The following is a 72,089-nucleotide window of genomic DNA, read 5'->3' as shown; positions in this document are numbered from 1 at the left end:
TAGGGGGGTCCACGTTTCACAAGCGTAGAGAAGGGAGGGAATGACCGTGGCCGAGAAGACCCGAGGCTTCGTGCGGAGCGACAGACCAGGTAGCTTCCACACAGTGTTATGAAACCGATGAAAAGATGTTGCCGCTCGACTGATTCGGAGTGAGACCTCTGCTGTTAAACTGGAGCCGGTCATAAGCACACTGCCCAGGTATGGGAAACTCTCCACTCTCTCCACAACTGCCCCATCACCGATTGGGGGTTGTGGGGGTGGAGTGTCCGATGGTACAAAATACCCAGGCAGGTGCTTAGTTTTGGTGGGGCTGATGGTAAGCCCCAATCTCTTAGTGGCACGCTCCAGTCTCAGCAGCAGCATCTCCAACTCCTCCTCTGAATGAGCAGCTATTACCAAATCATCAGCATACATAACGTGGTTGAGCAATAGGGAGCCATCCCTTGACCGCACCCAGGCATCGATCAGCCTCCCATTACATCTGTACCATATGGAGATTCCCCCGGTACAGCTATTGAAGGCTTCACGAACTGCGTGGTCAAAATAGATGTTAAATAATGTGGGAGCCAGAGGACATCCCTGTCGCACCCCAAGGTGTACAGGGAATGGCTCTGACTCCCGGCCACGTAGTTTTACCCGGGCCCTCTCACCATCATGAAGGTCCTTAATGATCATGATAAGAGGGTCAGGTACTCCAAAAGCACGAAGAACAACCCAGATCCCAGGCCTACTGATGGTATCATAGGCCTTGACCAGGTCAATAAAGCAGAGATGTAGCTCTTGCTGGAATTCCCTACACCTCTGCTGTAGCAGACGGAAAGAAAATATGGCATCTGTGCAGGACCGCCCTTTCCTGAAACCGCATTGGGGCTCCGCAAGCCTCTCCTCAGCGTGCCTGGCAAGGCGATGTTGAATAATCCTTGTCAGGACCTTTCCCAGCACACTGAGGAGTGAGATGCCCCTGTAGTTGTTACAGTCTGTGCGGTCCCACTTCTTAAAGAGGGGGACCACCAGGGCATCCTTCCAATCCTGTGGAACCCGTCCAGTGGTCCAGACTATTGTTATGATGTCATATAGGGCAGTCTGTAAACAAACACCACCCTCCCTCAGAATTTGGCTTGGGAGATCATCTCTGCCCGCTGCCTTTCCTGGTCTCAGACTCTGGATCGCCTTCAGTACTTCCTCAACAGATGGCACTTCAGCCAGCCATTCACAGGGGGTGATTTCTTACAATAATCGAGGCACCGCAGCCTCAGCAGGGTCATCCTCACTCTGTGCCACGATGTTTTCCTGGCTGAGGAATTTTCTCTCCCCCAGGACTTCACAGAAATGCTCAGCAAAATCTGCAAACCTGTTCCTGGGGGTCGGAGATTGGATCACCGTTTTTTCCCCTAATGATGGTAATAGGTGTGGCGCTGCAGGTTACTTTTTTGATGGAGTTAAATAGAGATTTTTGATCATGGGCCACTGAGGCAGACTCCATCTCCTCAGCAACCCGCGACCACCACCCATCCTTGCAGTACCTCACGGCTCTCCGAACCTCTGAGCGAAGGCTGCGGTAAGCCTCCTCATTCTCTGACATGGGATTCTGTAGCCGATGACAGTGGGCCTGTCGCTTTTTCTCAACCATCCTGAACACCTCCTCTGTCAGCCAGGATCTCTGGGGAGGTCTGGACCACGTACCCAAAGCAGCCATTGCAGCTGCATGAGTCACAGTCCTAAACCTCGCCCATTTACCCTCGACATCAGGAGGAGTGCGGGACGATGCCAACCGCAGCCGCAGGCGATGATGAAATTCTCGCTTGCAACTTTCATCAGATAACTGAGACCAGGTCACTTTTGGTTGGAATGGGGTCCTGGGTGTACACCCACCACCGGAGCGGAAGAATGGCAGGTGCATCTTACAGATGACAAGTCGATAATCAGAGGGCTGATCAGCTCCACGGTAGGTCCTGGTGTCAAGGACATGGGCTCGCATCCGCTGGTCCGTCACTATGTAGTCCAGCAGATGTTCTTGCTTGGACCGGGCATGCATCCATGATGTTGTGTGGATGCGCCGATGTCGGAACAGCGTGTTGGTAATTACAAGCCCATGAGCTGCACAAAAATCTAGCAGCCTCCTACCGTTGTTATTGAGCTGATCCGGCCCATGCCCTCCAATCACTCCAGACCAGGTGCCAGCATCATGACCAACTCGGGCATTGAAGTCACCCAACAAGATGACTCTATCCCAAGGGGCCACTTTAGCCAGCACCTGTGACAGGAGGTCATAGAAGGCATCTGACTCATCGGCTTTGCCTGCATCCCTCCACGGATGTTCGTCTTCGGTGGGGGCATAAGTAACCACGACCACCAATCCTCGCCTCCGGTTGATGGGAAGGCGAGCTCAAAGTAGCCTGGGGCTTACAGCTTTCCACACCTGACCGCCACGCTCCCACGCTCCTTTCATTCTTTTGTTCAAAAGAAGAGCCACACCCTGTTGTTTTACAGTCTGCTGCCCCGAGTAGAGGACTGTCCACCCCTCATGGTGGCAGGAACCAGAACTGGTCCACCGGACCTCCTGAATGCCACAGAGATCCAGGCGGTACCGGTCCAGCTCCCGACAGAGGAGTGGCAGCCTCTCCTCCGTAGTGAGCGTTCAAACATTCTACATGGCCAAATGAAGTGGCTTTTCATTGTTTCTGGAGGAGCCCCGTCCGGCACACATTAACAAACTCATCACACACACACACTCGCTCACCTACACACTCATCTACACAGCCCCTGACCCACTCACACACGTTAACACACTCATCACACACACTCACCCACACAGCCACACAGCCGCTGACCCACTCACACACAGTAACACACTCACACACAGATTAAAGACCCCCTGTATTGCCTTAACAGACTGGAGGAGAAAGTGCTGTTAGCGAGCACCTATGAAGGCCGGAACGGTACACGAGGGGGTAGGTAGCCAGCACCACGCTTGCGTTGTGATCGAAACGTCGTGATTTTTTTCGTTTCAATATAATTTTATTGTATTTCTACATACGTGACTTTACCGAAAAAACCAATGAGTAATTACCAGGTCGTTTGCAAATGTAGAGGAGTAAAATGGGGACGTGACGTCATGTGTGCTGTCCAGTGCGATGACGTCACGGAAGGTGGCGTCATGCGCGCTGGGCGACTCGATGACGTCATGTCTCTTCTAGTATTTAAGGGGGACCCCGTAACGAAAGCGGGGGCACTGTGGGAACGAATAGAGTGAGAAGGGTGGAGAGGGAACCAGGGGTAGAGAGGGATCGACGAAGAGTCAGGAGTGAAGCCGGTGGTAGCCGTAGGAGGTGCTGCTCTTCCCGGTCGGTGGGGTTGGCAAGTTCCCTCATCCGATTCGAGGGAGAGAGACCGGAGCTAGCCGGGCTGGACCAGGACTTAGTGTAGGACCCCTAACCCCTGGGAGTTGTCACACCCTTTGTGTCATTGTAATATACTTAATAAACCTTTGGCGAAAGCCCTTACCTTCAAGCCATCTCCAAGTCGTCGTCAGAAACTCCTCAACAACTGGTGTCAGAGTGTCTGCGCTGCCGCCACTATGTCAACATCGGGAGCGGCGCGCAAGAACCCACCGACGGGACGATCAGAGGATGAAGATGGCATGGAGGAGGTTTCGGCAGTGACCCCGGAGTCCGGGGCCTCGGTGACGGCCCCCGAGAAGAAGAATGGGACGGAGCGGGAGGAGAAGGCGTCCAGGGGTGCCAGCGCTCCACCGCCGGGGGCGGGGAGCGCGTTCGTGGGGCAGCTGGAGCTGCTCGCATGGCCGATGGCACAGCTCTGCGCCCAGATCGAGGAGGTGGAGGCAAAGGTGCGCGGCGCTCGGCACACATTTTGGATGAGAGCGGCGGATTCCCGCCAACCCGCTTCCCGCTAATTTCAAGATTGGCGCCATGTTCCCAACGGGGGTGCCGGGGAGGCGGCCGCCATTTTGGCTGCGACGCCGCTGGCGGCGGGCATGTTGGTTGGGGCACGGCAGGCGGCCACCATTTTGGCTGCGACGCCACAAGCGGCCGCCATTGTTGATGCGACGCCGCTCTCCACCATGGGTGCCGCCGAGCACGCAAGGTCTGCCGTCGGCGATGCCGCAGCTCCGCACCACGCTGCGCCCGCCAGGGGGGCCCCAGGTACGGCCGCGGCTCCGCACCTCACCGCGCCGCCGAAGTTGCCGCGGGTGCCGCCGTGGCTCTGCATGCCGCCGTGCCTGCGGGGTTTGCCGCGCCTGCGGCTCAGCACGTTGTTGCGGCCGCGGCATAGGCCGCCGGCGTCACCGTGGCTCCAGAGTGGGCCGAGGGTTCCGCCGAGGCTCTGCACCTCGCCGCGCCTGCGGGGAGGGCCGCCGCGGCTCCGCCCCTCGCTGTGCCTGCGAGTTTTGCCGCGCCCACCGCCGCGGCTCCGTATGTCGCCGCGGTCGCTGGGTGGGCCGCCGGCTGCGCCGCGGCCCCTCTCCGCAGCCGTGCCTGGGGGGTGGGCCACCGACGCTGCCGCGGCTCTGCACCTCGCAGTGCTGCGCATTGCCGTGCTGACGCCGCGGCTGCGCTTCTCGCCGTGGGGTGGGCAGCAGGAGCCGCCGCTCGGGCCAGCGCGCACCTGGGGTTTTGGCTGCGGAGGCAGGAGGGGGGGGGAGAGCCTCCACTCGCCCTCCGCAGCTCACTCCTGGTGTTGCCACGAGTGGCCAGCCCCGGTCTGGAGGGGGGAGCGCTGGGCTGCTGCAGCTCTCCTGGGGCCTGTCACTAGCTGGCGCGGTGCCTGGCCTGGCAGTTGATGCCGCATGGGGAGGCGGGCCTGCAGCACGTGTGCGCTGGGGCAGGCGTTCTGTGAAGACCAGATGGACCGCTGCCGTCGGCCTCCAGCCCTCATCGCCAAATTGTCGGTTTATGTGTTGTCGGGGCTGCCCAAGTGTCAGATGTTGTAAATGTGGTTGTTTGGGTTCCAGCACTACTCTACTTTTATGTTCTTCACAGCCGAGTCGGCTGAATTTTTTTTTCACAGGGGAGGGTAGTGTAGAGGAGTAAAATGGGGACGTGACGTCATGTGTGTCGTCCAGTGCGATGACGTCACGGAACGTGGCATCATGCGCGCTGGGCGGCTCGATGACGTCATGTCTCCTCTAGTATTTAAGGGGGACCCCGTGACGAAAGCGGGGGCACGTTGGGAACGGGTTGAGTGAGAAGGATGGAGAGGGAACCAGCGGTAGAGAGGGATTGACGAAGAGTCAGGAGTGAAGCCGGTGGTCGCCGTAGGAGGGGCTGCTCTTCCCGGTCGGTGGGGTTGGCAAGTTCCCCCATCCGACTCGAGGGAGAGAGACCGGAGCTAGCCGGGATGGACCAGGACTTAGTTTAGGACCCCTAACCCCTGGGAGTTGTCACACCCTTTGTGTTATTGTAATATACTTAATAAACCTTTGGCAAAAGCCCTTACCTTCAAGCCGTCTCCGAGTTGTCGTCGGGAACTCCTCAACATATACATAACGTGGTTGACCAATAGGGAGCCATCCCTTGACCACACCCAGGCATCGATCAGCCTCCCATTGTATCTGTACCAGATAGAAATTCCTCTGGTACAGCTAGTGAAGGCTTCACGTACTACGTGGTCGAAATAGATGTTAAATAATGTTGGAGCCAGAGGACATCCCTGTTGCACCCCAAGGTGTACAGGGAATGGCTCTGACTCCTGGCCACGTAGTTTTACCCGGGCCCGCTCACCATCATGAAGGTCCTTAATGAGCGTGAGCACAGGGTCAGGGACTCCGAAAGCACAAAGAACAACCCAGAGCCCAGGCCTACTGATGGTATCATAGGCCTTGACCAGGTCAATGAAGCAGAGATGTAGGTCTTGTTGGAATTCCCTACACCTTTGCTGTAGCAGACGGACAGAAAATATGGCATCTGTGCAGGACTGCCCTTTCCTGAAACCGCATTTGGGCTCCGCAAGCCTCTCCTGAGCGTGCCTAGCAAGGCGATGTTGAATAATCCTTGCCAGGACCTTTCCCATCATACTCAGGAGTGATTTACCCCTGTAGTTGTTAAAGTCTGTGTGTCCCCCTTCTTAAATAGGGGAACTACCAAGGCATCCTTCCAATCCTGCCGAACCCGTCCAGTGGCCCAGACTGTTGTTATGATGTCCTGTACGGCAGTCTGTGCACAAACGCTGCCCTCCCTCATCATTTCGCTTGGGAGATAATCTCTGATTGGTGCCTTTTCTTGTCTCAGACTCTGGATCGGCCTTAGTTCTTCCTCAACAGATGGCACCTCAGCCAGCCACTCGCATGGGGTGACTTCCTTTTCCAATATTTGAGGCACCGCAGCCTCAGCAGAGTCATCCCCACTTTGTCCCATTATGTTTTCTAGGCTGAGGGATTTCCCTTCCCCCAGGACCTCACGTAAATGCTCAGTAAATCTGCAAACCTGTTCCTGGGGGTGGGAGATTGGATCACCGTTCTTTCCCCTAATAATGGTAATAGGTGTGGCACTGCAGGTTACTTTTTTATGGAGTTAAATAGGGGTTTGTGATCGCGGGCCATTGAGGCAGACTCCATCTCCTCAGCAACCCGCGACCACCACCCATCCTTGCAGCGCCTCACAGCTCTACGAACCTCCGAGCGAAGGCTACGGTAAGCCTCCTCATTCTCTGAAGTGGGATGCTGTAGACGATTACAGTGGGCCTGATGCATTTTTGTCAACCATCCTGAACACCTCCTCTCTCAGCCAGGGTCTCTGGGGAGGTCTGGGTCGCGTACCCAAAGCAGCCATTGCAGCTGCATGAGTCACATTCCTAAACCTCGCCCATTTCCCCTCGACATTAGGAGAAGTGGGGGACGATGCCAACCCCAGGCGCAAGCGATGATGAAATTCTCGCTTGTAACTTCCATCTGCTAGCTGAGACCAGGCCACCTTAGAGTGGAATGTGGTCCTGAGTGTACACCCACCACCGGAGTGGAAGAATGGCAGGGCATCTTACACACTCCCTCACCCACGCACTCACACACACACACCCTCTGACTCACTCACACACATTAACACACTCATCACACGCACTCACACACACACCCACTGACCCATACACACAGTAACACACTCATCACAAACAATCACAAACACTCGCTCACCCACACACTCACACAGCCACTGACCTACTCACACACATTAACACACTCATCACACACACTCACACACACAATCACACACTCACACACGCTCCCTCACTTACACACTCAACCACACACCGTCACTCACACACTCAACCATACAAACACTCACCCACTCACACACATACATACATTAATCCACTCACACACTCATGCACACTCACACATGTACTCACCCACTCACTGTGCAGTGCCGGCCCTAGAGAGGCACAGCATGCTGTGTAACGACATGGTGGATACCACAAGGGTGTGGGTGTAGTAGCAGATGGAGCCAGCACACGCCACAGAGAATATAAGGCGGGTCTCGAGAGGGACCAGGGTTGTTGTTCATCCTGGAAGAAACCTTCGTCTCAGTTCTCCGTTCTCTGTTCAGCGAGTCTCCAACACGTGGACCTGGACCCGAGCTGTTGGTCCCGGTCCATAGTAGCAGTTACGTTGTAACTAGTGTAGTTAGCCTACTAAGGGGAAGTTACCCCATGTGTTGTAGTTAAATAAATGTGTTGCCTCCAAGTTTACATCTACAACTCAGTTGAAACCACTACAACTGGTATCGGAAGTGGCCAAACGTTCTTTTGTTAGTAAGATAGGCCGAGTCAGGTTATGCTTATGCGATGCAGACTACATACCAGGACGTCAGACGACAAGGACGAAGAAGGCGTTATTCCTCAGAGAGCCCTGGGTATGGCGACCCTGGAAAAAGGGACTGAGGCGCCGTCGGCGGAGCATCACGACGACCATCTCAGCGACAGCTCACCAACGTCAGGGAGAGAGCGCCGCACATTCCGCACCTGCCTCGCTGAACTCCTCGAAGCCATGGCGGCGATAGTCACTGAGCTCGACCGCGAAGGTCCAGCGGTGGAGGAGAGAGCACCAGAGCTGCCCGGGGTCGAGCATCCCATCGCCATTTCTCGCCAGCGGGAAAGCTCCATGGTGCAGCCCGTGTAAGCGGCCACCATTTTGTTCGTGGAGCGGAGCGGAGAGCTCGTAAAATCTGAGACTGCGTCGAGTTCACCTGTTGAGATTTCATCCCTCAGGCGCCAGTTCCAGACAAACTGTGACTTGGCGGGGTGGACGGAGGCAGAGGTGCTGAGAGTGCCGACCGCAGTGCTTTACAACGATGCCCTAGTGGCGTTTCTCACCCTCCCACCATCGGAGAGGGCCACGCTACAACAAGCCTTTGCTCAAATGGCGGCAATCTACGAACCGCCATCAAATGTTCGCCATAAGTTCGCTGCGTGGAGAAGAGGGGAGGCCGAGACGCCCCTCACCTTCCATAGCACACTATTGGCGCTAGCAAAGGCTGCCTTCCCGAAGATGGACCACAATGGAGTCGTCTCACTGGTCCTCGAGAGATTGTTTACGTTGGCAAAGGACCTCTACATCGTCCTGCCATCCGTCGACAAAGACGACTTGTCTTCTCTCAAAGTTGCAAGATGCATCCAGGCGCACCTGCTCTTGCAATGACATAAGGGGTTGGCGGCGTAAACTGTGCCTAGTGAGATGCGTGATACACCCGAAGATGTGGAGCCCATCCAAGCCTTGCTTCAACCCAAGGCGGAGGCTGGCAGGGTGACGGCATGGTGTGACAGGATGAACAACTTCGACGGCAAAATACCTCTCCTCATCCTTAGAGCGGGCACTGCAGTCATCCACCTGACCTTCTTCCACTCCACTGTACCCAAAGGCGAGTCGCCTACGGCCCCTGAATCCACCTCACTCATCACGTTCGGTCGGTTTTCATTCCCGTCGTGTTTCGGTGCATGAGGGTTCAGATTTTGCTCGGGCTGACTGGCCGCTCCGACCGGGTCAGTGGTCGGAGTTGGCCCATAGAGCGGTTGCTGTGACCAAAGGTTCATCCGCTGTTATCGGATTGATAGAGGGAGTTGAAATCAGAATGCTCGTCGATACTGGTACATCCGCGACTATCATTTCCAAGTTGATTTTTACATTCTGCCCCATAAATGTCATACCCTATGTCTCGTCAGGGTTCCGTGCTTTTATGCAAACGGCCGCTCATTGGGCATCATTGGGAAAATAACAGTGGAGGTGTGTATTGGAGATATCAAATTGACGGGACCAGTTCTTGTATCAATGTCCTTTGTTGTTCCTTGCTTGGTCAGGACTGACTTCTTGGGGAAGATACCCCTGAAAATTTTGATCGATCAAGGTTGCCTTGAGTTACCATTGGGCCATCGAATGGCCTTTTTGCCTTCTCCCACTCGATTTTTCTTGGCCAACGCTACTGTACAAGCGCTTGTGAGTAAGACCGTAAAGATTCCCCCTGGCGCGCAAATGTTGGTTCCTTTATGATTGCGCAAGCCGCTAGACCAGGAGGCGACTGAAGGGGAATTCTCCTAGGATCCTCAAACAAAGCCATTCGTGGTTTGCCGTTGGTAGGGGCCCAGACTCTCATATCCAATGACCAGGAACCGCTCATTCAAGTCCTGAATGCAGGGTTGGACATGTTTGTCATTCAGGAGTGCACCGTGCTAGCTAACGTGTTGTCCATGCTTCACGAGGGAAACATCGTTGGCGGCGTGGGGGTCACATTGAATATGAAGCCGCAACAGGTTTCTGATGAAAAGTGGATGGATACGCTTTATTCCTAAAATTCGGAATTGTTCGAGTCCCAGAGAGGGGGAGTTGAGGGCGCTTTTGCTTGAATTTTCTGATTTGTTTAGCAAGGGCAAATTTGACATCGGCCGCATTATGCTTTTGAGTCACCACATCGATATGGGTGACGCTGCTCCCATCCAGCAGAACCCCTACCGGCTGAGCCCTACGGAAAAAGAACACGTACAGCTGGCAGTTGATGAAATGTTGGCCGCCGATATTATCTCACCGTCTTCCAGCCCATGGGGAGCCCCGATTGCTCTTGTTAAAAAGCAGGATGGTAGTTTGCAATTCTGTGTTGACTTCCGTAAGCTTAATAAGATCTCTGTAGCTGACCCGTACCCTCTTCCTCGGATGGACGATTCCCTGGACGCTCTCGCAGGGGCACATTATTTTTCGACTCTTGACTCCCTATCCTGATTTTCGCAGTTGCCCTTGGATGAATCCTCTAAACCTAAGATAGCCTTTCGCACACCACAAGGCTTATTTGAATTAAATCGGCTTCCGATGGGTATTCACTCCGCTCAGCTACGTTCCAGGGATTGATGGAACTAGTTCTGGCTGGCCTCCAGTGGGACTCATGCCTAATATATCTGGACGATGTTATCGTTTTTAGCCGTACGTTTAAAAAAAAACATCTGGAATGGTTACGTGCTGTCTTTCTTAATATGCATGCGGCGAATCTCAAATTTAAACTGCAGAAGTGTCAACTGCTCCAAAAATCGGTTCGGTATCTTGGCCACATAGTCAGTAAATCAGGGATAGCGATGGACCTGAACAACACGATGTGTGTTCGTACTTGTCCGACCCCCATGTCGGTGGGGGAGGTGCGGAGTTTAATGGATTTGCGTCCTATTACCGCCGTTTTGTCACTGGGTTCGCCACTATCACCAAACCTCTCCATGCCCTGACGGCAAAAAGGTCAGAAGTTCCATTGGGGGGAGTAGGAGGAGGCCACATTTGTTGTGCTCTGGGATGGCTTGGTGAACGCCCCTCCCCTCCACTACCCAGACTTTCCCTTAGCCGTTCATCCTTGATACGTACGCAAGCAACACCGGAATTGGCGCTGTTCTGTCTCAAGTCGTTAATGGCATGGAAAGTGTTGTAGCATATGGCAGCAGAGTGATGTCTCCGGCGGAATTTTTGGCAATTGTTTTTTTTTGTGAAACAGTATCGCCCCTATCTTTATGGCAGATGCTTTGAGATGCTATCTGTCCATGCAGCGCTACAGTACGCGCTGCATATTGAGCAACCGTCTGGCCAACTTTCACATTGGTTGGAAGTTCTCCAGGACTATTCCTTTACTGTTTCCTATTGCAATGGTACTCAACACACGAACGCGGATGCCCTGTCGCGATTACCAACGAGCGACGGGTGCACGTGTTTCTCGGGCCAGGGCGCTGTAAGGCACCTGCTGAGGACTCGCCTCCTCCGCTTGCGGCGTCGGCTGAGGTTGACAACTCTGAGGAAGCCGACGGTCCTGTGGCGCATGACGCCGTAATTAGCATGAACCATGCGGACTTCGGACACCTTCAGGTGGAAGACGCTTCCCTGATCAAGTTACAACGCCGTGTCAAGGAGGTGGACGGGGGTGGGGATCGACGGGGTGTAGCCTCTGTCATCCTCAGAGGCAGATTGCTCATGCATTGGAATGGAGGGTTGCGGCGTTACAACATTGTCGTGCCTACTGCCCTACGGGGTAAAGTCATCTGGGCTGTGCGCCAGTGACTGTTGCACCTTGGGGTGCATAAGACCCTAGCCACACATCAGCTCAACTTCTTCTGGCCCGGCATGGTGGAGATGTCGTTATTGTATTCAAGGGGTGTGTGCAGTGCGCGCGGCAGAAACCCCTGTCCAAACCCTGCTGTCCACCATTGCAATCCATTCAGGTTTCTCGCATAAATGAGCTGGTCGCTCTTGTTAAATTTGATCCATTTCCTACCACCCCTCATGGCAATAAGTATTTACTGGTGGGCATAGAATATTTTTCGCGGTGGCCGATGGCCTGGCTGCCGTCCAACCAATCGCATGCGGCCATCACCGAGGCATTCCTTGATTGCTATGTGATGGACAAGGGTGCCCCTGAGCATCGTCTGATTGATCAGGGCAATACATTTTCTTCAAAATTGCTGCGGGAGGTGTACGACTTGTTGGGAACAAAGAAAATACGCACGTCACCATACCACCCCCAGACGGATGGAATGGTGGATCGGCTGCAGAGGACTCTGACCTCCATATTGAGCTATCAGGTCAGCGAGTCCCAGCTTGACTGGGACTTGCATATTACCGGGGTCCTGGCTGCCTATAGAATGGCCCCTCACCCATCCACCGGATTTGTTTTATTCACCTTGCTGGTGAGTACAGAAGAAAAAACGACCCCCAGATTGATGTCCAATTATGAGCCGAGCCAAACAAGGCTAAATCAAAAATTTCGGAGTCCATGCGCTTTACCCTTCAGAGGTTTTCAGAAGCACGCGAGGCTTCCATAGAATATTCCAATTCCTGCCAATTGTTAAATGAGCGGCTGAGGGGTCTCCATCTTTCCAGACATGAGTGGGCTTCAGGTGACAGAGCCTGGCTGCACTGTCCCCAAGTACTGGTGAGTAGGTCACCCAAATTGTTTAAACCCTGGAGGGGGCTGCTTGACGTGATTCGGGTCGTTTGGCTCCAGTGTGTTAAAATTCTCTTGGGTCAGCGGAGTTGGTTTGTACATCCCTTTCGCCTCAAGCCTTTCATCACGCCGCGTGAATTCATCCCATATACACTACACAGAGGCCAAGTGTCAGATATGTCTGGCGAGCTGAGGTGTGTACCCACTGACGTTGGTCCTCAGGGGAGTCATGTGATCCCGTCCTCAGATGCCGCGCGTTTAACGTCCCCCAAGCCGCCACCTGCGCCGTCTTCACAAGCTTCGGGAGCAGAAGCCCCGTCTGCCCAGCCAACTGCTCTTTGCTCGATGGGACATTTTGAAATTCCCCCTGGGACCCCCGAGGAGAGTACGCCCACTTCTCCTGGGAGCCTGGCCACAAGGACTCGATCAAAGACTCTTCGTTTTTTGTATATATTGTATAGATGGGTTGAAGTATTTATTTGTTGATGCACACTAACGGGTTGTTCGTTTTGTTCTTTAATTGAAGGGGGAGTTGACAAAGGGGCCCCAAGTGAGGGCTAGGGGGGGGTCACGTGGTTGGGATCCAGATCCTGCTCGAGGATTCTGTAAGGTGGTCGTGGCCAAGGGTGAAGCCAGCCATGCCGCAGAGAATATAAACAGGGTCCTGAGAGGGACCAGGGTTGTTGTTGTTGTTCATCCTGGAAGAAACATTCGTCGACGGTCTACATTCTATGATCTACGTTCTACGTTCAACGAGTCTCCAACACGTGGACCTGGACCCGAGCTGTTGGTACCGGTCCGTAGTAGCTAGTTACGTTGTAATTAGTGTAGTTAGCCTGGTGGTCACCACCATAGGTTGTTATTCTGTTAAGGGGAAGTTACCCCGTGTGTTGGAGTCAAATAAATGTTGCATCCAAGTCTACGTCTGCGACTCAGTTGAATTCACTACACATTTACAACTTAGAGCGTTATTACTACGGCTATCAGTCAGCCCTGATGGTTTCCACCTTATCGCTCCACAATAAGTCTGTCCCAATCTCGTCCACCTTGTTCTTTGTACATCCCCGGGCAAGTGCGGAGATCGCGGGCCTCGCTCCCCTAATATACCCCCTTGGCACCGCCCCTATCAGACAGTGCCCCCACTCCACTGTGGCAAGTGTATTGTTTATTGGATAATTTATTATCATCAATACAGTACCTTACGGCCACCTGTTTCTAATTATCTCAACGTGTAAGCTCTAGCACTTTCTCTTTACAGTCCCCTACACAAATACAATGTCACTGCTTATAGTCAACACATCTTCTATCCTCTCACATATATTCCTTCTGCATTCTCCAATCCGTACTCACCAGCAACGTGAATTATCATGAAAAAGCAACAATCGACAACTCACTTGGCATTGAAAAACCCTCTCCCAGCCTTGTTGTGATAAATTATTTTCCTGATCCTGTTCAGGTAATGCTATGAACAATTGTATATTTCTCTGTGCACTTGCACCAAACTGGATCCATGGTACCACCGTCAAATAATCATTGCAAATTCATCACCTTAATACAGCAGTGACATTTTTCCTACGGTGTTGAAGTAGATAGTGCCTCCAACTGATGAAGCAATTAAATTCTGAGTATTCCAGATGTTGGCTCTACAGATATCCATATATTTACAGACGTTCGGATTACGGAATTTCGCGTTCATGCAATTGACAAATTATGGACATTTTTCGATTTACGAAATCGAATTTCCATGTTAACGAAATTTTACACGGCACACGCCATGAAAGCATCAAAGAAGAAGCACCCAGGAGGATGTGTCATCCATCCGCGACACTGTCACAGTATATCCCTACAGCTCACCAGTAACGCCTCACATCGCTTTTCTAGGCATTCCAACATGCAGATCGTTTGGTGAGTTCCCTTAAAAGTATGGATCCTTGCAGTCGCGAAAGCTTGAAATCTAGAATTAATTATTCGTCTTAAATTGGTTATTATTCAATCTTCTTAACATTTATGTACTTTCTTATTATTTCTGATTTGTCAATATGTGAACAATTTTTGGTTAGGAGTGGGGTGGAATGATTGTCTGAAACTCAGCCCTAATTTTTTGTGTTGAATATAATGGGAAAATATTTTCTGATCACGAAATTTTGTTTGACTCGTGTTTTTTCCAGAACTCATCCATTTCTAAAGTAGAGGGAAGCCAGTACTATGCATGGTGTTCTCAGGCTCATGTCTAATCTGACATTATCATGTTGGAGGACTTCTGACATCCGACTGACGACGTTGATGATGGTCATGGCCTTTCTTTTAGTGAACAGAAAAACACATTTGCATCAGTTCAATACTGTAAAATACAGTAATTGAGAAAAAAAGGCAATCGGAGGGGTAACCATCTCGTAAATATTAAAAATGAAATGTCTTTGTTTAAATGAGCCTGCGGCAGTGGCACCAGGTCAATGGAAATTATGAATGCCTATCATTGTTGGCACTTTCCAAGGAATAGCTCATGTTAATGTCCCACAAAGAGGTACTCATCAACTCCAGAGGGATGAAAGGATGATTCAGTACCTTATCGAGATATTAAGTTATGATCTTTAATGCTAGCTTTCTGTCTTATTGGACCCCTCACCCTCCAAAAACTATTGACAATGGCCATCAAAATCATTTGGAACAATATGACATGGTTCAAACGAATAACTGCCCACTGGAAGCATTCCTGAAGACAACAGATGAATAATTTAGAGAAGGCAGAAATCTCTTGTCAACCTTAATTCACTGTGTTCCACTAAATCTTCTCATCTCAACTAATTTTTTTCATCTGCTTCCTTTTTCCCTTCCATAATTTGGCCACCATTGCATTGTTAATGTTGACCTTACATCTGATGTGCTAGATAATCACCTGCCAACTAGAGTTGGCAGGTGATTATCTAGCCGTTGGTCAGTTCCATTCTTTGTCCAATTTTATCTCAAAAGAGCATGCGTCTTGCCTTAAATCTCGTTGAAAATTTCACCCACAACCAGGCTGCTACAGAGAGCAATGCACATTATACCATTGGCAAGCCAATGTTTTATTCGTATATGTGACATTTAGTAAGATCAAGTGCAGATGCAAATGTAATTTCATTATTTGTGCAGTCATTGATGACCTGGCTGAGGCCATGAAATATCTGCACTAGAGAAGTCGCTCAATAACAGGAAGCTGGCTTGATTCAGATGAAGGATATTGGCAGTACCAGCATCGCGCTCTGCCCTTGGAGCTGCCTGGCTACTGTTTTCATGCCTTCTTGACTGATAGCATGACTGAAATATTAATTGGGATGATATAACGCTCTAACGTTGTTCACGTCTCACAGCCGGAATACTGCTGACTGCTTCGCTCCTGACAAAGCGCTGATACACCGCTGGATCGAGCAGGATGGTCCTTGTGGCGAGGCTCTCAATGTGGAAGATACCAAATCAGCTTCAACCGAATGGTGGTGTTTAGGAGAGCATTTATTTATGAATATATATAGGCTGGCTGACAGATATGAAGATATTCCTTCGGTGGTAATAAACAACAACAATAATAATAATTGTTACCCTTTGTCATACCACTTATGGGTGAAGTCTTTCCATACTGGATAAGTCGTGGAGATTGTTTGACCATACTCCATCATGCTTGTCAACGTGGGTTGATGACGAGAAGGCTCAAGGCCAGTTTGCTTGATGGTAACTATGACTGAGAATCAAACTAAAGTGGTCTGATTCATATTGCAATTGGCCAACCATTGTGCCACCGTTACACTCGTATGCATAAGTTAACAGGGAAAAAAAACTATACCATTTTTGTGACTGTGAATAAAATGACAAAATAACATTGCCACTTTGGTCAACTCGTCGTCTTGAAATTACGGAATGTACAAATCTAAAGTCTTAGGTATAATGGAGAGAAGGGTTTTGCTAGTTGGGCGATCTCAGAATGGGTAGCAGGTGGCAATCCTAATCAAATGCCATTTTTCATATTTCGTGTGTTTAGGTCTGTTGTAGACAAAAAACGGCCTGCGATGAAACATGTCCTCTATTCCGACATGTGTAAAGAAGCTCATTCGCAGGATACATTTTCATGATGATTTATTTCACGATAACATATTTACAGGTGAGAGTACGACTCACACGTTTTACAAGGCTATAACTACCGCAGTCCTGGTGGTTTCTAATAGAGTAATATCGAACAGTCATTGTTGATGGTTTCCACCATGTAGATCTCCAACAGTCGGCCCCGATGTCGTCCACCTGCAGTTGTTCTTCAGTCCCCAAGGAATCAACCCATTTGCGGGCCTCGCTCCCCCTTATATACCCGCACGGCCACGCCCTGGTAACTTCCAGCACTTGCCCCCGGTAGATTCTCTCAGCAGACTCTACCGTCATCTACTTCCCTTCTCTTCGATGGCAAAGGTTATAGTGGTGTCAGTGTTGATGGGTGGAGACAGGTACAGGCTACTTTACGGGGGAAGGCTCGTAAAAGTCGTACTCCTGCGTTGTAAATACTTTATCGTGAAATAAATCATCAATAAATTGGAACCTGCAAAGAAGCTTCTTTACACATGTGAGTGTAAGCCTGAGTACAATCTCACGTGTTGTTGCTGTAGAGTATTTTCATTTTACCAGTGGGTCAATGAGATAAGGGGATGGTGATTAAGGTAGTGAGTGATAGGATGGGTGGGTCATTCTTGAGAGCATGAAAAAGTGCGTGAGTGAGGTTGACACAGTGAATGATCAGGTGATTGTGTGAATGATCAGGCAAATATATGACTCATGAGGAGGGAGAGGGAGCATTTATGTAAGTCATAGAGTAAGGGAAGTGGGTGAGTTCATAATGGAGTGAGTGAGTACCAGTTTATTTAGTTGAACAAGGCGAGAACTAAAGCGACCAGGATGAGTCTCATTTGCAAGAGAGACCTGGATCACCCAAATGACCAAAGCTAAATAAAAACACAGAGTTACAGTAATGAAAGCAAATATAAATAATACAAAACAACTGATGTGTCACATGGGAAATCGACGTAATGGAGTTAAGGGATGATAAAATATGTGAGTAAGGTGCGACACGGATGTCCTCTGGCCCTTTCACGACTTAACATTTTTTTGACTACGTAGTTTGAGACGATTTCCATGGATGTACCAGTAGAATTTATATCTGGTATAGATATAATGGGAGGCTGATCGATGCCCCAGTCTGGTCATGGTATGGCTCTCTATTGTTAAACCATATTATGAATGCGGATGGTCTGGTGATTACTTCCCACTCTAAGGAGAAGTTGGAGACACTACAGCTAAACATGGAGCATGCTCCTAAATTATGGGCCGTTACCATCAGCCTCACAAAAACAAATCACCTCCCTGGGTATTTTACATCATCAAAATGCTCCTCTCTTTCAATTCCCCATGTATTTTGGGGCAGTTGTGGAGAGAGTGGAGATATTTCCGTACTTGGGCAGTGTGCTGATGACCAACTCTGTTTCAGTAGCCGAGGTCTCACTTCGAATCATTCGAGCGGCATTCTATTTTCATCAGCTGCTGAACACTGTGTGGAAGCTACCTGGCATGTCACTCCATACAAACCTTCATGTCTTCTGGACCACAGTTATGCCCTCCCGTATCTCTCTCGAAAGGAACATCTGCGCTGGTTTGAAACATTTTGGTTAGCCCACGATCTATCCAGGGTTTAACCAGACTGGACTTTGTGAGGAGCTCAGATTCCTGGAATATCTGGACAAATGCCCATCTGTGGGCTCCTCCAGGAAGTGAGGCTGCGTTGGTTATGTCATGCAGTCCGTATGCACAGCCACGGCATCCCCAAGCAGCTTCAATTTGGCTGGATAGATGGTGCTAAATGGGCGTGGTACGGGCTAGAGAAGAGATGGACTGATGTGGTACAGAAGGATGTGGAGCTGATTGGACTTATTGATGACTGGTATCAGCAGTGTCACGATCGGCTTCTGTGGAGGAGGTTCCTGAAAAGCGCGGCTGGGGAGGTGGAGGCAGTCACCCTCAAGCAACAGCATAGGGCAGAGGAGCGAGGCTCAAAACAACGAGCAGAGCGCCAAACAACTGACACAAATAAAGTTGGCACAGTGGGGAGCAAGGCTGTTGCATCTGCCGATCATTTTCCTAAGTCAATCCATGGCATCTGCGTCTAATACATGACCTCCTGCCAGCCAGCCTTCGACACTTCACGTGGCCTCAAAATGCACCGAGCATGGCACAAGTGCTGTGGTGACACTCTTTGGTTCTATTGGATAAAGTCACGTAGGTAAAAAATAAAATAACAAAAATCACGACGTTTCGGCCACAACACAAGCGGCCTTCATCAGGTGAAGGGACGAGACTGTCTGGAGGACAGCGAAAGCTTTAAATCTGCTGTGGTGATGTCACCGCCACTTAGGGGTGAACGACGGTTGTTGCGTTGTTGTTGTGCGTGTGTGCACGGACGTATGTACGCCTGTGAGTCTCGTGTATGGAGAGAGAAAGAGAGGCAGCCGTGCGTTGTGCTGGCCCGTGTGCCATTCTGAGCTTCATAGGCGCTGCTCGCTAACAGCGCTTGCCCCAACATTCTGGTAAGGCTATACGGCGAATGATTGTCGCTGTTGTGTGTGTGTATGGACGTTCACCCCCCTCCCACCGCCCCCGTGTGTGCAGTTTTAGGGACTCATTACGCCCCCTCCCGACAAGCAGGCCAGCATCCGGACTAAAGGTAAGTGACAATAAAAACAGATTTTTTTTTTCCATTTAAGTAACTTTATGTTTTGCTCACAATACAGTATTTATTACAGTGTTGCATGCAAATGTACGATATTTTGTCTTACATATGACTTTGACAATGTTTCCATCTTTTGCTGAACCGTGATAACATCTTAAAAAACTTACAGTATGTGGATTTAAATACAGTACACTATTGTATTCAGACTTATGAACCATTCGACTTACGGACAGTTCTCAGGAATGGAACCGATAAGTTGTACTATTCGCTAACAGCACCTTCCATTGGTATGGTTGACTACATACAATGCAAAGAAAGTTAAATATTGATACATATATATTGTACAGCACTTTCCCCAATAGTATGTTGTTGTTCTATGGGGTATGTTTGTCTTGCTGAGTAATGTTTTAATTGGGGCAGTGTCATTTTCATAATTTCCCCGAATGTTTTTACATGGCCGACTTGCGCGTCAGCAATTTTCGCACCCAATGGATAAATCTCTTCCTCTTCTTGGGCCTGGTGGCAGTGGTGGCAGAAGCGGCGGTGGAAGGGGCATCGGTGGCATCATGGTACATTTGAGACACGGCGCATTTCAATTCTTTCAGCTGGCTACTGAGATGAAGGTTCTCTTCATGCAGCCTCTTTTCCCCATGCCACATGTCCTCGTGACGCACCAGCTTCCCACGTAGCCTAAACTGTTCCTGGCCTCTCTGCGGATCCAGGAAGTTCAACTCCGTCAGGTGGGCGTGCAGCGACCTCCGGAGATCTTTGTTTTCACAGCGCAGCGACATTTGCCGCTGTGCTGCATTGCAGTCTCGGAGAAAATTCGCATGGAGAGACTTGCTCTCCCTGCAAGGCACTCTTGTGGATTCCAGCTCCAACTGGCACTCTTTAAGCTGTTGAACCAGGCTCCTGTTCTCTCTCTGGAGAGTCTCTCGGTTCTCCATCAACTCCTCCTGCTGCTGCTGTAGCTCCAGACGGAGCATCTTGTTCTTCTGACAGAGCTCCACATTCTGCTGGCTCATCCTCTCCGTTTGCAGCGTCATGGTCTCGCGATAAAAGTCTGAGATGGAAAGCGTAAAACGACGATAAACGAAGATCTCCATCCCAAGCATGGCCAAGACCAGAACGCCAACGATCAGCAGCACCATGCTCAGCTCGTGTTGACGGCACGCGGGACGGAAGGAAGTGTGAGACACGTCACGAAGGGGCGTGATATTATACCAACGTCAATGCCGGATGTAACGTACGCTATGACGTAACAGCCATCCCTGCCCACTTATTGTCAATCATTGCTCACCACGTGACTCTACGGCCCCGCCCCTAACCGTGCAGCTCCTCCCCCATACACTTCTTCCGCCTTCCCCACGTGACGCGAAGCGAGCCAATCAGGCGAGAGGCGGCGCGCGGTCGGCCCCGCGACCGCTTTCCGCCATTCTTGCAATGGGCGGCGGGACGGCGCAGGGCGGGGGGAGGCGGGGGGGGCGGGGCTGAGTTCACTCCACGTCGCGAGTCGGGAGGAGGAGGAGGGAGGGGGAGGGGCCAGGAGAGACGAGGGGGAGGGGCCAGGAGGGACGAGGGGCTAGGAGGGACGAGGGGGAGGGGACAGGAGGGACGAGGGGGAGGGGCCAGGAGGGACGAGGGGGAGGGGCCAGGAGGGACGAGGGGGAGGGGCCAGGAGCGGGAGGGGGGGGGCCGTGGCGCCGCTCTTGGGCCGCGAGGCCTCCCCCTGGGCCCGCGGCGCCACGCGGAGACCGCGACAGCAGCAGCAGCAGGAGGTGGTGGTGGTGGTGTTTGTGGTTGTAGGCACGGGAGAGGTGGTGGTGGTGTTTGTGGTTGTAGGCACGGGAGAGGTGGTGGTGGTGTTTGTGGTTGTAGGCACGGGAGAGGTGGTCACGGACAGGCGGTGAGTGCCGGGTGATGGAGGGGGGGTGAGGGAGTGGATTGCAGGGTGAGTGAGTTAATGAGGAGAATTAATAGGTGAGGAGGGTGAGTGAGTTGAAGGGTGAGGTGAGTGAGTGGGTGAGTGGTGAGTTCACGACAGGGAGATTGGGGCTGAGTGAGTGAACGCAGCGCACGGTAAAGATCCCCTGAGAGCATTCGCAAGAGTTGGACATTGAGTGCCGCTGTCAGGGTCCACACGCAAATTACTCACTTGGCATGATATACAAATTAACCATTGTAAACGATAACTTGAAAAAAGTTCGCTATTTGTCAAAGCTAATGCGATGTGCCTTCAGCATATTTGTAGCACGTTAACCAACGTCAACATCGTCATTTAGAGTAACCATTAGTCCATACGTGTCACTTGCTAATAGTCCCCGGGTCAATCACAACTTTGCCGTGCGTGCAGGCTTTGTCTCTGGCTGTTCGCTAGGGCTGCGATGCCTTTCCATGCCACAAGATGACGTTCATTGCTCCTTCCACACCGCGACAATATTTACTGCAGTGTTCTATAACGCGGTAGTTGCGTTTCTGAAGAACACCGCGTTGTGTAAACTCCCTCGTTACAATGACTAATACAGGGTAAAGCACAGTCCGTGATAACAGCGTGAGATGCGTGTGTCGGCTGAACAAAGACTGCGGCGCGTGGGGAGCATCAGGAAGCATCCAGCAGCATCCCAATGCCTCGTGTGACGCTGTGCCCAGGCAGCCGTACAACCGCACATTCCTACTCGCGCGACGCGGTTCTGTTGACTCAATCGCGTTATATCCACTTAGCATCCGTGTCATAAAACGTGTTCCCTAATACATTCATCGTGCTATATCCAATTGGCGTTATGAAAACACGCGTTGAGGCAGAACGAACTCTATAAACTATTTTTATTTTACCAGGTGAGACCCACTGAGCTATGTGGCTGTTTTCCAGAAGCGACCTGTCCACAAATGATAGATCAGCGAAATGGCTAATCACGTTAGAAATGTGTAGCACCAGCCACAAATACTCTAGACATGGGATCCCCTTTGACAGGGTCAGTGTCTACTTAGATTCACTCACTCCGCCTATAGTCATGCGGCGTGCGCAGCTGCATCGTGACACTTGGTAGAGTGCTGTCTTTGAGGCAGAGAGCTTTACAACCGTGTGCAATGGTTAATTTGCTTAACAGCTTTACACCGAACTCCTTGCTTGTGGTAAAACATGTTTGCGACTTTGCTGATCGAGAACTATGCAGATTTAGATTCATAGTAACATGTACTTAGTGTGAGATGAACTTCCAAACAATTTCCTTTGCTCAACATCTTGCAATTAATGTATTTTTAAATGGTCAGCTTAAGTGATTCCGTGATGGTTATGCAACTTGACCATTAAGATAATCTATGGAGCACAATTATTTCAGTATTTTTCATAAGTAAACTTTAAACTGAACCCATATGTGATATTATATTGCCTGATTATTTTATTTTTTAATGTAGTCTACATGTTCTTCTGGGGATATTACCCCACATTTACCATTCATTGATGTTCCCTTTGACATTGATAATTGGCATTGTAACACCATAGTAATTCATGGGCAATTATGCAATTCTCTCTGTGTCTATCTATCTCTCTCTGCATCTATCTGTGTGGGTGTCTCTCTCTGTCGGTGTGTGTGTCTCTATATGCGTCTCTCTGTGTGTCTCTTTGTGTGTGCCTCTCTATGTGTGTGGATGTGTCTCTCGGTGTCTGTCTCTCTTTCCTTTTCCACGATGTGGTGTTGTATTTACATGCAAAATCTACCTCTAGCCCTGCCCATTTACCCTTGGGCTGAGCTTATCTCAAGCCAATATAACTTAGTGTTTCAACAGCTTTCTCGCTATTTTTTGTCACCTGATGATGGTTGCTTGTGTTGCGATCGAAACATCGTGATCTATTATTTTTTCTACCTACGTGACTTTACCGAAAGAACCAAAGAGTATTGTGATTGTAATTTTGATAGTGATCGTTGTGGTGGAGGTGGTGATATTGATGGTGGTGTTAACGATAGTGGTGATTTTGGTGGTTGTAATGGTGGTATTGATGGTGGTAATGGTGGTTGACTATTACCCCTCTCGTGTCCTTACTTCCACCACCAGGTTTAAGAATCTGCTGGTGTCTGTGCTGGAGGTGGACGTCTGGATATCTGTGCGGTCTGGAGCGGTGGACAATAGACTTCTGCAGCTCAACCAGGTGGACGCAATGGGCAGGGAGCAAGATGGGGGTGGCCTTAGAGACTCACTTGCTCCCACAGAGAGCCATAGACTCACTCACAGAGTACACTCACACAGAGAGCCAGAGTCTCACTGACACAGAGCCATAGACTCACATCGAGAGACATATACTCACTCACACAGAGAACCATAGAGTCACTCGCACAGACTCACACAGAGAGACATAGACTCACTCAGGCAGAGAACCATATGCAGTACATCCTCGTCTTTTATGTAATGTGTTTCGCTTAGCGCACACCACACCCACTATAACTCGAGTAGCACATGACGGACTGCTCTTATGAGTGTTGTGGGTGTTGGCAGCGTTGTTCTGTGATGCTGGGAGCTGATGCTGTACTGGTGCGTGCTGTGTTACGCGGTGTGTCATCCGCTTCCTCAGCCTTTGTTCCAGCATCTTTGTGTGTGTCGTGTCATCTCACTCACTCCCTTATAGTTTTCACTCACCATATCTCCCTTTCACGTCCTTGTATGTATATTAATGACTGTCACGCAATTATTCAGATTATTTGGCTGCTTTAAATTTCCACGTCATAAGCCACTTCATTGAGCTATCATTTGTGGCCAGTTCGCTTCTGAAAAAGAAGCTAATAGCTTAGAGTGCTTCACTTGGTAAGATAAAAATAGTTTATTTTTATTTTAGGTGATTTGCTTACCTTTTCTATACTTTTCACTTCGATTGTGTTTTTGCATCGTTTGTTCTTGTAATTTTCTGTACCACCCAAACTGGAAATCTGTGAAAAAGGGCTTTTTAGATTCCTCCAGTATAAATAAAGATTATAATATAGATCTTCTATATATACACAACACATAGTGGTGAAGTGGGTTGGACTAATTGAGGAAGTGGGCGGGCCTCGTCGCGGAGTGTGCGGGTCTAGTCGGGAATGGGCATCTCTAGTGGTAGTGTGGGCGGGGCTAGTGGGGGAGTGGCTCTGTGTACGAGTCTGGACGTTTTCGTGAGTGTAGATTTGAGTTGATATACGAGCCTCTTTGTGAGTGTGTTTGTCGAAGCGAGACTGTCTGTGTGCCTCTGTGCGAGTCTATGCACATGGCCTGGCACAAGCGTCGTGGTGATGTAACCGCCACTTAGTGGCGAATGGCGGTTGTTATTGAGTCTATGCAACCCTGTACGTCTAGCTCAGTGCGAGTACATTTCGCTGTTTGTCTTTTTGTATCAACATGCGTCTTTATATATCAATGTGAGTCTGTGGATCTCTGTGAGTTTATGGGTCTGTCTGAAACTGAGTGTCAGTGGAAGGCATTTGACTGGTAAGCCCTGTGATATCCACTTTTGTGGGCCACTTTCTAACACAAATGCTTGCACTGCATCATGAGATATCCAAACAGATTATATTATTAGTCTCGTGACACCATTAGTAGGTCGATGAAAGTATTGGGTACAATATCAAAAATATGCAATAATATTGAAACCTTTAAATGGTAACGCCGCATGAGTAACCAGGAGAGTCCTCTTGTGAGTTACACCGAGTTTGTATTCTCCAGCACGTAGTCCATGCGAGAAGTTTGAATGCTTGACAAGCAAGAGAAGGAAGTGGAGTGAGCCATATGGAAATTTACTAAACCTCCTGCACCAAAAGCTCAATGCGCTGAAACTGAGAGCGCAGGAGTGGGGGTCACTGGGAGTCTCTTCTCTGTTTCCGTGTTTCATCATCACCACCTACAGTCACGGCTACCCCCAGACACAAATACAACACAAATCCCCCATATACAGTACACACACACAAGGAAACCATACACAGATCCCTCATGTAGTCTACACAGGCTGTTGGGGAAAGTGCAGTTAGTGAGCACCTATTCAGGCTGACATGGCACACGAGGGTGTGGTGTGGCCAGTGCCATGCTCGGCCACCTTTGTCTCCGCACTGCTGATGTTTACACACTGCGATGGGTACTCGGTTAAGGCTGAATATACAAATACAAATCTACACCTAATAGCAGATTCTGAATATTTATACTGGAGTAATCCAATGAGTGGAGTCAAGAGAGGACAGGAAATTACAACAACCAATATAAATACACGATGAGAGTGCAAACTATAGTAAAGGTGAACAAATCACTTAAAATATGGAAACAAAATAAACTCTGTTTTATCATACCAGGTAAGGCCCAGAGCTATTATCTTGTTTTTCAGAAGCGACCTGGCCACATATAATAGCTCGAGGAAGTGGATTACCACTTGAAAATTTATAGTAGCAAAATAATCTAAACGGATGTTTCTAAATGTGGAGGGAAAAACTGGAGGACCCAGAGAAAATCTCCATGTGTCCACGGAGAGAACTTGAACACTCCACATGTACAGCAGGTATCAGGGTCGGACCCCCAAACTCCTGCATACCAGCCGAGGAAGATAGCATCACACCACCGTGGCGTCACTTAATACATAATAGCATGCAAGTTCAAATTACATCAGATCCCAAGCTTTGGAAAGGCAGTAAAACAACAGCAATACACATTTCCAGACCACACCGAGACAATGACAGTCTCCCAATAAAATTGTACATTTTAATTTAATTATTGGTACATTTTCTGGGTTCTTTCGGTAAAGTCACGTAGAATGGAAATAAAAAAATAAAGATAAAACAATAAAATAAAATTCTCCCTCAACGTTTCGGCCACAACACAAGTAGCCTTCTTCAGGTGAAGAAACAGAACTGTCGGGACAACAGCGCTTCAATGAACACTGCTAAGCTTGGCAGCGTCTTTAGGAAAACTACCCATATGGATGCTTACTTAAAACCGGATTCCCACCACCATCCATCCCAGAAGAATTCCCTCATCAAGACTCTATACCATAGAGCCCAATGCATTTCCGACCAGGAACACATTGCCAGTGAACTCGAGCACGTACACCAAGCTCTCAAGGCTAATGGTTACTCCGACTACACAATCCACAAAGCCATCACTCCAACCAAGAAGAAGGATCCTCTTGAGGAGCCATTCAAAACCATCACCTTACCCTACATTGCGGGGGTCACAAAAAAGATCTCCAAAATCCTGAATAAACACAAGATCCAGATCCGATTCAACACAGTACATAAAATCCGTGATCTGGTTCCGTCTGTAAAAGATGTGGTTCCAGACATACAGTACCCGGGCGTCTACAAACTAAGTTGCCTCTGTGGTAGCAGCTACATTGGAGAAACCAAACGACATATCTCGGACCGCATCCGTGAACATAAAGCAGATATGAAGCACAGTAGGACGAATACCTCAGCCGTGGCAGATCACTGTTATAATTCAGTGGGCTCACATGATATTGACTTCTCCAAGACGGAGGTTCTCTGCAAGCCATCCGGCTACCATGAGAGATTCGTTCATGAGGCCATCCACATATACAAACACAGACAATTTCAACCGAGAAGATGGATTTTGGCTTTGTAACCATTGGAAAGACGTTATAAACCATTTCGGTTCTTGATTGATTGTATTTTACGGTGACTTTCAGACCGCAGTCCATTCGCTGGCACTGCCTCTTAGTACCTTTCACACGACGGTCAATGGTATGGTTTTTAGCATGTTGTATAATAATAAATAGTATAACAGTGTAATGTTTAACATAATTCATAAGGCAATATATAGTATCGTAATTGTATAGTGAATATACAGCAGTGTTGTATAGAGTAGGGTTGGTAGAATAATACATAGTGGAATATTACAAGTCTAATATTTTATAGTCTAAAGTATAGGGTAGTGTATAGTAATGCATTGTATAATTCAATGGTGGGGTTTGTCTATGGCAGTGTATATTACGGTGTATAGTCGTGTAATATATAAAAAAAAGTTTAATTGGAGGCATATCAATATAATGCATAATGTTAGAGCTTACATTGGGCTGTATATACGATATTATACAATGTAGTTTAGATTGGAAGGTTGTAATGTATAGTAGTCTAGTTTATAGCATAGTTGTAATGCAACACAGGATAGAGCAGCGCATCATGGCTGTTTCTCTTTCTCCCCCCTCCTCCGTTCCGAGCATAGATGGACTCGTCCGACTGAACAAAGCTTGTCGCTTTCCGTGGTGCTAACATTGAAAAGAAACCGCTACTTTTTTCGTCATAGAATTGTAATGTATAGTAACTCATTGCTAGTAGCTCAGCTGATTGGATAGTATATTGAGTTTATTGATAATGTTGATGTATACTCTTTAGTTATATTTGGTAAAGTCACGTAGGTAAAAATAAAATAACAAAAATCACGACGTTTTGGCCACAACACAAGTGGCCTTCATCAGGTGAGGGACTGGACTGTCCAGAGGACAGCGTTGGAGTGAAGACAGCCAAGCCCAGGTCGCGTCCTTTAAGCTGTGTGGGAGGAAACAAAAGACGCCTTGACAAAGGAATTAGCATAAAATGATGTACTGGACCGGCACGGTTGGGGAGGGGGGGGGATTTTACATAATGTTGGTGTGGAGGGAAATAACCTGCTATTAAAGTTTGGGATACCACTACTTGAAAAAATATACTGTACCATTGAAAATTAGTATAATGTTTGGTTTGATTTAGAACATCTTTCCAATGATTGCTTAATTTGAAACCATCCTCTCGGTTGAAATTGTGTCTGTGTTTGTAAATCTGAATTGCCTCGTGGACAAATCTCTGATTAAAACCCGTGGGTTTGCAGAGAACCTTGGTATCGGAGAAAACAATATCGTGATCACCCACAGCGTTGTAAGTGATCAGCTACGGCAGAAGAATTTGTTCTGCCGTGTTTCAAATCTGATTTGTGCTCGCGAATTCGGTCAGAGACATGTCGTTTCGTCTCCCCGATATAGCAGTCACCACAGGTGCAGCTCACAGCTTAAAGGACGCGACCTGGGCTTGGCTGTATTCACTCCAACGCTGTCCTCTGGACAGTACGGTCCCTTCACCTGATGAAAGCCACTTGTGTTGTGGCCGAAACGTCGTGATTTTTGTTATTTTATTTTTACCTACGTGACTTTACCGAATAGAACCAGAGTATGGATCCTTGCAGTCACGAAAGCTTCAAATCTAGAATATTGATGTTTATATTTTAGTTTTTTTATCAGTTTACTATTTGGTATTCATTATACAGTGTAGTGCATACCCAGTTACTTTACGTTAATAGCTCAACTTATTGAAGAATATATTGAGTACATGTATTATATTGATGTAGTTTATTCTTAGTTCTTTCACATCGGCTTATTGTACGACAGTTGGGTAGTTGCAGTTCTTTAGCGTCAATATACTAAATGCCTCTGTTGATATGTAAACTCTGACTTTAACATAGCTACTTCCGTGACCAGTTACATGCTAATCTCCCAGTTACATGCTAATTTCTGACTTTAACACTCTGCTAATCCAACACATTAACACAGCTACATCAATGATAAATTCTTCTGTTGATATGTAAACTCCTTTGTCAAGGCGCTCTGCTCCTCCCACCCAGCTTAAAAGACGCCGCCAAGCTTAGCAGTGTTCATTGAAGCGCTGTCGTCCTGACAGTTCTGTTTCTTCACCTGAAGTAGGCTACTTGTGTTGTGGCCGAAACGTCGTGAGAATTTTATTTCATTATGTTTTATTTTTATTATTTTTTTCCATTCTACGTGACTTTACCAAAAGAACCAAGAAGATGAATCCCTGCAGTCACAAAAGCTTTAAATCGAAATTTATTGATACATTGTTAAGCATTCCGAGGCTGTTGAAGTGCTGTTATTCGGTATATAGATATATGTTGACATAGAAATTTGAAATATCAGGTGTATTTTTTAACCTGTTTTTTTTTACCTGGATAGCCTAATTTGCAAGTGTGACCTGACACCAAAAAATAAAACTAATAAATTAGAGCAATGAAGCAAAGAGAAATCAGAGCAAAAACAACTTTAATGCAAGAAATGAACATTCCACAATCATTAAATTTCGATTTAAAGCTTTCGTGACTGCAGGGATTCGTATTCTTGGTTATTTCGGGAAAATTCTCACGACGAAATGTCGTGAGAATTTAAGTTAAATTTTTATTATTTTATTATTTCCCTTCTACGTGACTTTACCGAAAGAACCAAGAATATGAAACAATCATTAATTAAACAAAATAAATCACGTTACAGTTGCAACACAAGCGCCCGTCTTCAGGTGACAATCGCGATAGCCGCGATGTCTGCTGCGAGCAGCACGATGTCTGCAGCAGACACACCAATTGAAAGTTAAAATACATACATTTTAAACAGATATAGGGTGACTATCGAAGTCATACGTAAAGTGGCTAGGATATGTGCATGTTGTGTGATACACACCTCTATGTACGCACCAGTGATGTGCGGTGAGGTCAATAGCTGGGGAGGCACTGGCTAGTGTCAGAGCCAGATTCACATAGAGGGCGTGGCCTCACGGAGGGGGGCGTGGCCTCACTGAGGGGTGCGTGTTAGACACGTCCCCCTCAGTTATAGCTGCCTCCTCTGGTGCTTTTTCATTGCAATTTCATGACGAGACCAGCGAGCCTAAATATATTTATACACATACGTGAAATAAGTTACCTCGAGTATGGAAGGCGAGGACATGAAATGAAGGGGTCTACAAACATTACACACACGAACATATGCACACACAATTTGTGAAGTAGTGAATGCGAGGTGTGCAAGTCTCACACTAGCTCTTTACATCTGTGCAGTCCAGGCTGAAGCCTCTTCATTTCCTCGGTGCCAATGCCGCAGTCAAACAGGTTGAGTGTCTCCACAGGTTCCTCTCGATGCAGCAGGATCGAGGTGATGGCAGCGCAGTCTGGCAGGGACAGCCTTGTGAATGACAGGTCTATCTCAGTCATGGACCGAGTGGCATCACTCATGGACTTGCGGTCGTGCAGCTCGTGCACACAGTGCAAGAGACTGATGAGCCTGTGTTTGTCAACCTTCTGATTTTCCATGTTGTGATTGAGCCACTCGATTATTTCCTTTTGAGAATCTGCAGATGGAGGATCCAAGATACCCTCAAAGAACATCCATGGAGTGCTTGATGCTAGTCCACAAAAAAACCTCTGAAACACATCAAACCTCCCATCTTTGCTGTCCTCAATAGCTTTGATTATGTCACTCACTGGCCGTGTTGAATGTGTCAAATGCATGGCTATTGCTGCAAAGAATTCCTGGATTGTTAAGTGTGAAAACGAATAACAACTCCCTTATTCTTAGTTCTTTCGGTAAAGTCACGTTGAAGGGAAACAACAAAATAATAAAACGTGACTTTACCGAAAGAACTAAGAATATGAATTACTGCAGTCACGAAAGCTTTAAATCAAAACAACTCCCTTGTTTAATGCCCTCACATGTGAACACTTTGTTGATGAATGTACTTCCTAGTTCAGAAGAACTAACAACACACTCTTCTAGATCTTTTTGGCTGAACACCTGGATGTTTTGCTGAACCCCTTTCAGAGCCATATTTGCAAGAGACAATAAAATTTCCTTGGCTCCGTGGCTGCCACGTCCATGGTGTTCTACGAGCCCAAACACGTATTGTGTGAAGAGGTCGGTCATTGATTTGAGGATAATCTCAGAATGATCAGACTTTTGTAAATGTTCCTTCAGTGTAATGGCTGCTATATGACAGAATGAAGGGTTCTGGGACAATGTATTCACTGTTTCATTTTCCTGCAGGAGCTTGAGTACTCTTTCTGCTAGATTCCTATCTTTGTAAAAATTGCGTAAAAATTATATTTTATCCTCATGGGAAAACCCAGCAATTTCAACAGCTCGATCAACATTCACTCCACTCAGCTGCGCCATGGCAATAGGTCTGGTCGTTATCAAGACCGAGGCCCTGGGCAAGAGGTTTCCATTCACTAGTGCAGCAATGATGCCTTCTACTGTTGCCGTCTTACGTGGATCAGTGCAAGCATTGGCATAGTGAAGGCACTTTCCAAACTCATCCAACCCATCCATAACAAAAAGGGTTCTCTCTTGGTTTGCGTAAACCTCATCCGCTTTTTTTCCCAAACATGAGTGCAGCAGAGAAAACAGCTCTGCGAGTGACACCTCTCCAACATCATTTATCTCCCTGAACGTTATGAGCACGATGTGCTCAAAGCGTCGTGCAAACACTCTCTCACCTGACAGCAGGCTGTGCACAATGAATTTGCTCAACATGGTTTTACCGCTGCCTGGAGTCCCAACTACAATAACCAGTCGGGGGTGTGTTTCTTTTCCAATGAGATCAAAGATATTATTGTAAGTCATCCCTTCTCTCTGTGCTCTCTTCATCAGCTCCTTGTGCTGTTTGCCTCTCGCTAGTAACTCGTGCTGCTTGGTTTCTTGATGGCGGTAGTAGGGAACCAGAATTGGCTTCACCATTCTCTCCAGCAAAAATACTGCAGGTTCTCCAGGTCGTGCGTTGTAGTCTCGTGTTAATGATGTCAGCTTCAGCAAGAATTCTCTGTAATCATCACCAGGGTTATCTAAATTAAACAAATCATTTAAAAAACAAATTAGTTTCATTTACACTAAAAATACATTCCTATAACAGACAAATATGTTTAAAATAAACTACGTAAAAAAAAGCATATTTCATCATGGAAAATGTATTGCCATCATGTACATCACAAATTATTGTGTGGACATTTTCCCGATGTGTATTCTACATATCTCAACAAAAATTTACCACCACTTGTCTTGTTTGTTTTGCATGTGAAACAAGATAGTACCACCACATTTGAAATTACGATGTACATCAGCATAATCCCAACCTAATGCTATCAATTTGTGTCTAAAATGCACTGCTGCCTTGTCCTACAATTATTATTTTTTGTTGTTTAGGATGTTGAATTTTACTTTTTATATTTCACTGGTATTGGGGTTGTGTTTCCTTTTCCATTTCAAGCTGGCCTACATCACCTAGCAAGGGGGCTACACTGTGGTTGAGTGCAGTACACCAGGCACGGTCCTAGCAGCAGAGAAGATGAAGTGCTTTCACCTCCACAACAGCCACATGAATTACAGAATTCGTAGCATCCCACGTGTTGCATCGTAGGTTCACTTAAACTTCAAATAATCTGGTTACTGCATCATCAGCAAGCACTGTGGCATCCACTACATTGGGGAGTGTCGATTTCCAATAGCAAATTTGCTCAACAACTTCCATCTGCTTTCCAAGTAAACACTGAACCCAGAGGCGCACCACTTGGGCAATGTTGACCATAAGAACCGTGATACCTCTGTATCTGATGTTATTTTAATCTCTCGGGAATCATATATTCAGAGTCATTTAATCACGTCGACTTTTTTTCTAAATGAGAGGGATACAAATTTGACGTTTAATCTGGAGTGAATTATAACCAATCCAGTTTCAGTTTCATTTATTTTGTATAGCCCTGTGAGCCATTCGGCTCTTGAATCGGGTGCAACCGCAACAAATAAAAACAGGAAAAAGAAACATCTTAAAGTGACTACGCGCAAACAGAAAAATCCAGGAAAAAACAGCAAAGTCTTCCAGAAAAAGCACTGTATATCAATGCTGTGTGCAAAAATCCCAGTGGGATGCAAGTCAAACAATAACAACCATAAGACAATTTAGAGTAAAGTTATCAGTCTAACTCTGTACTACAACAAACAAATATGGCTAAACCAAAACGTTTTCGAAATCACCAAAAGAAAGCTATAAAAGCAATGGAACAGTGATCATAAGAACTGATTGAAATTTTACAATAAACGATATAAATAACATGTACTACCAAACTTTGCAGCCATAGCTGGCTGCATGAGTCACTCCATAACAGCAGGAGTATCAGTAGGAGTGTCAACATTTTTAAAGAGTTAAGAGGATAGAGTAGGTTCCGTTTCATGAGTCAATGGCAATAAAAGGCTGGGTGTCCTTAGAAATAGCAGTGATAGCTAGTCAATATAAAAAAAAATTAGGAGTAAAAAATGTCCACAAAGGAGGAGACATTGTACTGAGAAGAGCAGATAGCCAAGGACGGAGCCATGTGGAACACCATAGAATGGGGGCTTCTGAACGGAAGGCAGTCATTGCTTGGAAAAAATAGGGCTCACTTTTAGAGGGTGAAGCAGAAGCAGTGGGGAAGTGTGTGAGAGATGCCTGCGTAGCAATGCCGATTCAAGAGGATGGAGTAGAAGCAGCTTCCATAATTTAAGAGAGGTGGTCATTCACCCTGCAGTTTCAACGACAGGGCCTTGGTGGAATCCAGATTGTACCAAGTCATGGAGACCATGGCAGCAGATGGGTTTGCTGCCATGGCCAAACATCTTGGGCTTGACACTTGAAAGAGCTTCATAGCTCATTACATTCTTCCAGCTGAAATAAAATGTCTGTGTCTGAAGAGGTGAGAGAAAATCACCATGTTTAAGTCTTTTGCAAGGAAAATGAGGTGTAGGATAGGACAGAAATTCAGGAATGTTGGGGTCCAGTGTGGATGTAATGTTTTGATACTGACACACATTTCCATTATCCATCCATCCTTTCCTCCAAGTTGCTGATTCCTTGTACATACCCTGCTATGGAATGGAATATTAATGTCCTCCTTCTGAGAGGAATGTTGTCATGCAAGGGTGGTGCAGTTTGCTAATATTAAATGACAATTCATATAAGTTCAAAGCAATTATTTCACTTAAATTTGCCAGAGACATGCAAATGAATATGTGAAGTTTAGCATCACTCACGAGAAGCTGCTCCAGGGATGGCTTTACCCGCAGTTCAGCTCAGATCGACACCCATCACGTTGAGCTGCTGCTCATGCTGTGATATCCACTGATCCATGAGAGGGATCTCGGATCTCAGCGGCACCAGCACGGCTTCAATGAATCTCATGCACACTTCTTCTCCCTTGCCGAGCACCAGGTCAACCAGGTGCCGTGTTCGCACAATGGGATCATTCTCGTTTTTGAGGGACGCGTATTCGCCGTACAGGACTATCTCTGTTTGACAGGAATGGTCAAGCACTTCTGAAGACTTCGCCTGGAGGTATTCCTGCAGTTTCACTTTGTTGGTTCTAATAATCTCATATGCAGGATCATTTGATGCCATCACGACCAATGCATCGAGTCACCTGAGGAAAATGAAAACAAACCACGTGTCACCTGTAAGCATAGTCATGTAATTTTAGCCAGGTAAAAGAAATAATAATTATAAAAATAAAATGTTGCTACTAAATTCTAAGAGGTCTCGGTTAGGTACAATTGTGACTCTAGCTATTTGATCGTGAATACATTGGGTTATTTAAATTGTAATAAAAGCTTAAAATTGTTATTGGAATATATAGAAATACGTAAAATTGCATCGAAACACTTTAGGCATCTCAAAACACTCTTCAGTGCAAGCATTTGAACATTCACATGAACACAACACTACGATAAAAAAGTAAAATGTAAACCTAATTCAAAACACCACACAGGTTTAGCAGATTAAGCAGCTGTGTGACACCACGTGCTCACTGCCTCGACCATCGTGATGCCACGCAGACGGCGAATTGCGCTGTAATGTGCAATGATGGAGATAGCGTCACCTCTAGTTGAGTGACGATTAGAGGGTGGGAGCCAGGTTTGATCTTGGGTAGTCCCTATGTAGTGGGCACTCCCATGCTCTCAATGTATGGGTAGAGGGTGCTCTGAGGTTGTCTAGAAGTGGTATGACGTCACATACCGCGTTCCCAGCAACGGCTGGCGGGGCCGTTTGTGAGGGGGCCGGGGGAGCTGACGGAGGGAGCCGACGGGGCCGGGGGGGGGGCGACGGAGCCGGGGGCGGGGGGCGACGGAGCCGGGGGGGGGCGACGGAGCTGGGGGGGGGCAACGAAGCCGGGGGGGGCGACGGAGCCAGGGGGGGGGGCGTGGGCGACGGAGCCGGGGGGGGGCAATGGAGCCAGGGGGGGGCGATGGAGCCAGGGGGGGCGATGGAGCCAGGGGGGGTTCGACGGAGCTGGGAGGGGGGGGCGACGGAGCCAGGGGGGGGGCCGACGGAGCTAGGAGGAGGGGGCGACGGAGCCGGGGGGGCGGGGGCCGGACGGAGCCAGGGGGGGCCGACGGAGTTGGGGGGGCGACGGAGCCGGGGGGGGGGCGACGGAGCCGAGGGGGGGGGCGATGGAGCCGGGGGGCGGGGGGGGGGCGATGGCGTGAGCAGAGGGAGCCGACACTGACTTTCTCATACATTATGCACTGACTCACTCACACATCATGCACTGACTCGCTCATCATGCGCTGACTCGCTCATCAGGCGCTGACTCGCTCATCATGCGCTGACTCACTCACACATCATACACTCGCACAACCACTGACCCATTCACTCATCATACACAGGTTCACTCATCGTGTGCTGGCTCACTCGCACATCATACACTCACTCTGCCGCTGACTCACTCACACATCATACACTGACTCACTCATCATGCGCTGACTAACACGTCATACACTCACTCAACCTAATACTAACTCACTCATCATACGCTGACTCGCACATCATACACTCACTCAACCTAATACTGACTCAATCATCATATGCTGACTCGCACATCATACACTCACTCACGCTGCTGCTGACTCACTCACACATCATACACTGGGAGTGTCGTGCTGCCAGCTATGGCTGCAGGTTTTGTCGTACGTATTATGTATATCGTTGTTAAATTTAAAATCACAGTTCTTATGATTACTGTTGTTACATTGTTTTTTTAGCTTTATTTTGGTCTGGTTGTGGTGTAATAGGTTTCTGCAATGTAGATTCATATTTTGTTTGTTGCGGTTGCACCCGACTTAAGAGCCGCATGGCTCACAGGGCTATACCTAATAAATGAAACTTGAAAACTTGAATACGCTTCACGGAAATGAGTAAACATGACCTTTTGTGGAGGTAGTGTTTGTGTGGGAAAGCCAAAACTTAAAGTACACACATGAGGCAGCGTCAATGTTACTGTAATGTTCATTATGTTAAATAAATCACTTATACAGGACAGCAGTGGTCCATGCGTCTGTGCAGCCACCTTCCTACGACTTTGAATCTCCACCTACATTGTCTCTTAGGAATCCTTCAAAATGAGCGGCACGTTACATCATCATCAGCAGCCATTGTCTCTCTACCGCTGAATGAACGCCTCCCTATATTTATTTAACGTGAGAAATTAATGAAAAAAATTCTTAATTTAACATTTTTTATTAGTATCAATAATAACGAAGCATCTGGTCAGTGAGTATGCACCACGTGCATTTACAACAGCATGCAGAGCATGAGACTATAACGAGTTTTGTACATCATGTTTGTAAACCCAAGTAATCCATTCTTTAGTATGAGATATTTATACATTTAACTCTTTGTGTATTGAGCTGTGTGTATTGCATTGCTGCAAACTAAATATCTATACTGTACATATACAGGCCGGTCTGACTTAACCAGCGTTCTTTTTACAAGAATGTGCTATAACAAGCAATATTAATTTATCCCTGGGGTGTCACTATATACGTATGATTTTATGAGTAGTCAAAGAGTACGAGGAGATAATGTAATAGGGAGAAGGGGGTGAGGGCGTGGGCTTAGTCGCTTAACCTGGCAAATGGACATACATTGATGTTTACGCCCAAGGCGCAACAACTCTATTGGTTTCACTATCGTACAGCTCCACGCTACACACAGCAGACGCGTGCTCCCTACAGAGGATAAACTGTCGAGCGTCTTCTACGCCGACAGCACGAGCTTCAACACAAACATCCCCCATGTAGCTCCACAGACTGGTGGGTCAAGTGCTGTTAGTGAGCCCCTTTGAAGACCCGCACGCAAAGTGGGGTAGAAATGGCCAGCACCACACCTGGCCACGTTTGTCTCATAGGTTATACTGATTACCCATTGTACCAGGCACTCATTTAATGCAGACACAACCTAGAGGACCCAAAACCAGTGTAGATATCACGTGCTATTGATAACTGTGGCTGAGTTTGTTGTGCAGCATGGCTCGCCACAAACACACATAGGCGATGTACACAAACATACAAGATACAAATGAGAAAAATCTCCCATATCGTTTTTTACATTATTGGGATTAGTTCTGCTAGCGAGCACCTAAGAAGGCCAGTACGGCACATGAAGGGGTGGGTACATAAACACAATAACAATAAAAGCCATTCGCCACTCAAAATTGGTGACGTCAACAAAGTGTTTGTGCCAGGCTAAGTGCACATTGAGGTCATGTGGACTGTCGAAGGCTCATGGGCAGGAGGTTACAGGATAGATAAAGGTGTCATGGGTTGAGTGACAGGGATGACTGGCAGATCTACTACCTGTGCTCCCTACTGTTCCACCTTGCTGCATTTTACTCATTCTGCACTCCGCTCGTTGTTGTGAGCATCACTCCTCCGCCCTCCGTTATTGCTGGAGGCGGACATCCTTCACAAAACTCCTCCAGAGACGCTGATCTTGAAACCACTGGTCGAGCTGTTGGCAAGCCCAAACAGCTCCACCATCCTTCTGTTACACAGCAGTCAAACTCTTGCCTATAGCGATAAGTCCCTTATATCTGGACAAACAGAAGCTGTTTGGGTACACAGTTACTGGGCATTTGGGCTACATGACTCAGCCAATGCTGCCTCACCTGCCTTAGTATCTCACTGATGGGCATTTGTCCAGATCATTCAAGGATCTAAGCTGCTCACATAATCTAGTTTGTTAAGCCCACGGTGGATCGTAGACAACTTGGATATGCAAAACCAGTGTGGATGTTCCTTTAAAAGGGATCCAAATTTCTCAAATGTAGAGAAGGGAGGGAATATCTGGCTGAGAAGACCCAGAGCTTTACATGGAGCGACAGGCAATGCAGCATTCACAGTGTGTTACGCAGCTGAGATAATTATGTTCAACCGATTCGGAGCATGACCTCTGCTGCCAAACTGGAGCTAGTCACATGCACCCTTTCCAGGTATGGAAAATTGTTCTGCTCTGTCAAAAACTGCCCCACTGGTCATGGGGAGTGGAGGGATGGGAGAATACGATGACACAGAATACCCAGGCAGGTGCTTTGTTTTATGTGGGGATGAACGTAAACCCCATTTCTTAGTAGTACTCTCGAAGTTCAACAAAAGCTTCTCCAGCTCATACTGGATATAATTCTTATGGTGGGGATGGTTGTAATGTGGAGGTGGGCAGTGGTAATGCACACTCCTGTCTAATGAGGAACCAACAGTTTGGGACAATTTCAAGATTATGTAAACAACGCCGCCAAGACCTGCCCAACAACCTGTTGCAATATTGGAAATGAATGGATTAGTGATTAAACGTGGTGTTTAATTGAAAAAAGAACGTAAAAACTGCTACAAGGGCCTAAGAAGGCAATGCAAAACTCAGATCTGGCATGAACAGAGGGGGCCTGATGGAAAAGCTGCAGCAGTTGAATAATAACTCTCAGTCAAATAAAGGATGACTTTGCAAACTTCAGTCAGCTCAGGGGAGCCTACTTCAATATTTCCTGCGCAATTACAAATGCCAGTGGCAAGCTCCTCAGCAGTTGAAGGCAGAAACTAGCATGCTAGAAGTAATTATGCTCCCAAATGCAGAATCGCTCTTCGTCATATCCCTTTGAAGAGCTCATGCAAGCCACAGCAACCAAAGACCCTACACCTTCTGCATTGAGCCATTTGAGTATAAAGTGAGAGGTACCCTAAGAAAAATGAAAGAAATCACTAGTAACCAACACTTGCAATATCAGAGTAGAAATGCTGACACCCAGAGGCTCAACTATCATCACATGGGTGAGTAAGATCTTTTAACACACGTGGAGGGCAGGCTTGAAACCAGCTTTCAATGATGCAGCCTTTTTGGTTGGGCTGCAGGCAGTCTTACTCGTGCCGTGTCAGTCATAGAGGTTGTTGGACCATGCTTATATTTGCCTCAAGCAAGTCTTGACGAACAAAGTGGGGCATAATCTGCTGAGTAGTGTAGTGGAGGCTGTGAAATGAGAAATAATCAATTAGAGTGCCTTTAAAAAGAGCCTCTGTCAAGGTGATGTGCACATCAGTGAGATACAATCATCATTGGGAACAAGGTGGTGTACATTCAGCCTACATTTCTAAAGTGAGAACATACAGTGATGATCACAGGAGAAATCTGTGGATGGTAAGTGACAGGCCCAAATAATTGCATCAAAAGAAAAGGGAATGAGTGACCTCCGAATGAGTAAAGGTTGATTAGAAGTTCCAACTGGAAGCCTTGGTTGCTGGGCGGAGAATGAGTGAAGGGGAGTAAAGCGAGATGGTAGGGACGATATAGGAGAACATTAGGAGGGGAATGAGATGATGGGAGAGGCAAACAGGAGCGTGTCCATGGTGGAACTTGAAGACAGCAAAGAGGATATTGTGCTTGATGCAGAAATTAATCGGATACCAGTGGAGGGATCAAACACGATCACAGCTTTACCAATTAAAAACCAGGCAACAGAAACAAACATGAGTACAGTATTCCCAAAGACAAGACTGTCACACTATATAAAGTCCCACTCATTTCATGGATCGTTATTAAACAAAGGTGTCGCTTTAATCGACATTGTGAACTCGGGATGTTACGGGACAATGAGTCCCATAGGCAACGCCACGGGCTGAAGGGCACAGTGGGGGCTATCACTCCCTCGACTGACTGTGCGCGAGTAACAGACTTCAGCCTCTATTGACGATCTCTGTGAACAGGGAGGTGGAAGCCAATAGAGTTCATGTCAACAACAAAAACCGTGACCTTTAAAGAGACAATGCTCCTGTTAAAATACGATTGACAGTACATTACCATTTTTACATGCTTCAGAGTACTATACCGATTTTAGAAGCAGCGTTGCTTTGTAGATTGATTTTGTTACTGATGGAGATAGTAAAAAAAGCATGTGGCAAGATGAGACGTTCATTCGAATGTCCTAGCCCCTTGGCATAGCCCCTAGGCTCGAGCACAAGACACTGATACTATTTTACTCAACACCCACCTCTATAACCCCCCTAATCGCTCCCCCTCAATCCCGCTATGTCCCCCTCCCCCCATAGCGATGTTATTTATCTTCCAAAAAAACTTCTTCGATAACACCGCTTTGAAATGAAATGTTTATAGTAAGAGACGATTCAGGCAATGGCCCTTTTGTCACAGCACTTCAGTCTCCTCGACTTGTGACATCGGCACCACCCATGAGGAGGCCGCATTTGTTGCACTCCAAGATGGCTTGGTGAACGCCCCTACCTGCCACTACCCCGACTTTTCCTTGCCGTTTGTCCTTGATACAGATGCTAGTAACACTGGCATTGGAGCTGTTCTGTTTCAAGTTGTCAATGGCGTCGAGAGTGTTATCGCATAAGGAAGCAGAGTGCTGTCTCCGGCTGAACAGCGGTACTGTGTCACACGCTGATAACTGTTAGCTATCGTGTTTTTCTTGCAACAGTATCTTCCATATTTGTATGGGAGAGACTTTGAGATACGCTCGGACCACGCGGCGCTGCAGTACGCGCTGCAGGTTGACCAGCCACCTGGCGAACTTTCACGCTGGTTGGAGGTCCTCCAGGACTACTCTTTTCAGGTTACCTATCGCAAAGGCTCCCATCACACGAACGCGGACGCCCTGTCGCGATTACCCACGAACGAGAGTTGCGCAAGTTTTTCGGGCGCCGGTCGCTGTAAGCCGCGCAACGAAAACTCGCCCCCTACCCTTACGGCATCGGCCGAGGTTGTAACATCTGAGGGGGCTGGGGATCCAGTGGCGCGTGATGCTGTCATTGGATTGGACCACGACGAATGGGGGCGCCTCCAGGTTGAGGACGCTTCCCTGCTTAAATTGCGATGCCGTGTCAAAGAGACTGATGGGGGCGAGGATCGATGGGGTGTCGCCTCTTTCATTCTCAGAGGCGGATTGCTCATGCATTGGGGCGGAGAGATGCGATGTTCCAACATTGTTGTGCCCACCGCCCTGCGGAGTAAGGTCATTTGGGTGGTGCACGAGCGTCTGTTGCACTTGGGTGTGCATAAACTAGCATTGGCCACACGTAAGTCGGATTTCTTCTGGCCTGGCATGGCTGAGGATGCTGCCAATTTGTTGAAGGGGTGTGTGCAGTGCACGCGGTAGAAGCCGCTTGTGGGAATAAATATTTTCTGGTGGGAGTCGAGTATTTCTCATGATGGCCTGTGGCCTGGCCGCTTCCCAAACAGTTGGCGGCAAAGATCACTGAGGCATTCCTCAATGGCTACGTAATTGTAGTGGCATGGTTGAACATGATCGCCACTAATCATAGCCGTCAGTACTAGCTTGTGTCAGTAGGGAGCAGAGGGGAGGCTGAACCTGCTGGATTAATGATGACGGGCCGTTGGCCAAGGCAATCCCTGGGGGAGCATCGTGACCAACGGTCGGGACCCCAGATCCCGGGAAGGGGGCTGGGGAGATGATGTCATTCTCCAGACCCTCGGAGACGGTCCTAGAAGGAAGGCGTGGCCAGGGGCGGAGTGAGCCAGGAGCCTATATATAAGTTAGGTCCCTGAGCGGTCCCAGCAGTTGTTGTCCGGCCGAAGACTGAAGAGCATCCTGGAGCCCTGAAGAGAAGAGCCCAATGGGCAGAGCAGAACCCCTGGCTAAGGTCGGCTCGAGCTTGTACCAGTGAAAGCTCCAGCTGATAACCCGTGAAGACTCAAGGGAAGACTCAAGCCCCAGCAGTATAGATGCCGTGATAGCTAGTGAGAGGCAAGCTAGTCTGGAGGGACTACCTCCATAGAGTATCGGGTGAAAGGGGCCATTACCCCATTGTGTAATAACCTGTTAATGTTATAATAAATGTGTTGCCTCAGAGTAAGCTTCCTCCAGTTTATTACCCACTACATTATGGACAAGAGTGCTCCCGAACGTCTTCTGAACAATCAGGGCAAAACATTTTCTTCAAAATTATTGCAAGAGGTGTGCGTTAGTTGTGAACCAAGAAAGTACGCATGTCACCGCACAATCCGCAGACGGATGGTATGGTTGAGGTGGCTGCACAGGACTCTGACCTCCATGTTGAGTCATCAGGTCAGCGAGAACACGACCCCCTGATTCATGTTCAGTTACAAGCCGCACCCAACAAGGCAAAATCTTAAATCTCTGACTCCGTGTGCTGCGAAGTGCGGGAGACTTCCAGGGTAAATTCTGATTTGTGCCGATTGGCCAATGAATGGCTGAGGGGCTTCCGTACTTCAGTGCAACCAAGCTCTGGGGACAGAGCTTGGTTGCACTGTCCACAGGTACCGTTGGGTACATCGCCCAATTTGCTCAAACCCTGGAGAGGGCTGGTTGATGTGATTCGGGTCATTCGACTGCAGTGTGTCCAGATCCGCTTGGGGCGGCAGAGTTGGTTTGTACACTCCTCTTGCCCTAAGCCCTTTATTGCTCCCTGTGAGTTTGTTCCATCTCCACACTGTGGGCGCCGAGGGACAGATGTGTCCGGCGAGCTGGCATGTGTGCACGTTGAGGTTGGTCCTCAGCGGAGTCGTGTGCTTCCTCCCTCAGGTGCCGCGCGCCTGATGTCCCCCAAGCCGCCGCCTGCGCTGTCTTCACTTGATTCGGGAGAGGAAAACCCGTCGACCCGGCCTACTGCTCTTCGACTGGACAGTTGCATATTCCCCCTGGGACCTCCAGAGAGAGTGAGCCCACCTCCACTGGAGACCCAGCCACGAGGACTCGCTCAAAAACTCTTCGGATTTTGTGACACCCATGCACACACACTCCCACACCATCAGTTGCTTGTCACACTCAGTAGGCCATATCGGTTATTGGCTGAACCTAGCCTTTGTTGTGCTTATGGGTATTGTTACACAGTGAGGATGGGAGTTGTTGGTGATGGAGGGGATTCCGTGCATTCGCGTTTTATACTTTCTCGTGTTGTTCTGTACATTTGTAGCTAGTGTATATATTGTATAGGTGGGCTTGGGTATTTATATGCTATTTGTTATTGTTAATTATTGAGGCACACATAGCATTTAGTCACTTTTACTCGCTTTTTATCACCTTATTCACTTAAGCAACCATTGGAAAGATGTTCTAAATCATACCAAACATTAAACTAATTTTCAATGGTATTTATCCAAATAGTGATATACCAAACTTTCATAGAAGCTTATTTCACTTCACACCTACATTTGTAAACTCCCGCCCCGTGCCGGTCCTCTACGTTCCACTTAACACCCCCTCCCCCCCCCGTGCCGGTCCTCTTGTGCGTTACGGTCATTTTATGCTAATTCCTTTGTCAAAGTATTTTGTTTCCTCCCACACAGCTTAAAAGGACGCGACCTGGGCTGGACTGTCTTCACTCCAACGCTGTCCTCATGACAGTACGGTCCCCTTCACCTGATGAAGGCCACTTGTGTTGTGGCCGAAACGTCATGAATTTTGTTGTTTTATTTTTTACCTACGTGACTTTACCGAATAGAACCAAAGAGTATGGATCCTTGCAGTCACGAAAGCTTCAAATCTAGAACTTATTCACTTGGTTAGTTTTAAGGGGGAGTTGACAGCCAGGACGGCTGAATGCTACGAATGGGGGGGGGGAGGGGGGTAATGTAGTGACATCGGGAATGCCACTGTGTAGTGCCGGCCTGAGAGGCACGGCGTGCGATGTAATTACATCACCGACACCCCATATATGTGGGTGTAGTACCAGCCTTAGTGGGGCTTGGTGAGCGCTGAGTCATGGCGCTGAGTGGCACCACGTGTGGCGTGCAGTGCTGTTCTCTATAGGAGGGGTGTGAAAGTGTCAGCCATGAATGAGGTTAATGTGGGCCATTGCACTTTGTTTGACCCTGGAAGGTACATGACGGGTAAATTCTACACAGGGGCCACAAGTTGGGGTTAGTGGGTAGTCACGTGTCAGGGCGAGATCTTGCAATAGGAATCGAGAAGGTAGTTGTGGCCAAGGGCGGAGCCGGCCACGACTGGTAAGCATATAAACCGGGTCCCCAGAGGGACCGGGGTTCAGCTTTGCTGTTGTCTTCTGAAAGATCTACATTCAACGTCCGTGAAGAGTCACCAACACATGGGCAGGACTCAAGCTGGAGTCCTGCTCGTTGTAGCTATCCCAGAGTGTTAGCGCAGATAGCCTGGTGGTCCACCACCATAGGTTGTTATCTGGTAAAAGGGAAGTTACCCCTTCGTGTTGGTATAAATAAATTTGTTGCCTCCAAAGAGTATGTCTGCGACTCAATTGAACCGACTACACAATGGTGCAAAGGTCAGTAAAGTGACCGAGGCCACCAGGTGCTGTACCAGTATACCACATCAGATTAACAAGGGGCTCAGTGGTGGCAACAAGTTATCCCCTTCACCTGGAATGCAGGAGGTCGTGGGTTCGATTCCAACCCCAACGCCTGGATATTTGGAGTTTGCATATTCTCCCCGTGGTGGCGTGGGTTTTTCTCTGGATCCTAGAGTTTTTTTCCCTCCACATTTAGAAATATGCGTTTACAGTATTTGGCTGCTACAAATTTCCACGTGATAAGCCACTTCGTTGAGCTATGATTTGTGGCCAGGTTGCTTTTGAAAAACAGCTATATAGCTCAGTGGTCCTTACTTGGTACAATAAAATAAAAATCTGCCGATTCCTGGAGTTATACTATAGGAAGGCCTGGGTACCCAAGGGACCAGGTTACACCATTTGTCAGTTCAATGAAAAATCGACAAACAATAAATCCAACAAACACACCCAGTGCTGAAATGCACTGAAGTCAGTAAATGTACCAGAATGAAGCAGTACACATCTTGTCAAGTTGTATTTATACAACAAAGATAACTAAAGAAAAATAACCAAATCCACAATTAGATGTGGATGTGATAATAAAGTAAAGCCCTTCTGGATAATGGACACCCTATGCCCTGTCGGTCGTGTTGATTTTTTACCATATTTCACCACGCCGACTAGTGCGGGTTGGTGAAGCGAGGGGGGCAGAACTGATTCATTTGTCACTCGCCTCTGGATTTAGTCCATGGGTGTGTAGTGATGTGCGCTAAACACTGTGCAATTGGACGACCCCACATGCCCTGGGCACCCTTTCGCATGAGATATTCAAACTCAATCTATTTTGCAGGTGAAATATTTCTGAAATAAAAATGCAATGAAGGAAAACAGAGAAACTGCCATGACACGGTGCACAGGTGTGAATTAATATATTATAATAATCAGTCACACGACTGACCATACAAGGCAAGCACACCATGGTGGTGCTCGCTTCATCCACCCAGCAACACACTTCAGCGCAATTGTTTCCCAGCGCCTATCTCGTGACTCGGTATGGGAATCGCTGCGGCGGTATCCGCTCGTGCAGCTCCATGCGACCCACAGCAGACGCGCGCTCCCTATAGAGGATCCACGGTCGCGCGTCGTCTATGCCTACAGCACAAGCTCCGACACAAACATCCCCCATGGAGCTCCACAGACTGGTGGGGCAAGTGCTGTTATTGAGCTCCTATGAATGAAGCAGTACACATCTATGAAGGCCGCTGTGAAGTGTCGAGTCGCCCCGCGTCTCTCGCCCCTGACGCGGCCCAGTTCCCCGTGTAGCCTCCTCTGCTGTGCTCTCAGCCTCTGGCCCTTACGCAGCAGAAAGGAGAGGGGTGGAGGGGTGACGGGAGGAGTGAAAGGAGCGTTGAGGGGAGGGTTGGGGGGAGGATCGGTGGGAGGGTTGGGAGGGGTGGGGTGGGGTGGGTGGGGTGGGGTGGGTGGGTGGGGTGGGTGGGGTGGGTGGGGTGGGGTGCCCCTTGCTTTCTTCGGCCCCTCCCCCCACCTCTGCTACTTATTTTAAGCCTCTGTCTGTTCATCCATCCGGCCCCTTTTTTCTTGCTTCTCTGTCCGTCTTTCCTCTTCTTACCTCTTGTGTCCCTGTATATGTATTTCTGCTATCTTATACCTCGTATTTGTTCACTCTGTCTATGCTGGTATGTTCAACCCAGAGGATGAACACGAAATTTAGCACTCTTCTGAAATTCGTGGTCTGCCAGGCAAGTGTCTAACTGTGTCGTTGGCCGACTGGTATTGCATCACGTAAAATTTTCTTAGGTTTTTTGAATTCTCGTCTCTCATCTTCTTGTTGTATTTACCTCCGTGCAGTTTAACACTCTCTATGTGTTGCGTTGATGTCACCTTATGTGCTATTTGTTTTTACACCTGATGAAGATCGCTTGTGTTGCGGTCGAAACGTCGTGCTTGATTTATTTTAATATAATTTTATGGTATTTCTACATATGTGACTTTACCGAAAAAAACAATGAGTTAATCAATGGTTCTCTGTGTGAGTGAGTCTATGTGTCTCCATGTGAGTGAGCCTATGGCTCTGTGTCAGTGAGACTTTGGCTCTCTGTGTGAGTGCACTCTGTGAGTGAGTCTATGGCTCTCTGTGGGAGTAAGTGGGTCTCTAAGGCCACCACCATCTTGCTCCCTGCCCAGTGCGTCCACCTGGTTGAGCTGCAGAAGTCTATTGTCCACCACTCCAGACTGCACAGATATCCGACGTCCACCTCCAGCACAGACACCAGCAGATTCTTAAACCTGGTGGTGGAAGGACACGAGAGGGGTAATAGTCAACCACCATTACCACCATCAATACCACCATTACAACCACCAAAATCACCGCTATCGTTAACACCACCATCAATATCACCACCTCCACCACAACAATCACAATCAAAATTACAATCACAATACTCTTTGGTTCTTTCGGTAAAGTCACGTAGGTAGAAAAAATAATAGATCACGACGTTTCGATCGCAACACAAGCAACCATCATCAGGTAAAAAAATATAGCGAGAAAGCTGCTGAAACAAGAAGTTATATTGGCTTGAGATAAGCTCAGCCCAAGAGTAAGTGGGCGGGGCTAGAGGTAGAATTTGCATGTAAATACAACACCACATCGTGGAAAAGGAAAGAGAGACACAGACACCGAGAGACATCCACACACAGAGAGAGGCATACACAAAGAGACACACGAAAGACGCATACAAAGAAAAACACACCGGCAGAGAGAGACACCCACACAGACAGATGCAGAGAGAGATAGACAGAGCGAATTACATAATTACAAAAGAATTACTATGGTGTGACAATGCCAATTACCAATGTCAAAGGGAACATCAATGAATGGTAAATGTGGGGTAATATCCCCAGAAGAGCATGTAGACTACATTAAAAAATAAAATAATCAATCAATATAATATCACATATGGGTTCAGTTTAAAGTTTACTTATGAAAAATAATACTGAAATAATTGTGCTCCATAGGTTATCTTAATGGTAAAGTTACATAAACATCACGGAATCACTTAAGCTGACCATTTAAAAAGACATTAATTGCAAGATGTTGAGCAAAGGAAATTATTTGGAAGTTCATCTCACACCAAGTACATGTTACTATAAATCTAAATCTGCATAGTTCTCGATCAGCAAAGTCGCAAACATGTTTTACCACAAGCAAGGAGTTCGGTGTAAAGCTGTTAAGCAAATTAACCACTGCACACGGTTGTAAAGCTCTCTGCCTCAAAGACAGCACTCTACCAAGTGTCACGACGCAGCTGCACACGCCGCATGACAATAGGCGGAGTGAGTGAATCTAAGTAGACACTGACCCTGTCAAAGGGGATCCATGTCTAGAGTATTTGTGGCTGGTGCTACACATTTCTAACGTGATTAGCCATTTAGCTGATCTATCATTTGTGGACAGGTCGCTTCTGGAAAACAGCCACATAGCTCAGTGGGTCTCACCTGGTAAAATAAAAATAGTTTATAGAGTTCGTTCTGCCTCAACGCGTGTTTTCATAACGCCAATTGGATATAGCACGATGAATGTATTAGGGAACACGTTTTATGACACGGATGCTAAATGGATATAACGCGATTGAGTCAACAGAACCACGTCGCGCGAGTAGGAATGTGCGGTTGTTCGGCTGCCTGGGCACAGCGTCACACGAGGCATTGGGATGCTGCTGGATGCTTCCTGATGCTCCCCACGCGCCTCAGTCTTTGTTCAGCCGACACACGCATCTCACGCTGTTATCACGGACTGTGCTTTACCCTGTATTAGTCATTATAACGAGGGAGTTTACACAACGCGGTGTTATTCAGCAACGCAACTACCGCGTTATAGAACACTGCAGTAAATATTGTCGCGGTGTGGAAGGAGCAATGAACGTCATCTTGTGGCATGGAAAGGCATCGCAGCCCTAGCGAGCAGCCAGAGACAAAGCCTGCACGCACGGCAAAGTTGTGATTGACCCGGGGACTATTAGCAAGTGACACGTATGGACTAATGGTTACTCTAAATGACGATGTTGACGATGGTTATAACGTGCTACAAATATGCAAAACGCACATCGCATTAGCTCTGACAAATAGCGGACTTTTTTAAAGTTATCGTTTACAATGGTTAATTTGTATATCATGCCAAGTGAGTAATTTGCGTGTGGACCCTGACAGCGGCACTCAATGTCCAACTCTTGCGAATGCTCTCAGGGGATCTTTACCGTGCGCTGCGTTCACTCACTCAGCCCCAATCTCCCTGTCGTGAACTCACCACTCACCCACTCACTCACCTCACCCTTCAACTCACTCACCCTCCTCACCTATTAATTCTCCTCATTAACTCACTCACCCTGCAATCCACTCCCTCACCCCCCCCTCCATCACCCGGCACTCACCGCCTGTCCGTGACCACCTCTCCCGTGCCTACAACCACAAACACCACCACCACCTCTCCCGTGCCTACAACCACAAACACCACCACCACCTCTCCCGTGCCTACAACCACAAACACCACCACCACCTCTCCCGTGCCTACAACCACAAACACCACCACCACCTCTCCCGTGCCTACAACCACAAACACCACCACCACCTCTCCCGTGCCTACAACCACAAACACCACCACCACCTCTCCCGTGCCTACAACCACAAACACCACCACCACCTCTCCCGCTCCTGGCCCCTCCCCCTCGTCCCTCCTGGCTCCTCCCCCTCGTCCCTCCTGGCCCCTCCCCCTCGTCCCTCCTCCTCCCGCTCGCGACGTGGAGTGAACTCAGCCCCACCCCCCCCGCCGCCCGCGTCCCCCCCCTCCGCCCCCCCCACCCTGCGCGGCCCCGCCGCCCATTGCAAGAATGGCGGGAAGCGGACGCGGGGCCTACCGCGCGCCGCCTCTCGCGTGATTGGCTCGATTCGCGTCACGTGGGGAAGGCGGAAGAAGAGTATGGGGGAGGAGCTGCGCGGTTAGGGGCGGGGCCGTGTAGTCACGTGGTTGGCAATGATCGACAATAAGTGGGCAGGGATGGCCGTACGTCAAAGCGTACGTCACATCCGGTAATGACGTTAGTATAAATAACACGCCCCTTCGTGACGTGTCTCACACGTGCTTCTGTCCCGGGTGCCGTCAACACGAGCTGAGCATGGCGCTGCTGATCGTTGGCGTTCTGGTCTTGGCCATGCTTGGGATGGAGATCTTCATTTATCGTCGTTTTACGCTTTCCATCTCAGACTTTTACCGCGAGACCATGACGCTGTCTACGGAGAGGATGAGCCTGCAGAATGTGGAGCTCTGTCAGAAGAACAAGATGCTCCGTCTGGAGCTACAGCAGCAGCAGGAGGAGTTGATGGAGAACCGAGAGACTCTCCAGAGAGAGAACAGGAGCCTGGTTCAACAGCTTAAAGAGTGCCAGTTGGAGCTGGAGTCCACGAGAGTGCCTTGCAGGGAGAGCAAGTCTCTCCATGCGGATTTTCTCCGAGACTGCAATGCAGCACAGCGGCAAATGTCGCTGCGCTGTGAAAACAAAGATCTCCGGAGGTCGCTGCACGCCCACCTGACGGAGTTGAACTTCCTGGATCCGCAGAGAGGCCAGGAACAGTTTAGGCTACGCGGGAAGCTGGTGCGTCACGAGGACATGTGGCATGGGGAAGAGAGGCTGCATGAAGAGAACCTTCATCTCAGTAGCCAGCTGAAAGAATTGAAATGCGCCGTGTCTCAAATGTACCATGATGCCACCGATGCCCCTTCCACCGCCGCTGCCACAGCTTCCACCACCACTTCTGCCACCACCAGGCCCAAGAAGAAGAAGAGATTTATCCATTGGGTGCGAAAATTGCTGACGCGCAAGTCGGCCATGTAAAAACATTGGGGAAATTATTAAAATGACACCGCCCCAATTAAAACATTACTCAGCAAGACAAACATACCCCATAGAACATCAACATACTATTGGGGAAAGTGCTGTACAATATATATGTATCTATATTTAACTTTCTTTGCATCGTATGTAGTCAACCATACCAATGGAAGGTGCTGTTAGCGAATAGTACAACTTATGGGTTCCATTCCTGAGAACTGTCCGTAAGTCGAATAGTTCATAAGTCTGAATACAATAGTGTACTGTATTGAAATCCACATGCTGTAAGTTTTTTAAGATGTTATCACGGTTCAGCAAAACATGTAAACATTGTCAAAGTCATATGTAAGACAAAATATCGTACATTTGCATGCAACACTGTAATAAATACTGTATTGTGAGCAAAACATAAAGTTACTTAAATGGAAAAAAAAAATCTGTTTTTATTGTCACTTACCTTTAGTCCGGATGCTGGCCTGCTTGTCGGGAGGGGGCGTAATGAGTCCCTAAAACTGCACACACGGGGGCGGTGGGAGGGGGGTGAACGTCCATACACACACACAACAGCGACAATCATTCGCCGTATAGCCTTACCAGAATGTTGGGGCAAGTGCTGTTAGCGAGCAGCGCCTATGCAGCTTAGAATAGCACACGGGCCAGCACCACGCCCAGCTGCCTATCTTTCTCTCTCCATACAAGAGACTCACAGGCGTACATGCGTCCGTGCACACACGCACAACACAACAACCATTGTTCACCCCTAAGTGGCGGTGACATCACCACAGCACTTGTGCCATGCTCGATGTATTTTGAGGCCACGTGAAGTGTCGAAGGCTGGCTGGCAGGAGGTCATGTAATAGACGCAGGTGCCATGGATTGACTTAGGAAGATGATGGACAGATGCAACAGCCGTGCTCCCCACTGTGCCAACTTTCTTTGTTTCAGTTGTTTGGCGCTATGCTCGTTGTTTTGAGCCTCTCTTCTCTGCCCTATGCTGTTGCTGGTGGGCGACTGCCTCCACCTCCCCAGTAGCGCCGTTCATGAACCTCCTCCACAGAAGCCGATCATGACACTGCTGATACCAGTCATCAATACGTCCAATCAGCTCCACATCCTTCTGTACCACATCAGTCCATCTCTTCTCTAGCCCGTACCACGCCCACTTAGCGCCATCTATCCAGCCAAATTGAAGCTGCTTGGGGATGCCGTGGCTGTACAAACGGACTGCATGACACAATCAACGCAGCCTCGCTTACTGGAGGAGCCCACAGATGGGCATTTGTCCAGATATTCTAGGAATCTGTGAGCTCATAAAGTCCAGTCTGGTTAAACCCTGGATAGATCGTGGGCAAGCTAACCTAAATGTTCCTTTCGAGAGAGAAAATGGAGGGTATAACTTTGGCCGAGAAGACATGAAGATTTGTATGGAGTGGCATACCAGGTAGCTTCCACACTGTGTTGAGCAGCTGATGAAAATATAATGCTGCTCGAATTATTTGAAATGAGACCTCAGCTCCCAAAACGGAGATGATCATCAGCACACTGCCCACTCCACTCTCTCCTCAGGTGCCCCAAATACATGAGGAATTGAGGAAGGGAGCATTTTTATGATGTAAAATACCCAGGGAGGTGATTTGTTTTCGTGGGGCTGATGGTAACGGCCCATATTTTAGTAGCATGCTTCATGTTTGGCTGTAGTGTCTCCAACTTCTCCTTAGAGTGGGCAGTAATCACCAGGTCATCCGCATTCATAATATGATTTAACAATAGAGATTCATACCATGACCGGCTCGGGCATCGATCAGCCTCCCATTATATCTATACCAGATATAAATTCTACTGGTACATCCATGGAAATAGTCTCAAACTACGTAGTCAAAGAAAATGTTCAGTCATGTAGGGGCCAGAGGACATCCATGTCGCACATTACTCACACATTCTATCATCCCTTAGCTCCATTACGTCGATTTCCCATGAGACACAGCAGTTGTCTTTATATTGTTTATATATGCTTTATCGAAAGAAGAAAATAGTATATTTGCTTTAATTACTGTAACTCTGTGTTTTATTTAGCTTTGGTAATTTGGGTGATCCAGGTCTCTCTTGCAAATGAGACTCATCATGGTCGCTTTAGTTCTCGCCTTGTTCAACTCAATAAACTGGTACTCACTCACTCCATTATGAACCTACCCACTTCCTTAAATCTATGACTCACGTAAATACTCCCTCTCTCTCCTCATGAGTCATATATTTACCTGATCACACAATCACCCGATCATTCACTGTGTCAACCTCACTCACGCACTTTTTCATGCTCTCAAGAATGACCCACCCATTCTATCACTACATTAATCACCATCCCCTTCCCTCATTGACCCACTGGTAAAATTAAAATACTCGACAGCAACAACACGTGAGATTGTACTCAGGCTTACACTCACATGTGTAAAGAAGCTCCTTTGCAGGTTCCATTTGATAGATGATTTATTTCACGATAACGTATTTACAACGCAAGAGTACGACTCACACGAACCTTCCCCCGTACAGTAACCTGTACCTGTTTCAACCCATCTCCACTGCCCCCACTATAAACTTTGCCATCCAAGAGAAGTGAAGTAGAAGACAATAGAGTCTGCTGAGAGAATCTACCGGGGAAAACTGCTGGAAGTTACCAGGGCGTGGCCGTGCGGGTATATAAGGGGGAGCGTGGCCCGCAAATGGGGTGATGCCTTGGGGACTGAAGAACAACTGCAGGTGGATGACATCGGGGCCGACTGTTGGAAATCAACATGGTGGAAACCATCAAGAAAGACTGTTCGAGATTAATCTACTCTATTAGAAACCACCGGGACTGCAGATAGTCATAGCCTTGTGCAACGTGTGAGTTGCACTCTCACCTTGTAAATATGTTATCGTCGGGAATAAATCATCTAGAAAATGAAACCTGCGAAGGAGCTTCTTTACACATGTAAGAATGCAGGACATGCTTTATCAGCAGGCCGTTGTTTTTGTCTACAACAGACTTATGCACACGATCTTGAAAATGGCATTTGATTAGGATTGTCACCTGCAACCCATTATGAAATCGTCCAACTATCAAAACCCTTGTCTGCATTATACCTAAGACTTTTGACTTGTACATCTCGTAATTTTCAGACGACGGGTTGACCAACGTGGCAATGTTATTTTCTCATTTTATTGACAGTAAACAAAAAACATGGCATAGTTTTTAATTTCCCTGTTAACTTGTACATACGAGTGAAACGGTGGCACAATGGTTTGTGCATTGCACTATGAATCAGGCCACTTGAGTTGATTCTCGGTTATAGTTAACATCAAACAAACTGGCCATGAGCCTTTTCGTTATCAACCCACGTTGAAAAGCATGATGGCGTATGGTGAAACAATCTCCATGACTGATCCAGTATGGGAAGACTTCACCCATGACAATGGTTATACATTTATCATTGTTTTTGTTGTATATTAACACCAAAGGAGTAATTTCATACCTGTCAGCCAGCCTATATATACTCATAGATAAACTTTCGCCTAAACAGCACCATTGGGATGAAGCTGACTTGGTATCTTCCATACTCTTTGGTTCTTTCGGTAAAGTCACGTAGGTATAAAATAAAATAAATCACGACGTTTCGGGTGCAACACAAGCGTCCGTCATCAGATGGCAAAGCATGATCTGCTGTTGAGGCAGAATGTTTAAAAGAGTTTGAAATGGGTGTAGCCCAAGGGCCATAAATAAGTGGGCGGGGCTAGTGATGTTAATGTGAGAAATTAGCATGTAAATGTAAGAACGGAGAGCAGCCTCCTCATAGAGGGCATGAAAGGGGCTATGTTAATGTGAGAGATTAGCATGTTAAAGTAATATCGAAGAGTGGTGGAATCCAAAGGCATGAGAGTGCAATCCAAAGGACATGTGAGCATGAGAGATCTAAGAGAGAGGCATAGAGAGAGACACAAAGAGTCGGAAATAACAGCTGACATAGGCAGGTAGGATGGAAATATCAGAGTCATAAAGAAGGTACACCACTCTGTGCTATCGTCTCCACCAAAGAGTATGAATCCCTGCATTCATGAAAGCTTTAATTTAAGATTATTCCAGCAAACTTTACCGTCTTCTACCTCGAACCTTCCCTCGTACGGTACCATGCACCTGTTTCCACCCATCTCCACTGACACCACTATAACTTTTGCCATGTACAGTACCCTACATCACCCTCTTCTGCCCATAAAAATATCTGTCCCGGCTAAAACTCTAATTTAACAGGTCCCTGCAGGGTGGGCTGGTAGGAACATTGGAATTTTGCGCAATTTTATTTTTACACCCCAATAGCACGAGATTTCACTTCGTTAAAGTATTGAAAGGGGACGGACGGACGCATTAATCTATTGCAAGCTGGTACACTCATCTATTGCAGGCTGGTACACTCAGTTTACAACTTCGTTCCTACCAGTAATAGGGAACTCTATGTGGGAATCAATGGGATCGCACACGGGATTCAGTGATGTGGGCATGGAGTACAAAACATTTAACCTCTGGGTTAATGCTTAACATAGGCGCTTGAATCAAGGGGGGGAAGGCATTACAACCCAACTTGACCATTCAGTATCATCACCAAACTCTTACGTGGGCTGCCCTATTGAAGGTGTACATTCTTAGGCAAACAATACGCAACATCATTAGCCCTACATTTACAACAAGCCATCAATATGTACTGTAGGTGTGGTCGAGCAGCACATTCGACCTGGTGACACTCCTTCTCGGCACCTCTCTAAATTAGTCCGTCGGCCTCCCTCATCGTGGCCATCTTCATTCCGGTCGATCCTGAGAGGAGAGTGCCGGGGCAGTGTTTCTGTGAGGAGGATGCTCCCCTCCCTGGCATTCATCACGACGCCCCTGGACACGGCTTTGTGAGCCTGAACGATCCCTTGTGATGTCAGTTCTCTATATGGTTTAGGGCGACTCGGATTAACCACCCATCTCTGGCGTCCCATTTGGATGCGAACACTTTGCGGGCAGAGGATTTTAACAATTCCACTGGGCTTTGCCAAGGATGGTGTAGTTTGGCGGATTTTCTAACCCGGACCTCAGGACAGTGTAACCAGGCCCGATCACCCTGTTCAAAGGGTACAGGGGTCTCCGTTCATTTCCGCAACCGTTTGTTTGCTATTTGCGATCTGCCTGACTCTGCTATCGCGGCTTCACGAGCTTCACAGAGCTTTTTTAGTGGCAGTCTGAGGGAGGCTGGTGACGACACAACTTTAGCAGGGAAAGCCACCAGTTGGTCCTCAATAGGTGGCTCAGGGTCTCTCCCATACATCAAAAAGAAGGGGAAGAGCCCGGCCGATGCATGTGGCACTCTACAATATGCCCCTAGGACCCCTGGGATGTGCAAGTCCCAGTCCATCTGATCACCATTTACAACATGGCACAACATTGCGGACAGCGTGCGGTTAAGCCTATCTACTTGTCCATCACACTGCAGGTGGTATGGTGGCGTTCGAATTTTTCTTAGTGCCCACGATATTACAAACCTCTCGCAACAGGTTAGTAGAAAAATTCTGACCCTGGCCTGCTAGACGTTTCTCAGTGGGGCCCTTGTCCAATACATAGCCATGGAGAAAGGCTTCTGCTATTATTGCAGCAGTTTGGTCATTTATCGGCCATGCAACGAGCCAGTGTGTGCAATACTCCATCCCCTCGAGCAAATATTTATTTTATCCTTGCTGTTTTAGGAAATGCACCCAGGATATCCAACGCTACTAGTTCGTTTACCCTCACCACTGCGATCGACTGCAGTGGAGGCTGTATAGGATGGGGAGCAGGTTTCCTTTTTGCACACTCCTGACAATGATTACCCGCTCGCGTACATCTTTTGACATCACTGGCCAAAAATATCGAGCCTTCAGTGTGAGCAATGTGTTTCGGTGGCCCAAGTGCATTTGTTGTTTGGCGTGCACTTCTAGTAGCAACTGTTTTTGCAAGGGTTTTTGCACCACTAGGCAACAACGCTGCATCTTCATGTCCCACCTCATCAGGAGTCCTCGCCATGGGATGAATGGCTCCCCATTTTGACCAGTTTGAGCACATTCAGCTGCCTGTGCAGCCAATGACTGTATAATTTCATCCTGTTTTTGCAATCGGATTCATTCGGTCCTTATCAGCCCAAGATCATGATCTGTGGGTGGTACATCATTTTCTATCGTTGCTGTGTTTATTGACATCACCTGTCTCGGCGAGTCAGGGAGGGTCGGTTTACACCATGCTGCTCCTGTCGCTGCTGCTACGAACGATCTCACTAACTTTTTCCACTTAGCCCGAGATGTTGGCCGAATTTTCCCTGTTGTTTCACTCCAGGTCGATGTGTCGAGTGGTGTGCTAGTGATGTTGGTGATGAGGGTTTTGGAAATGAGGTGCACGTGTGATCTGGCTGGGTGTACAGGCGACACGCCTGGGTGTTTCTTGGTTGTCTCGGGATGACTTCCCCTCGGCAACCTCTCGCGATGTGGCCCGACCTCCCGCAGTGGTAGCAGTACATCACCGCATGGTCCTGAATTCCTCCGTGGTTGTGCCATGGTCGCTGATGCTGTAGTTGACACCTTGAATCGTTGAACCCCTGGATGGCCACAGCCATCTCTTCCAAGGTCGCCTGCAGATCACCCTCCATGCTGGGCATTGCGGCGGTCCCTGTTGTTGCTGTCCCTGTTGGCTCCGTTGGTCCTCCTGCTCCTCCATTCTCCATCACCCTTGTCACATGGGCTGCTACTTCACATGGTGCCCTGGGATCTGTGTGTGCCCAGAGGCATTTAGCAAACTACATTGAAGTTTGCTCACTCTCTGGCAAAATCGGCAATGTAATGCCACTTTGATAGAGGAGAATTTGTAGCCGCTCCGCCACTAGCACGTCTCAGCTTGTCATGTCCATCCTTGGAAATGCCACATCTGCAACCGCATGCAAGGTACTTCTATAAGCCATCAGTGGCTCGCTATCTCCTCTTCTCCAGGATGAAAATTGCTGCCTTGCGCTGGACGCAGGACAGAAAACATCGGCCATCCCTTGACAACCTTGTTGGGTTGTGGCAGGTTGATTTTCCGGGATCATAAAGAAGGCCAATAGTGCTCTGTCATCCAACACCGTAGGCAGCAGTCGTAGCACTTCATCGTCAATCAATCGGCTGACTCTGACAGCTGCTTCAAATCTTTTGATGAATGCAATACAATCACCTCCCGTATTTTTATGCATGGTGGTCAAGGTCTGTTGAACAGCTTCTAGTTGTGGTTGAGTCATTTGATTGGTTCCCGCCTGCTGCTCGACGGGGGGAAGCGATGGCTGCTGCCCTATGGCGCTTTCTCCTCGCCATTGCGGTCCATGGTGGAGATGGATCTGGCTTCAGCCGCGCACTACCTGTTCCTTCCTCTTCTCTTTTCTTCATCATCGAAATTATCAGTCGATCCACCACTGAGGTAAGGTGGTCCAACCTGTCCAACAGCTGCCGCCAATTTTCTTTGTTCGGCGATGCTGGTTCTTGGGTCTTTGGCGGAGCATCCACTTCCATCGGGAACTTGGCTGCCAACGGGGTCCGGCTCTCACTCCCGCCATTTGCCGAGTTTGAAAAACCTGGAGCGCTTAGGGTTGATAACTCGTTCTCTGCAGGAGCTCTTCGGCGGGTCTTCCTTCTTGAACTTGTAGACTGTATCCCACCACTGCCACCAGAAGCTTCTTTGCAGGTTCCATTTTTGAGAAGAGAGTGCAACTCACATGCTTCACAAGGGTATGACTATCTGCAGCCCCAGTGTTTTCCACTACATTCATCTCGAACAATCTTTCTTAATGGTTTCCACCATGTACAACAGTCGGCCCCGATGTCATCCACCTGCAGTCGTCCTTCAGTCTCCGAGCTAGCGCCCCAATTGCGGGCCTCGCTCTCCCTTTTCTACCCACGCAGCCTCGCCCTGGCAGCTTGCAGCAGTTTCCTTGGTACATTCTTCCAGCAGACTCAACCGTCTTCTACGTCCTTTCTCTTAGATGGCAAAGGATATAGTGGTGTCAGTGTTGATGGGTGGAACAGATGCAGGGTACTGTACGAGGGAAGGTTCATGTGAGTCGTACTTTTGCGTTGTAAATACGTTATCGTGAAATAAATCATCTAGACAATCTAACCTGCGAAGGAGCTTCTTTAAACACGTGAGTGTTAGACTGCGTATTTCCATTTTACCAGTGGGTCAATGAGGGAAGCGGATGGTGAGTAAGGTAGTGAGTGATGGGATGAGTAGGTCATTGGTGAGATTGTGAAATAGTGCGTGAGTGATGTTGGCACAGTGAATGATCAGGTGGTTGCCTGAGTTATCAGGTCAATATATGACTCATGAGGAAGGAGAGGACGTATTTATGTGAGTCATAAAGTAAGGGAAGTGGGTGAGTTCATAATGGAGTAAGTAGTAATTTATTTAGTTAAAACAGGCGAGAACTAAAGAGACTAGGATGATTCTCATTTGCAAGAGAGACCTGGATCACCAAAATAACAAAAGCTAAATAAAAACACAGAGTTACAGTAATGAAAAGCATATATAAACAATAGAAAAACAACTGCTGTGTCTCATGGGAAATCGATATAATGGAGTTAAGGGATGATAGAATATGTGAGTAATGTGCGACATGGATGTCCTCTGGCCCCTACACGACTTAACATTTTCTTTGACTACTTAGTAATGAGACGATTTCCATGGATGTACCAGTAGAATTTATATCTGGTATAGATATAATGGGAGGCTGATCGATGCACGAGTACGGTCATGGTATGGCTCTCTATAGTTAAACCATATTATGAATGCGGATGATCTGGTGATTACTGCCCACTCTAAGGAGTTGGAGACACTCCATCTAAACACGGAACATGCTACTAAAATATGGGCCGTTACCATCAGCCCCACAAAATCAAATCACCTCCCTGGGTATTTTACATCATCAAAATGCTCCCCTCCCTCAATTCCCCATGTATTTTGAGGCAGTTGTGGAGAGAGTGGAGATATTTCCGTACTTGGGCAGTGTGCTCATGACCAACTCTGTTTTGGGAGCCGAGGTCTCACTTCGATTCATTCGAGCGGCATTATATTTTCATCAGCTGCGTAACATTGTATGGAAGCTACCTGATCTGTTACTCCATACAAACCTTCATGTCTTCTGGACCACAGTTATGCCTTCCCTTATTTCTCTCTATAGGATTATCTGCAATGGTTTGAAACATTTGGTCTAGCCTGCCTACGATCTATCCAGGGTTTAACCAGACTGGACTTTGTGAGGAGGCCAAAATTTCCTGAAATATCTGGACAAAGGCTCATCAGTGGGCTCTTCCGGCAAGTCAGGCTCCATTGGCTGGGTCATGAAGTCTATATGCACTGTCACCGCATCCCCAAGCAGCTTCAATTTGGGCGGATAGATCATGCTAAACAGGCGCGGCATGGGCTACAGAAGAGATGGACTGATGTGGTACAGAAGGATGTGGAGCTGATTGAACTTGCTGATGACTGGTAGCAGCAGTGTCGCGATAGGCCTATGTGGAGGAGGTTCATGAAAAACTCTACTGGGGAGGTGGAGGCAGTTGCCCTCCAGCAATAGCGTAGGGCAGCGGAGCGACACTCATAACAATGAGCAGAGCGCTATACGACTGAAACACTGAAATTTGGCAGAGTGGGGAGCACGGCTTTTGCATCTGCCCGTCATCACCTTAAGTCAACCCATGGTACCTGTGTCTATTCATGACTTCCTGCCAGCCATCCTTCGACACTTCAAGTGACCTCAAAATGCACCAAGCACCGCACAAAAGCGCTGTGGTGATGTCACTGCCACTTAGGGGCAAACGGCGAATATTGTCTTCTTGTTGTGCGTGTGTGCACGGACGCATATACCCCTGTGAGTGTGTGTGTGGGGAGAGATAGTGCAATGGTGAACACTGTCTACCATCCCACCGATCCCAGTTCGATTCCCACTCACAACCAACACCTTTAACGATTATATTAATGGTTGCTGGGCTTTCCGTCGATTGACTCAGCCTCAAATAAGTGCCTGGTGTGGTGTGTAAATATCACCACTGGTTAGACAAAGGCAGCCGGGTGTGGTGCTGTCCACGCACCCCCTCGTGCGACATTCCAGCCTTCAACGGCGCTGCTGGCTAACAGCACTTGCCCCAACATTCTGGTTAGGCTATTCGGGGGATGACTGTCGCTGTTGTGTGTGTGTGCTTGCGGGCGTTCACCCCCAACCCTCCCGTGTGCAGTTATGGGGACTCATTATGCCCCCTCCCGACAAAAGGTCCCACATCCAGACTCAAGGTAAGTGACATTAAAACATATTTTTTGTCCTATTTACGTAACTTTATTTTTTGTTTACCATACAGTATTTATTACAGTATTATTTGCAAATGTATAATATTCCGTGTTATGACTTTAACAATGCTTCAAAATTTTTGTTAAACCGTAATACATTTTACAACACTTCCAGTATGTGAATTTAAATACAGTACACTATTTTATTCAGACTTATGAACTGTTCGACTCATTAATGATTCTCTGTAATGGAATCCAAAAGTTGTACTATTCATTAACAACATCTCCCATTGGTATGGTTGACTACATGTGATGCAAAATAAGTTAAACATAGATAAATATATATTGTACAACACTTTCCCCAACAGTGTTGAGGCTACATGGGGGACCTTTGTGTTTGTGCTTGTGATTGTATTGTGGAGGCCTTCTTAGGTGCTGCTCCTTGCTAATAGCACTTGCCCCAATAGTCTCTTGAATCTATACGGGGAACGTTTGTCTTTGTGAATAATGTTTTAATTGGGGCGGTGTCATTTTCTAAATTGCCCCAATGTTTTTAAATGGTCGACTTGCGTTTCAGCCATTTTCGGACCCAATTAATACATCTCTTCATTTCTTGGGCTTGGTGGCGGTGGTGGCAGCTGTGGCAGCGGCGGTGGCAGTGGCGTTGGTGGTGGTGGCATCTTTGTAAATTTGAGAAATGGCGCATTTCAGCTCTTTCAGCTGTCTATTGAGATGCCGGCACTCTTTGCGCATCTGCACTTCGCCGTGCCACTTTTCCTCGTGACGCGCCAGCTTCCCGCGCAGCCTAAACTGCTCCTGCCCTCTCTGTGGATTCAGGAAGTTCAACTCCCTCAGGTGGATGCGCAGCGACCTACGGAGACCTTCCTTTTTACAGCGCAGCGACATTTGCCGCTGTGCTGCATTGCAGTCTCGGAGAAAATCCGCACGGAGAGACGCACGCTCGCAGCCAGGCACTCTCGTGGACTCCAGCTCTAACTGGCGCTCTTTAAGCTGTTGAACCAGGCCCCTGTTCTCTCTCTGGAGAGTCTCTCGGTTATCCATCAACTCCTCCTGCTGATACTGTAGCTTCAGATGGGGCGTCTTGTTCCCCTGACAGAGCTCCACATTCTGCTGGCCCATCCTCTCCGTTTGCAGCGTCGTGGTCTCGCGGTGAAAGTCTGAGATGGAAAGCGTACAACGAAGATAAATGAAGATCTCCATCCCAAGCAGGGCCAAGAGCAGAACGCCAACGATCAGCAGCGCCATGCTCAGCTCGTGTTGACGGCACGCGGGACAGAAGCAAGTGTGAGGCACGTCACGGAGGGGCGTTATTTATATAACTTCTTTACCGGATGTGACGTACGCTTTGACGTGACAGCCATCCCTGCCCACTTATTGTCAATCATTGCCAACCACGTGACTCCACGGCCCCGCCCCTAACCGCGCAGCTCCTCCCCCATACTCCTCTTCCGCCTTACCCACGTGACGCGAAGCGAGCCAATCACGCGAGAGGCGGCGCGATGGGCGGTGGGGGGGCGAGATCACTCCACGTCGCGAGCGGGAGGAGGAGGGACTAGGGGGAGGGGCCAGCAGGGACGAGGGGGAGGGGCCAGTTGGAACAAGGGGGAGGGGCCAGGATGGACGAGGGGGAGGGGCCAGGAGGAACGAGGGGGAGGGGCCAGGAGGGACGAGGGGGAGGGGCCAGGAGGGACGAGGGGGAGGGGCCAGGAGGGACGAGGGGGAGGGGCCAGGAGCGGGAGGGGGGGTGCCGTGGCGCCGCTCTTGGGCCGCGAGGCCTCCCCCTGGGCCCGCGGCGCCACGCGGAGACCGCGACAGCAGCAGCAGGAGGAGGTGGTGGTGGTGTTTGTGGTTGTAGGCACGGGAGAGGTGGTGGTGGTGTTTGTGGTTGTAGGCACGGGAGAGGTGGTGGTGGTGTTTGTGGTTGTAGGCACGGGAGAGGTGGTGGTGGTGTTTGTGGTTGTAGGCACGGGAGAGGTGGTGGTGGTGTTTGTGGTTGTAGGCACGGGAGAGGTGGTGGTGGTGTTTGTGGTTGTAGGCACGGGAGAGGTGGTGGTGGTGTTTGTGGTTGTAGGCACGGGAGAGGTGGTCACGGACTGGTGGTGAGTGCCGGGTGATGGAGGGGGGGTGAGGGAGTGGATTGCAGGGTGAGTGAGTTAATGAGGAGAATTAATAGGTGAGGAGGGTGAGTGAGTTGAAGGGTGAGGTGAGTGAGTGGGTGAGTGGTGAGTTCACGACAGGGAGATTGGGGCTGAGTGAGTGAACGCAGCGCACGGTAAAGATCCCCTGAGAGCATTCGCAAGAGTTGGACATTGAGTGCCGCTGTCAGGGTCCACACGTAAATTACTCACTTGGCATGATATACAAATTAACCATTGTAAACTATAACTTTAAAAAGTCCGCTATTTGTCAGAGCTAATGCGATGTGCCTTCAGCATATTTGTAGAACGTTAACCAACGTCAACATCGTCATTTAGAGTAACCATTAGTCCATACGTGTCACTTGCTAATAGTCCCCGGGTCAATCACAACTTTGCCGTGCGTGCAGGCTTTGTCTCTGGCTGCTCGCTAGGGCTGCGATGCCTTTCCATGCCACAAGATGACGTTCATTGCTCCTTCCACACCGCGACAATATTTACTGCAGTGTTCTATAACGCGGTAGTTGCGTTACTGAATAACACCGCGTTGTGTAAACTCCCTCGTTACAATGACTAATACAGGGTAAAGCACAGTCCGTGATAACAGCGTGAGATGCGTGTGTCGGCTGAACAAAGACTGAGGCGCGTGGGGAGCATCAGGAAGCATCCAGCAGCATCCCAATGCCTCGTGTGACGCTGTGCCCAGGCAGCCGTACAACCGCACATTCCTACTCGCGCGACGTGGTTTTGTTGACTCAATCGCGTTATATCCACTTAGTATCCGCGTTATAAAACGTGTTCCCTAATACATCCATCGTGCCATATCCAAATGGCGTTATGAAAACACGCGTTGAGGCAGAACGAACTCTATAAACTATTTTTATTTTACCAGGTGAGACCCACTGAGCTATGTGGCTGTTTTCCAGAAGCGACCTTTCCACAAATGATAGATCAGCTAAATGGCTAATCACGTTAGAAATGTGTAGCACCAGCCACAAATACTCGACATGGGATCCCCTTTGACAGGGTCAGTGTCTACTTAGATTCACTCACTCCGCCTATTGTCATGTGGCGTGTGCAGCTGCATCTTGACACTTGGTAGAGTGCTGTCTTTGAGGCAGAGAGCTTTAAAACCGTGTGCAGTGGTTAATTTGCTTCACAGCTTTACACTGAACTCCTTGCTTGTGGTAAAACATGTTTGCGACTTTGCTGATTGAGAACTATGCAGATTTAGATTTATAGTAACATGTACTTGGTGTGAGATGAACTTCCAAACAATTTCCTTTGCTCAACATCTTTGATTTCATGTTTTTTAAATGGTCAGCTTAAGTGATTCCGTGATGTTTATGTAACTTGATCATTAAGATTATCTATGGTGCACAATTATTTCAGGATTATTTTTCATAAGTAAACTTTAAACTGAACCCATATGTGATATTATATTGCCTGATTATTTTAATTTTTAATGTAGTCTACATGCTCTTCTGGGGATATTACCCCACATTTACCATTCATTGATGTTCCCTTTGACATTGGTAATTGGCATTGTCACACCATAGTAATTCATGGGCAATTATGTAATTCTCTCTGTCTATCTCTCTCTGCATCTGTCTGTGTGGGTATCTCTCTCTGCCGGTGTGTTTTTCTCTATATGCGTCTCTCGTGTGTCTCTTTGTGTGTGCCTCTCTCTGTGTGTGGATGTCTCTCGGTGTCTGTCTCTCTCTTTCCTTTTCCACGATGTGGTGTTGTATTTACATGCAAATTCTACCTCTAGCCCCGTTCACTTACCCTTGGGCTGAGCTTATCTCAAGCCAATATAACTTCGTGTTTCAGCAGCTTTCTCGCTATATTTTTTCACCTGATGATGGTTGCTTGTGTTGCGATCGAAACGTCATGATCTATTATTTTCTTCTACCTACGTGACTTTACAGAAAGAACCAAAGAGTATTGTGATTGTAATTTTGATAGTGATCGTTGTGGTGGAGGTGGTGATATTGATGGTGGTGTTAACGATAGCGGTGATTTTGGTGGTTGTAATGGTGGTATTGATGGTGGTAATGGTGGTTGACTATTACCCCTCTCGTGTCCTTACTTCCACCACCAGGTTTAAGAATCTGCCGGTGTCTGTGCTGGAGGTGGACGTCGGATATCTGTGCGGTCTGGAGCGGTGGACAATAGGCTTCTGCAGCTCAACCAGGTGGACGCACTGGGCAAGGGGCAAGATGATGGTGGCCTTAGAGACCCACTTACTCCCACAGAGAGCCATAGACTCACTCACAGAGTACACTCACACAGAGAGCCAAAGTCTCACTGACACAGAGCCATAGGCTCACTCACATGGAGACACATAGACTCACTCACACAGAGAACCATTGATTAACTCATTGTTTTTTTCGGTAAAGTCACGTATGTAGAAATACCATAAAATATTAAAATAAATCAATAAATCAATCTTCATCAGGTGTAAAAACAAATAGCACATAGGGTGACATCAACGCAACACATAGAGAGCGTTAAACTGCACGGAGGTAAATACAAGAAGATGAGAGACGAGAATTCAAAAAACCTAAGAAAAATTTACGTGATGCAAAACCAGTCGGCCAACGACACAGTTAGACACTTGCCTGGCAGACCACGAATTTCAGAAGAGTGCTAAATTTCGTGTTCATCCTCTGGGTTGAACATACCAGCATAGACAGAGTGAACAAATACGAGGAATAAGATATCAGAAATACATATACAGGGACACAAGAGGTAAGAAGAGGAAAGACGGACAGAGAAGCAAGAAAAAAGGGGCCGGAGGGATGAACAGACAGAGGCTTAAAATAAGTAGTAGAGGTGGGGGGAGGGGGAGGGGCCGAAGAAAGCAAGGGGCACGGCAGCAGCAGAAGAGGGAGGGGCAGGAAAATGTAAGGGGGCGCAATTAGTCTAGTACAGAATTGTAAAGGTAACTTCCCCGTAGAAGTGTGTTAATAAATAATTAAAGCTTTCGTGACTGCATAAATTACTAATTGTTTTTTTTCGGTAAAGTCACTAATGTAGAAATACCATAAAATTATATTAAAATAAATCAATCACGACGTTTCGACCACAACACAAGCGATCTTGCAACACAAGATCTTGCAACACAAGATCGCTTGTGTTGCGGTCGAAACGTCGTGATTGATTTATTTTAATATAATTTTATGGTATTTCTACATACGTGACTTTACTGAAAAAAACAATGAGTAATTTATGCAGTCATGAAAGCTTTAATTCTTTATTAACACACTTCTACGGGGAAGTTACCTTTACAATTCTGTACTAAACTAATTGCGCCCCCTTACATTTTCCTGCCCCTCCCCCCTCTTCTGCTGCTGCCGTGCCCCTTGCTTTCTTCGGCCCCTCCCCCTCCCCCCACCTCTACTACTTATTTTAAGCCTCTGTCTGTTCATCCCTCCGGCCCCTTTTTTCTTGCTTCTCTGTCCGTCTTTCCTCTTCTTACCTCTTGTGTCCCTGTATATGTATTTCTGCTATCTTATACCTCGTATTTGTTCACTCTGTCTATGCTGGTATGTTCAACCCAGAGGATGAACACGAAATTTAGCACTCTTCTGAAATTCGTGGTCTGCCAGGCAAGTGTCTAACTGTGTCGTTGGCCGACTGGTTTTGCATCACGTAAATTTTTCTTGGGTTTTTTGAATTCCCGTCTCTCATCTTGTTGTATTTACCTCCGTGCAGTTTAACGCTCTCTATGTGTTGCGTTGATGTCACCCTATGTGCTATTTGTTTTTACACCTGATGAAGATTGATTTATTGATTTATTTTAATATTTTATGGTATTTCTACATACGTGACTTTACCGAAAAAAACAATGAGTTAATCAATGGTTCTCTGTGTGAGTGAGTCTATGTGTCTCCATGTGAGTGAGCCTATGGCTCTGTGTCAGTGAGACTTTGGCTCTCTGTGTGAGTGTACTCTGTGAGTGAGTCTATGGCTCTCTGTGGGAGTAAGTGGGTCTCTAAGGCCACAACCATCTTGCCCCTGCCCAGTGCGTCCACGTGATTGAGCTGCAGAAGTCTATTGTCCACCGCTCCAGACCGCACAGATATCCGACGTCCACCTCCAGCACAAACACCAGCAGATTCTTAAACCTGGTGGTGGAAGTAAGGACACGAGAGGGGTAATAGTCAACCACCATTACCACCATCAATACCACCATTACAACCACCAAAATCACCGCTATCGTTAACACCACCATCAATATCACCACCTCCACCACAACGATCACAATCAAAATTACAATCACAATACTCTTTGGTTCTTTCGGTAAAGTCACGTAGGTAGAAAAAAAAATAGATCACGACGTTTCGATTGCAACACAAGCAACCATCATCAGGTGAAAAAATATAGCGAGAAAGCTGCTGAAACACGAAGTTATATTGGCTTGAGATAAGCTCAGCCCAAGGGTAAGTGGGCGGGGCTAGAGGTAGAATTTGCATGTAAATACAACACCACATCGTGGAAAAGGAAAGAGAGAGACAGACACCGAGAGACATCCACACACAGAGAGAGGCACACACAAAGAGACACACGAGAGACACATATAGAGAAAAACACACCGGCAGAGAGAGACACCCACACAGGTAGATGCAGAGAGAGATAGACACAGAGAGAATTACATAATTGCCCATGAATTACTATGGTGTGACAATGCCAATTACCAATGTCAAAGGGAACATCAATGAATGGTAAATGTGGGGTAATATCCCCAGAAGAGCATGTAGACTACATAAAAAAATAAAATAATCAGGCAATATAATATCACATATGGGTTCAGTTTAAAGTTTACTTATGAAAAATAATGCTGAAATAATTGTGCTCCATAGATTACTTAATGGTCAAGTTACATAAACATCACGGAATCACTTAAGCTGACCATTTAAAAAGACATTAATTCCAAGATGTTGAGCAAAGGAAATTGTTTGGAAGTCCATCTCACACCAAGTACATGTTACTATAAATCTAAATCTGCATAGTTCTCGATCAGCAAAGTCACAAACATGTTTTACCACAAGCAAGGAGTTCGGTGTAAAGCTGTCTAGAGTATGTGTGGTTGGTGCTACACATTTCTACGTGATTAGCCATTTCGCTGATCTATTATTTGTGGACAGGTCGCTTCTGAAAAACAGCCACATAGCTCAGTGGGTCTCACCTGGTAAAATAAAAATAGTTTATAGAGTTCGTTCTGCCTTAACGCGTGTTTTCATAACGCTATTTGGATATGGCACGATGGATGTAATAGGGAACACGTTTTATAACGCGGATGCTAAGTGGATATAACGCGATTGAGTCAACAGAACCACGTCGCGCGAGTAGGAATGTGCGGTTGTTCGGCTGCCTGGGCACAGCGTCACACGAGGCATTGGGATGCTGCTGGATGCTTCCTGATGCTCCCCACGCGCCTCAGTCTTTGTTCAGCCGACACACGCATCTCACGCTGTTATCACGGACTGTGCTTTACCCTGTATTAGTCATTGTAACGAGGGAGTTTACACAACGCGGTGTTATTCAGCAACGCAACTACCGCGTTATAGAACACTGCAGTAAATATTGTCGCGGTGTGGAAGGAGCAATGAACGTCATCTTGTGGCATGGAAAGGCATCGCAGCCCTAGCGAGCAGCCAGAGACAAAGCCTGCACGCACGGCAAAGTTGTGATTGACCCGGGGACTATTAGCAAGTGACACGTATGGACTAATGGTTACTCTAAATGACGATGTTGACGTTGGTTAACGTTCTACAAATATGCTAAACGCACATCGCATTAGCTCTGACAAATAGCGGACTTTTTTAAAGTTATCGTTTACAATTGTTAATTTTTATATCATGCCAAGTGAGTAATTTACGTGTGGACCCTGACAGCGGCACTCAATGTCCAACTCTTGCGAATGCTCTCAGGGGATCTTTACCGTGCGCTGCGTTCACTCACTCAGCCCCAATCTCCCTGTCGTGAACTCACCACTCACCCACTCACTCACCTCACCCTTCAACTCACTCACCCTCCTCACCTATTAATTCTCCTCATTAACTCACTCACCCTGCAATCCACTCCCTCACCCCCCCTCCATCACCCGGCACTCACCGCCTGTCCGTGACCACCTCTCCCGTGCCTACAACCACAAACACCACCACCACCTCTCCCGTGCCTACAAACACAAACACCACCACCACCTCTCCCGTGCCTACAACCACAAACACCACCACCACCTCTCCCGTGCCTACAACCACAAACACCACCACCACCTCTCCCGTGCCTACAACCACAAACACCACCACCTCCTGCTGCTGTCGCGGTCTCCGCGTGGCGCCGCGGGCCCAGGGGGAGGCCTCGCGGCCCAAGAGCGGCGCCACGGCACCCCCCCTCCCGCTCCTGGCCCCTCCCCCTCGTCCCTCCTGGCCCCTCCCCCTCGTCCCTCCTGGCCCCTCCCCCTCGTCCCTCCTGGCCCCTCCCCCTCGTTTCTCCTGGCCCCTCCCCCTCGTCCCTCCTGGCCCCTCCCCCTCGTTCCAACTGGCCCCTCCCCCTCGTCCCTCCTGGCCCCTCGTCTCTCTTGGCCCCTCCCCCTCGTCCCTCCTGGCCCCTCCCCCTCGTTCCTCCTGGCCCCTCCCCCTTGTCCCTCCTGGCCCCTCCCCCTCGTCCCTCCTCCTCCCGCTCGCGACGTGGGGTGATCTCGCCCCCCCACCGCCCATTGCAAGAATGGCGGGAAGCGGTCGCGGGGCCGACCGCGCGCCGCCTCTCGCGTGATTGGCTCGCTTCGCGTCACGTGGGGAAGGCGGAAGAGGAGTATGGGGGAGGAGCTGCGCGGTTAGGGGCGGGGCCGTGGAGTCACGTGGTTGGTAATGATTGACAATAAGTGGGCAGGGATGGCTGTTACGTCAAAGCGTACGTCACATCCGGTAATGACGTTAGTATAAATAACGCCCCTTCGTGACGTATCTCACACTTGCTTCTGTCCCGCGTGCCGTCAACACGAGCTGAGCATGGCGCTGCTGATCGTTGGCGTTCTGCTCTTGGCCCTGCTTGGGATGGAGATCTTCATTTATCTTCGTTTTACGCTTTCCATCTCAGACTTTCACCGCGAGACCACGACGCTGCAAACGGAGAGGATGGGCCAGCAGAATGTGGAGCTCTGTCAGAAGAACAAGACGCCCCATCTGAAGCTACAGCAGCAGCAGGAGGAGTTGATGGATAACCGAGAGACTCTCCAGAGAGAGAACAGGGGCCTGGTTCAACAGCTTAAAGAGCGCCAGTTGGAGCTGGAGTCCACGAGAGTGCCTCGCTGCGAGCGTGCCTCTCTCCATGCGAATTTTCTCCGAGACTGCAATGCAGCACAGCGGCAAATGTCGCTGCGCTGTAAAAAGGAAGGTCTCCGTAGGTCGCTGCGCATCCACCTGAGGGAGTTGAACTTCCTGAATCCACAGAGAGGGCAGGAGCAGTTTAGGCTGCGCGGGAAGCTCGCGCGTCACGAGGAAAACTGGCACGGCGAAGTGAAGATGCGCAAAGAGTGCCGGCATCTCAGTAGACAGCTGAAAGAGCTGAAATGCGCCATTTCTCAAATTTACAAAGATGCCACCACCACCAACGCCACTGCCACCGCCGCTGCCACAGCTGCCACCACCGCCACCAAGCCCAAGAAATGAAGAGATGTATTAATTGGGTCCTAAAATGGCTGAAACGCAAGTCGACCATTTAAAAACATTGGGGCAATTTTGAAAATGACACCGCCCCAATTAAAACATTATTCACAAAGACAAACGTTCCCCGTATAGAATCAAGAGACTATTGGGGCAAGTGCTATTAGCAAGGAGCAGCACCTAAGAAGGCCTCCACAATACAATCACAAGCACAAACACAAAGGTCCCCCATGTAGCCTCAACACACTGTTGGGGAAAGTGTTGTACAATATATATTTATTTATGTTTAACTTATTTTGCATCACATGTAGTCAACCATACCAATGGGAGATGTTAATGAATAGTACAACTTTTGGATTCCATTACAGAGAATCGTTAGTGAGTCGAACAGTTCATAAGTCTGAATAAAATAGTGTACTGTATTTAAATTCACATACTGGAAGTGTTGTAAAATGTATTACGGTTTAACAAAAAATTTGAAGCATTGTTAAAGTCATAACACGGAATATTATACATTTGCAAATAATACTGTAATAAATACTGTATGGTAAACAAAAAATAAAGTTACGTAAATAGGAAAAAAAATATGTTTTTATTGTCACTTACCTTGAGTCTGGATGTGGGCCCGTTTGTCGGGAGGGGGCATAATGAGTCCCCATAACTGCACACGGGAGGCTTGGGGGTGAACGCCCGCAAGCACACACACACACAACAGCGACAGTCATCCCCCGAATAGCCTAACCAGAATGTTGGGGCAAGTGCTGTTAGCCAGCAGCGCCTATGAAGGCTGGAATCTCGCACGAGGGGGTGCGTGGACAGCACCACGCCCGGCTGCCTTTGTCTCGCCAGTGGATGATATTTACACACCACACCAGGCACTTATTTGAGGCTGAGTCGATCGACGAAAAGCCCAGCAACCATTAATATAATCGTTAAAGGTGTTGGTCGTGAGTGGGAATCGAACTGGGATCGGTGGGATGGTAGACAGTGTTCACCATTGCACTATCTCTCCCCACACACACACTCACAGGGGTATATGCGTCCGTGCACACACGCACAACAAGAAGACAATAATCGCCGTTTGCCCCTAAGTGGCAGTGACATCACCATAGCGCTTTTGTGCGGTGCTTGGTGCATTTTGAGGTCACTTGAAGTGTCGAAGGATGGCTGGCAGGAAGTCATGAATAGACACAGGTACCATGGGTTGACTTAAGGTGATGACGGGCAGATGCAAAAGCCGTGCTCCCCACTGTGCCAACTTTCAGTGTTTCAGTCGTATAGCGCTCTGCTCATTGTTATGAGTGTCGCTCCGCTGCCCTACGCTATTGCCGGAGGGCAACTGCCTCCACCTCCCCAGTAGAGTCTTTCATGAACCTCCTCCACATAGGCCTATCGCGACACTGCTGCTACCAGTCATCAGCAAGTTCAATCAGCTCCACATCCTTCTGTACCACATCAGTCCATCTCTTCTGTAGCCCATGCCGCGCCTGTTTAGCATGATCTATCCGCCCAAATTGA

At 48.0% G+C, this 72,089-nt stretch overlaps 2 long non-coding RNA genes across 2 annotated transcripts; both read right to left on the bottom strand.

Moving 5' to 3' along the window:
- Nucleotides 1-29,174: 29,174 nt before the first annotated feature.
- Nucleotides 29,175-34,965, bottom strand: LOC142908494 (uncharacterized). Its single transcript, XR_012931811.1, has 2 exons — nucleotides 33,974-34,965; nucleotides 29,175-31,755 (listed from the first exon to the last, which is right to left on the bottom strand). It is a non-coding gene; the product is annotated as an uncharacterized LOC142908494 (long non-coding RNA).
- Nucleotides 34,966-45,022: 10,057 nt separating this feature from the next.
- LOC142908500 (uncharacterized) lies at nucleotides 45,023-46,847 on the bottom strand. The gene is made up of 2 exons (XR_012931817.1): nucleotides 46,715-46,847; nucleotides 45,023-45,853 (listed from the first exon to the last, which is right to left on the bottom strand). It is a non-coding gene; the product is annotated as an uncharacterized LOC142908500 (long non-coding RNA).
- Nucleotides 46,848-72,089: the final 25,242 nt, after the last annotated feature.

This window comes from Petromyzon marinus (assembly GCF_048934315.1).
Source record: "Petromyzon marinus isolate PM22_M1 ecotype Great Lakes invasive population chromosome 84 unlocalized genomic scaffold, UKy_Petmar_22M1.pri1.0 chr84_unloc.4, whole genome shotgun sequence".
Classification (NCBI taxonomy): domain Eukaryota; kingdom Metazoa; phylum Chordata; class Hyperoartia; order Petromyzontiformes; family Petromyzontidae; genus Petromyzon; species Petromyzon marinus.
This window is presented reverse-complemented; position numbering and strand designations above follow the sequence as displayed.